Here is a 72,089-nt window from a genome sequence, read left to right on the forward strand (position 1 = left end):
AAAGCGGAAGACAGTAGAGGGGTCGGATAGTTTTTTGCGTTTAGAGCGCGATTTTGACGAGTTTAAAGACCGAATGAAAAGACAAGGTTTGTAGATATGGAATATGCGGTCTTTGAAATGAAATGAGAAAGAAGTCTTGGTTAAGTCTCTTTTTTTTTTATAAAATTTGCAGTTGCTTAACAGATTTTCTTGTTTGAACTTGATTGATTATATATACAGGTTTCAAAATAAATATTCTTATTTTGTATGAACAAAATCTTATAGATAGTAAATTGTATATTCAAGTTATAAAACTTGTGTAAAATACTAAAATATACATTTATAATACTTTTTTTTCCTTTTCTATAAACTAGTTGCTACCTTTTTAACGAGTAAAAATATGACATTCGAGGCATATAATCGTTCTACAGGCGCTTATGAATATGTTGATAGTTGTCTTAAATTTTTTTTGAGTTAATTAGGCGGATGGTTCGTGCAGTATGTTCATATTGCAAGTATGGTTTTTAACTTTGAAAAATTACATCCGGGGTGCCGAATAGTTTGAAAGTGTAACACATAAACTTAAAATTAATGAATGTTATTTTATTTAGTTAAATGCATGTGAGAAACTAACAGCTATCGCTTTTAGCCGGACCGGCTAGGCATCCGATTTCCGGTTCTACCGCCTGATTCGAGCCAATGGTGAGGCCATTGGCCCATTGCACAAGGCTTAAGACCATACTAAGTGGTGGTATTTTGGGATGAGTTTAATTGCCAATTGCTAAGTAGTAGTATTTCACTATTTAGAGAGAAATAATATAGAAAAAATAAAAAAAGATTTATTCAACAAAATTTGGTAAGTTTTCCAACCACATTTCCAGGTGTCAAAAGTTATTATCCGAAGTCAATTTTGGCAGCATTCAGTATTTGGTCAAAGAAAAAACAAATATGATGAATATATGATGGATCAAAGTCAATATTTGTAAACTCATTAATGAAAAACAAATTGATATGAAAATTTATTTAATTAAAAAAGACACGAGAAAATATGATTATTATTTTTATAGGGCAATTAGGTTAGTAAACGAATTGAATGTTAATGAACTGTTCGGTGGAAAATTCGTTTATATTCATTCATTTAATAACGATCGAACTTGGACAAAAAGTCTGTATTCATTTAATTAAACAAACGAACATGGACGCATGTTTCGTTCATTTACGTTCATGAACGTTAGTTTATATTCATTTTTGGATGAATCATCAGTTGTGTTCATTTAAATAAACAAATGAATATGAACACATATATGTTTCGTTCATTTATGTTCGTGAACGTTCGTTTATGTTCATTTAAGGATGAATAATCAACTTAATGTTTTATATTTGTTTGTTTGTACTCATCAAAATGTGTTTGTTTGTGTTCATTTACGTTTGTTCAGATATACATTTATATTCGTTTATTTTTATTCAATTATATATGTTCGTTTAGATTTTAAATGAAAAAATATACACGAATACGAATATGTTCATTTTTTAAACGAAAGAGCATGAACACAAATATTTGTTCGTTAACTTAAGTGTCCGTGTTCGTTTGAAGTTAAATGAACGAACATGAACATGCCATTCGCGGCATTTACATGCCTAAGTGCAATACAATAGAAGTATAGAACTTATTAAACCACAAGCTAATTAAAAAGGCAATGAAGTGAACTTTATTAATACAAAATCATGAATAAGAACATATAATTCAAATGAATTGTTACAAACATCCAGAAAATAATCTCACATGCACACACCGTATAATCTACTAATGCAACACTAATCTCTTTTCAAAAAATAATAATAATAATAATTACATATATAAATTTAGTAAAAGAAAGCTAAAGCAATGGCCAAGAAAGTGGCCGGAACCACCGCGATGAATGATCGGGCCGCAGTGCTAGTTGATGGTGGTGGAGTTGTGTCACTAGGGGTAGATGGTGTGGTTCGGTCTGAAGGTGATGGGCTGGATGTGGTCGGTGATGGTGGGCTGGCTCCGACTGGAGACGGTGTCTGAGAGGAGGTAGGTGGTGGGGTGGTGGTGGACGGGGCGGGGGCAGGTGAGCGGGTGGTGGTTGGGGGAGAAACGGGTGTCGGTGTCGGTGTTGGAGTGGGTGTGGGAGGGGTGGTGGGTGTGGATGCTGGTGGTGGGGTGGTGGGGGCCGCGGAGACGTTGATTGCCAATTTTTGACCGATTTGGCAATGTGTTCCGAAGGTGCAAATGTAGTAATGCGTGCCGGGGGCGGTTAAAGTGACAGTGGCGGGGCCGGTGGTGGTGATGGAGATGGGGTTGGTCGTGGTGCATGGGCCATACGCCGCTTGTGATACTTCGGCCACGTCGTGAACGTCAGTGGTGAAGTTAAAAACTGCAACAAGCAATATATATTGGTTAGTTAATCAATATAACCTACTGATCAATAATAATCTATACTAATAATGATAATGCTATGAACGAAACTCTTGATGTAAGAATAAGTGTATAATATATATATATATATATATATATTTATTTATATGCCATCATTATCATTTATACAATATTAAATTAAAATAAATAATTAAATATACATTATTAATTATTAGTTTGGTAAGTGTTTATGGACAATATTAACTTACATAGAGTGTCGCCTACGACAAAAGTCTGTTGGGAAGCCCAGGTGGTGTAAGCAGAACCGGTGGGAATGGTCCAGCCCAATGCGTCACCGACGACATGTCTAGTCTGAGCCATGGAGCTTTGCATATGCATGGATGCAACCATGAACATAACTATCATGAACATCTTAGTACTTAGCTTCATTCCAGCCATTAATATAATATATGGTGTTCAAACTTAGGTCACCCCTTGTTTCTTTATATGTGTATAAGTGAAATGGAGGCTTGTGTTGTTGGATATATGGAGATGAATATGTGTAGGTATTTATAGGAAAAATATAAAGACCATTTCCGCGTGAAACTGTTGTATTCATATTGGAAATAATTTAACATATGTGTTCAAAGAATTAATATATTGACTCTTTAATATATTTCTGATAAGTGATAACTATAGATCCCTATATTCAACACGGGTGTTTATAAGCAGTTAAAACTTAATAATAATATTGTGTTCAATTTTAATTACTTATTTCGTTAAATGATATAAAATCATTTAGTTCAAACTAAGTGTGTTGTTCAATTATTATTTTTGATTTTTGGCCAGGTTAATCAGGTAATTCATGTCTGAAAATGTTTTCGATAAACGAATCGAAATTCAGGTTTTGATATTCGAGTTTCGGGCTGAGTCGGGTATTTTTAAAGTATATCCAAATTCAGGGTATTCACGATAAGCTTTTGAGTCATACTTGTATTACCCGATTTTTGGGGACACCCGATTTAAATTTTCATGGCCTAGAATCAGGAATGTCTAGAAACTGATTACCCGGTTTTTCATACCTGAGACCCGATCTACCTGAAACGTAAATGGATCAATAGGTTCATTCACATATTGGTTATTTTCGGCGGACCTAGTTCAAAATATAACCATTTTGACAAACGACTCAATCAACCCATCCGGTTTAGCTTAATGTCAATAACATATGTCTGTAAATTTTAGTACCTAGTTACCGGTTTTGACAAAACTAACCGCACCTTGAACATCCTAATATAAAATATATTTATATTTACCAAAATATGGATTATTTATTATATCCTTCAGGTTTTTAAAATATTTAATATACTGATTATTTATCGTATTTAAATAAAATTTGAAAAGGGATTGGCAGATTCAACTTTTAACTCGTTTTCAGTTTTGAGTTTTGACCAACACTTGGGAAATTTAGCCGTTTTTATATTATTAAAAAAATAAAAAGCAAATGACAGGTGGAGAAACTAGAAAGTGTGGTAGATGATTATATTATTAAAATTAAGCATTTTTATATATTAAAATAAACCAAAAAGTTGAAAAGTAGCGTTGACCAATGTGATGTGTGAAGTCAAAGACTCAAGATTGTGAATTCTTCTAGATTTATAAATATTACTCTTTTAACCCATATATTTGTAATAACTTTACAAATTAAGTCTTCGAAGTTCGGTCAGATCAACCGAGGGTCGAATCGATAATATTATGAGTTGAGCTATCTCGACTCGATACCTTTAACCGAGGGGCTTCAGCAATCCATGGCCTTTTTTTGTATTTTTTTAATAGGTTTTTATATTACAATTAAGATAACAACAATATCAGAATTATACATGAATGATGAATCTCACTTATATGAGTTAACGAGCGAGCTACTTGACCTAAGTTAGTTAGCTAAATTTGACTCGAGTTTTAACAAGCTAATTTACTTGAGTCGTTAAGCGAGACACAAGCCTACCAAGCACGAGCTACTTAAATAATTCTGATTCAGAATTAATATATAATTGATTAACTGAATTTGTCACAGGTTGACGCAAAAACTAAATGATTTAGAGAATAAGTTTTAAAAAATATCTTATAATAAATACCTAAATACTATAAAACTTATAAATAAATGTGTATATATTTTTCTTTGTTATATAGAACAAAATAAGGTTATAATAATAATAATAATAATAATATCAAGACGGATTTTTCAAATGCAGGAAGATGTCAATGTTAAATGTTAACTGTTAAGTACTATTTAGTTATTTCCAAAGACCAAAGTTGCCGGGTGAAGCTTCTGGTGGCTGGTGCTATCGTACACGTTTAACTTTATGAGTTAATTTTGACTTGGTAACTTTGACTATTTCTGAACATTTTATGTAATTTTGACTGCTTAAAAGAACATAAAACATTTGATAGTTAATACTACCACGATGATCACTTAGCAATTATATTCAAACTAGTTTTTGCCGGGTAGGTTAGTAAAACTCAGACAGTGGTAAAATCCAAACATTTAGCCAGTAAGTCGACGCAAATTCGGTTGGTTTCGATGACATGCGTTATTGTACCGGAATTAAAACCAAATATAAAACTAAAAAAATTATAAAATTGAGGTGGACCAATATGTGGTGGTGTCTGTCAGTAAAACTCGAGCGTTGCTAAAACCCAACTGTTGTCACTCATGAACGTTGAGGCGGTGAGTATGCGGGTATTCGGTCGGTTTTCTTATGTTTGTTATGATACCATAACTAAAAAAAGTTGGCATTCTATCGGTTTCCGTTATGTTCGTTACGGTGACTGAACTAGAAAACAAAAACAAAATTTACGGACCAGTTCGGTGTCGCCAAATGGCCCAATAGGGCACTTGCAACACCAAACTTGTTATTTGTTATATAGTAATAATAATAATTTTCAAGACGTTTCCATCTAATTTAAACTGATAATTTTTGTCTAAAAAATAGATGACTTATCAAACTTTTAGAGTTAATTGCATGGATCCTCAATAGTTATACACATCTTGCATCCATGCTACTCATACCATATGCATGCATACATACGTACGTACATATGCAGTTTTCCACCGCGGTGACTGTTAACCATCATAAAATAAATTTTGTTCGGCTACAAATCGGTAGCATATATGCAGTTTCCCACCACGGTGGCTATTGACCAAATAGACGGCAATGATAATGGGTGATGTGAGCCTATTGATGGCGATGGTGATGCTCCTTACATACAATGGACAAAAGAATAAAAATCACTGCAGGTAGGTCTGTAAATGAGTCGAAAGTCGTGAACGGTTCGGCAGAAAGTTCGTGCATGTTCGTTTGTTTAATAAACGAACGAACACGAACAAAGTATTGTGTTCTTTTAATTAAACGAACGAACATGAACACATGTTTCGTTCGTTCATTATGTTCGTGAACGTTCCTTTATATTCGTTTAGGTCTGTTTATTTATGTTCGTTTATGTATTAATAGAAAATAATCAATTATTATATGGATGAGCCATCTAATTAAAAGTTTATATTTTTAAATTTGTGTTCATTTATGTTCATTTACGTTTGTTCATCTATGTTCATTTATGTTCGTTTAGATTATAAACAAACGAACACAAATGTTCATTTTTTAAAATAAGCGAAAATGAACATAAATATTTATTCAATTAAGTGTTCGTATTCGCTTAAAGTTAAATGAGTGAACACGAACATACCCTTGTTTGTGTTTATTCGATTCGTTTACATTATATAATCATTCACGTTGATGAATATGTCGGTCTCAATCTCTAGGCTCTGTTGATTTTATTTGTGTTCGCTTGGGTTCGTGAACAATACATGAACATATTCATTTCCTTAATGAACGCACACGAACATAAAATCTCGTTCGGTAAGTGTTTGTGAATCGTTGATGAACACATTATTTAATTTCCTTAACGAACGAACATGAACAAGGCCTTGTTCGTGTTCGATCGATTCGTTTACAGCCCTATAACTGCAGGCGATAATATTTTTTAACTTTGATGGAACTCATTTGATCGTAGAAGTGACAAAGGAGGCATACACCAAATGCAATGCAACCGCCGCCAAGAAGGTCATCAACACCAACCCTGCAAAAGTGCAAAGCCAACCTTGACAACCAACATGGCAACATTCACCATTACATTTGCGCACTTCATTATGCAATTGGTCAGAAATTAATCGTTGATGTTAAATAGTTAAAGTTCGAGATTTTGTCACGTTTATGTATCATATAATCATATGACAGATTTACTATAAGTATGCACTACTACATTAAATAGGTATTAGAATCATTAATTATGTAAAAGTAGCGCAACAAGTGTATACCGGGGAAATATATATAGATAATTATGGATATGTATACCAGGAGCGCAACAAGTGTGCGTGCGCCCATGGGGGATACTGAGCTCTTCCCCGTAGAGGTAGGACTTCACCAGGGGTCAACGTTGAATCCGTTTCTTTTTGCAATAGTCTTGGATGAGTTGTCAAAGTCGATTCAGGGGACACTCCCGTGGTGCATGATGTTCGTAGACGGTATTGTGTTACTTGCGAAGACAAAACAAGATCTAAACATGAGGTTAGAGGAGTGGCGATCAACCTTAGAGACAAAAGGTTTAAGGATTAGTCGCTCTAAGACGGAGTACCTCCACTGTGATTTTGGGGGGGGGGGGGGGTAAATGACAATGATGACACACAGATCACCATTGAAGGGCAGGTGGTACCGCAGGTAACGAAGTTCAAGTAGCTAGGATCATTTGTTCAGAGCGATGGGGAATTAGACAGTGATGTGACTCATCGAGTCCAGGTAGGATGGTGTAGATGGAAAGCAGCCACAAATATTTTGTGCGACAAGAGTTTCCCAACTAAACTAAAGGGAAAATTTTATAGGGTCGCAGTTAAACCTGCAATGCTATATGGAACAGATTGTTGGGCGATCAAGAAGGCACATGTACAGAAGATGGAGGTAGCAGAAATGAGAATGCTACAATGGATGTGTGGGCACATAAGGTTAGACCGAATAAGAAATGTTATGTTTCGGGAGAGATTAGGGGTAGCGAACATATCAGACAAAATAAGAGAGTGGAGATTGAGATGGTTTGGACATGTGAAGAGAAGACATTCGACGAATCCTGTTATATCCGTAGAAAACATGACTATAGAGGGGAGGATGGGTAGAGGACGACCTAAATTGACTTGGGATGAGAGGATTAGGCGTGATTTGATAGACCTAAACCTCTCCGATGACATGGTTAAAGATATGAATTCTTGGAGAAGTAGGATTAAAGTTAAAGATTTTTAAGGAGAAAGGAGCACCTTAAGGCTTCTACTTACCTTATTTTGATCACACACCATATAGTATTATTATTATTATTTTATTATTATTATTATTGTTATTATTATTATTACTATTATTATTATTATTATTATTATTTCATTCACTTTATATTGTCTCATACATATGTATTATAAAGCTTAGGGTCTCTCTGGAAGCCACCTCTTTATCCCGTTGGATAGAGGTACGGTGTGCCTACATCCCACCATCCTCAGACCCTACTTATAGCTTGACTGTTGGTGGGACTTAACTGGGTATAATTGATTGATTGATTGAATTATGTAAAAGTAGAAGTCAACTAAAATTAACTAAAGTAAACCAATTTAAATTTCTCGTAAATCAGTCACTAATTTTATAACATTAACATTAAATTACTTTAAGACCGTGTTGTCAGTAAACCAGGCGTTGCCACCATTACACCCAACAAAAACTAGGTGCCACCGCTCTCCATCGCCATTCTACATATACCAACACCCAAAATCATCATCATTACAATTCTTGAATGCTTTCTTTATGGTCCATGCATCACGATCACCATAACTTCTTAAATGACCCCCTCCATTACACATGGTTAATCAGCTATAGTTACTTAGTGTCTCAATGTCTACGCGATAGTGACGTGACATCACTTTTTGATTTACTAACCAGCATCTGCATTCTACAACACATAATCTAAATCTTGGCAAGTTTGTTAACACTAACTATAAAATTATATAAATAATTGGAAAAGTTTTATAATTAATTTCACTTTCCTTTTCCAAGAATGGAATATATATTTTTTTCTTTTTTAAGCACCAAGTATGGAATATAATTAAAGTCTATGTATGCATGTTCTAGGAGCAAGGAATAAAGTGTGAGTGACTTATGTAGGAATGATTGAGATTTCTTGTCAGATGGCCGGTTTAATACCTTCCTTGTAAGTTGTAACCAACCATATTCTTTTATCTTTTTACATTCCTATTTAATGGTGCATTGGACTCTTAGACATTATTATTATTAATCTGTTTGCAATTTGCATGGTATTCAACTTTCTTATCTGAGAAGAAAATATCATGGACACTATATGATATTGATTCTTTTATATATAACACAAACCGAAAATATCATGGACACTTCAATTGGTATGTCACTTCACTTCTTAATTATTTCATTTTATATACGTATGCTTATGGTATAAGTAGGCAACCTTTTAAGGGGGGCGAGTAGGCAACTTGTTATCATGATTATGGTACTTTGTTAAGCATTACCCGTCCGGTGTTGGTGCGCCTGTAACATGGAATTGGGCAAGTAACCAGGGCCGGCCTAACGATTGTGGTGGTCTAAAGCGAGTAAAATATTAGATGCCATTTTATAAGAAATTTAGAGTTGTACTTTCCAAAAAAAATTTCATTCCGCTTCACGTTTAATTAATGATTAGGTTAAATTTTTAACTAAAATAGTTTCACTTTAGATATTCTATTTTATAACATAACCTAGTACACAATTTCTTTTAAACCAACCATAATTTAGATATGTTGAAACACGTCATGATGTAACTTGATTGGAGAATACTGAAAAATATCATGTGGACAACAACACACGTTGCTCATTTTCAACATTGGCGTTTACAATTATGATACAGATATATTATTTTAATTTCAAGAAAAAACAAGTTGTATACATAAGATAATGTCGCATATTAACCTTGTGAATTCTAAACACGTTTTGATCGCTAATAAGAAACTACTGCGTATGCTCAAATTATTGTTATTATTTTTAACAACATATACTCATGTCATTGATTTAATCTATAAATTAATTTAAGATTACATTAAAATGTTGTAACTAATCAATCATTGTGATTCGTGAGAAATAGAAAAATGTACTTTAGATACTAGAAGAGAGGCGATTTTTTATAGGCATTTTGGGCTATAATGTTGTTTTATTTCTTGGGGTTCCAAAAAAATTTAAGTCTTAGAGAAGTATGTGAATCGATCCCTGGTCCCGAAAAAAAATAGAGACAAAATACCACTGCAATAAAGCATAATTTTATTAATAACATTAAAGTAAAAATTATACATGTCTTTATAAATGGTGGCCTCAAATTTTTGGGGGCTCAAAGCCCTAACTTGGGTTTGGTATATAGTTGGGCCGACCTGCAAGGAACCGATGTTGGATCATGCACAATCCGACATCGAACGGGTAACTGACGCCGGTACGCTCACAACCCGACATAAAACGCGTAACAGGTTTCGGTACGTGTGTAACCCGGAATTGGGCACGTAATCGGTGCCGAAACCAACTGTAAAGCTGAAATGTACAGTATTTTTAGAAAAAAAAACCATCTTTTAGACAACCCTTTTAATGACCCGAACCCGTTCTTACCCATTCTGACTCCACCCCTTTCGACCTGAACCATATTAAGCCTTCTTTGACTCTACCCTTTCCGACCCTAACCTGTCCTGACCCATGACCCGAACCTGCCTGACCCGTTTTTCAGTTGTAGATACAAATCTATTTTGTATTTGTCTGTTTCTTTAGAATCTCTCTTACCCGTAGTGGTGATCACCGACGAAAACATAAAAATTTATATTGGATTTTGATCGTTATGAAGTCCCCTTTTGGGATAACCTTGCTATTACATGCCTAGAAGGATTTTCTCTCATTGTTTATTTTATTGTCTCGTGTTTAGTTTCATTTACAACTTGAAATCATGATAATATTTCATCCATGTAGTTGCAAAGGACCAGATTCATATCTTTGGTCACCCTCATCCGCTTAGTCTTGTACATCTGCAGCAGCCTAGTAACAAAAGTGAAGAAGATGACGATGAAGATGAGGAGAAAGATGAAGATGCAGATCATTTTGTGGAGGAAGAACATCATGGTGGCAAATGCAAACTGTGTAAGGAACAAATCTGGTCATTTCACTTGTCTTATTACCACTGTGAGTCTTGTGACTACTCATTGCACAAGTTCTGTGCAGAACTACCCGATACCCTAATAAATAACCCATTACATTCTGATCACCAACATTTATACATCCGTCAGCCTAGTTATGCATATGTGTGTCCTGTTTGCAGTGATGAACGTCAAGATGTATGCTGTTACAAATGTTATGTTTGCTCTACTTACATAGACATAATTTGTGCCACACTGCCAAAACAGAAGATAAACCACCCTAGTCACCCTCACCAACTGGAACGAATGTTCGGGCACATATTATCTATGTGTCACGCTTGTGGTAATAAACATGAAGGGGTCTTCTATCACTGCACTACTTGTCATGTGTTTCGGATAAACCAGGACTGCGCATTGTTGCCTTCCAAGTTACTAATACAAAATTATACTGATAAGACTTTCAATCATTCTCATCCACTTACCCTTGCCTACTCCTTCACCTATTTTGATCAAAGAGCTAAATTCCGTCCCACCTGTAGAGTCTGTACTGGTCCGTTCTTGTTCCATTTATGGCTTTACAAATGCGACAAATGTCGATATTATGTGCATGTTGATTGTGCAACTTCAAAGAGTGAGTAATCTCTTCTTTATTATATTCTAAATTTGTGTGAAGATTATCTTAATCTAATTTTATGTGTCATTCTCATCAGGCCTTAGAAAAACTTCTAAAAACTTTAATGAAGATGAGTATCCGAATCTACTCCACTGTCCATTTCCCGATGTAGGTGACAACCTTGTCAAGCGTCATATGTCTAATCAAAATGAGCTTATTAGTAAACAGCATGATAGTGAAGTGTTCAGCCATTTTATTCATCAACACCCACTCATACTTTTTGACGATCAAACATCCGTTGGTAAAATTCTTCACGACCCCATGAAAAGAGTTTGACTATTATGTGACGGATGTGTGAAACCTATCATGACAGTACCATTTTAGTTGTGCTGCCAATATGTTGATGGAAAATGTTGTTTCGTTCTTCATGAGTGGTGTGCCAAGCTACCCTTGGAGGTACAACTCCCCGCAGTCCATCCTGAGCATACTTTATTTCTCTTGTCGGAAATCCCTAGTAAGTTCTTTGGTGTGTTCGATTGTACCATCTGCGAATTACTATCCAACGGCTTCGCGTATGGGTGCACAATCTGTGACATTTATGTTGATATCAATTGTGCATTCATACCCGAAGAAATCACACATGACGCTCATCCAGATCATCTCCTATCGAGAGTAAAACATTCAGACTATTCATTATTAATACTTTGCAAAGCATGTGATCAGTCGATGAACAGAAGGTGGGGATATCATTGTCCCTCTTGTGATTTCTACATTCATGTAGGGTGTGCTTTGTTATTGCCTAGAGTGATTAAGCACAAGTGGGATAAACATCCTTTGAGCCTTAGGTATGAGCCTGCGGAGAACCATATTAACGAATACTTTTGTGAAATATGTGAATCTGAATTTAGCCCATGGCATTGGTTCTATCATTGCACTACATGTGCCCAATCTATGCATGCCAGTTGTGTACCCTTAATACTTCAATGTGAACAATCTACATACGCCTATAAACGTATCTTTGATACCAGCACTGTCTATAAATTTCTGAATGTCAAATTTGGAGGAACACTTGAGATAAAAGGTAACTCGCACCGCTTGACCTTTGTTCAAGGGCTTGAGGGTGATGGAATGTGCATTAAGTGTCGTAACGAGTTGTGGAATCGGAATTGGTTGTGGGGTTCCATGATCTTTAAGTGCTTGGAGTAAGAGTTTGCATTTCATTATAAATGCGCTGCTTCTTTTGTCAGTTTATCAAGCTCTATGGCTATACAATTGTAATTTTGGTTTCGATCTTTTATCAATTAGTGCCAACCACTTGACTATTGTAACCTTTTGTGTTGTCAAATCAGTGATAAATTAGTTTGGAGTATCTTGTATATAACAACTTGGGTGTTTCTTTGTAAAGAGTAAATACTTAACTGTAACGCGAGATTAACTGTTTTGTAATTTTATGATGATTCTCATCAACTCAAAAATAAGTTTACAATTGTATTGTGTATTTCCCCATAAATAACAAAGTAATAAACATAATATGATAACATAAAACAACATCCGCATGAAATACCGATTGACGCATATAGTTGGTTTTGATTTGATCCGGAGCTAATATTTGAGATCCGGATGAACAACTTCATATTTTAAAAGTTATAAAAGAAAACTGATTGCAAATAAAATTAATTGTAATAATATAATATTAAAAAACAATTTACAAAATATTCGTTCTAGAAAATTTGTTATTCAAAATACTTGCCTCTTACATTTAGTTTTATAAAATACTCGTCCCGGCAATTTTATTGTCCTAAAATACTCATCCCGGTCAATTTAGTGCGACAAGCCTTCTCCTAAGTAGTCGACAAAACTACTCACCAAAGTTTGTCTTTTCCTCGGCCCGAGTGTTTAAGATGGACAAAGTTGGAATATCTTTCTTTAAAATAGACATTCTTGAAAATTTCCCGAAATGCAAAGCTATTTTGTATTACTATTTTGTTAGTTTCATTTACAACTTGAATCATGTTAAATATTCCATTGATGTAGTTGCAAAGGACCAAATAGATCACTTTGATCACCCTCATCCGCTTAGTCTAGTACATCTGCAGCAGCCTAGTAACACAAGTGAAACAGAAGATGACGAAGATGAAGAGAAAGATGAAGTTCATTTTGTGGAGGAAGAACATCATGGTGGCAAATGCAACCTGTGTAAAGAACATATGTGGTCATTTCACTTGTGTTACTACCACTGCAAGTCTTGTGACTACTCATTGCACAAGTTTTGTGCAGAAGTACCCAAGACACCAATAAATCACCCATTACATCTCAACCACCCGTTTGTACACCATGGTGACCCGGGAACAATGTCTGAGTGTTCTGCTTGCACTAACAAAAGTGATGCATGTTTTTATTTTTGTTATGTTTGCTTTGTATCCATAGACATAATTTGTCTAACAATGCCAAAACAGAAGATAAACCACCCTAGTCACCCTCACCAACTGGAATGAATGTCCGGGCAGATTGCATCTGGATGTCTCGCTTGTGGTAATAAACATGAAGGGGTCTTCTATCAGTGCGCTACTTGTCTTGGGTTTCGGATATACTAGGACTGTGCATTGTTGCCTTCCAAGTTACTAATACAAAATTATACTGATAGGAGTTTCACTCATTCTCATCCACTTACCCTTGCCTTTTCCTTTCCCTATTTTGATCAAGAATCCAAATTATCTTCCCACTTGTAGAGTTTGTAGTGGTCAGTTCCGTTTTTATTTATGGATTTACAAATGCGATAGATGTCGATATTACGTGTATGTTGACTGTGCAACTTCAAAGAGAGAGCCATTTTCTTCCATCTTTCTACCTACAAGTGAGCAATCTCTTCTTTTAATTTCCTTAGATTGTGTGAAGATTATCTTAGTCTAATTTCAAGTATGTCATTCGTCTGGCCTTGGAAAAACTTCTAAAAACTTCAACGAAGATGAGTATCCGAATCTGCTACACTGCCCATTTCACGATGAAGGTGACAACCTTGTCAGGCGTTATATATCTAATCAAAACGAGTCTATTGGCAAAAAAAGATGATGATGAAATGGTCAACCATTTTAGTCATCGACACCCACTCGTCCTTTTTGACAAGAAAACATCCGTTGGTAAAATTCTTCACGACCCTATGAAAAGAGTTCGACTATTATGTGATGGATGTGTAAAGCCAATTATGACGGTACCATTTTACATGTGTTGCCAATATGTCGATGGAAAATTTTGCTTTGTTCTTCATGAGTGGTGTGCCAAGCTACCCTTGAAGGTACAACACCATGTGGTCCATCCTGCGCATACTTTTTTTCTTCTGCCGAAAATCCCTAGTAAGTTCTTTGGTGTGTTCAACTGTAACATTTGCAAATTGCCGTCCAATGGTTTCGCGTATGGGTGCACAATGTGTGGCATTTATGTTGATATCAACTGCGCATTCATACCCAAAGAAATCACACATGACGCCCATCCAAATCATCTCTTATCAAAAGTAAAACCTTTAGTTAAGCTTACGAAGAGGAATTGCAAAGCATGCAATTATCCGATGCGCTTTAGGTGGGGATATGATTGTACCTCTTGTGATTTCTACATTCATTTGGATTGTGCTTTGTTTTTGCCTAGAGTGACTAAGCACAAGTGTGATGAACATACTTTGAGCCTAAGGTACGAGCCGGCAGAGAACCATATTAGCGAATACTTCTGTGAAGTTTGTGAAGATGAATTTAGCCCTTGGAAATGGTTCTATCATTGCACTAGATGTGCCCAATCTATGCATACAACTTGTGTGCCCTTAATACTTCAATGTGAGAAATCTAGAATGACCTATGATAGTGGCGGCGTCTATAATTTTCTCAATGTCAAATTTGGAGGAACGCTTGAGATAAAAGGTCACTCGCACCACTTGACCTTTGTTCAAGGGCTTGAGAGTGATGGAAGGTGCATTAAGCGTCGTTACGTATTGGAGCTTAGCATGATCTTTAAGTGCTTGGAGTGTAAGTTTGCATTTCATTACCATTGTGCTTCTTCATTTGTCTGTAAATCAAGCTCTATGGCTTATACTATTGTAATTTTGGTTTCGATCTTTTATCAATTGGTGTCAACCACTTGACTGTTGTAATCTTTTTATGTGTGTCAAATCAGTTATAAATTATCTTGTAACAACATTTAAATATAGTTTGGCGCACCACTACATAATTATGCACGAATTATAAACAAAGCCACAAGATGAACCGAACCGCGCGGCACCTTGTCCCGGTTCGCCCGTTAAGTTTTTGACGGATAAACAGACAGTTCATGAACACTCTACCGAACGAAAATTTGTGTCTGTGTTCGTTCATTTAGCTTTTGTCGGACAAACGGACGCTTCACGAACACTAATGGACGAACAAATTACACATGCATGAACATTAATGGACAAACGAATACTAATGATGATTAGTGGACAAACGAACTTAAACAATTTTAATGGTCAAACAAAGTAAATGACTTAAACAGACAAATGGACAAACCCACCGCTTTACACGAGTAACCGGTGTCGATTACACATGTTTAACGCCAGTCACACGCATTCTGTTCTTAAACCCAGCAAAAACTAGGCGCCACCCCTCTCCATCACCATTCTACAAATACCTAACATTACAATTCTTGAATATTTTATTGGTCCATCCATCACCATCACTATCACCTTAAATAATAATTTGTTCACTAACTCCCTCCACTACATATAGTTATTAAGCTAGTTACTTAGTGTCCCACTATCCACGCGATAGTGTTATGATATAACTTTTGATTAAACTAACCATCATTCACAACACATAGTATTGACAATTTTGTTGCTAATATTAACTATAAATTAATTTAAATCATTGGCAAAGTGTAATAATCAAGTTCACTTTCCATTTCATTCAATCCAAGAATGGAATATAATTAAAGTGTATGCATGCATGTTCTAGGAGCAAGGAATAAAGTGAGTAACTTATGTAGGAATGATTGAGATTTCTTGTTAGATGGTTTAATACCTTTCTTTAAGTTGTAACAAATCATATTCTTTTATCTTTTTACATTCCTATTTAATGGTGCATTGGGCTTTTAGACAATATTATTATTAATCCGTTTGCAATTTGCATGGTATTCAACTTTCTGATCTAAGAAGGAAATATCATGGACACTACAATTGGTATGTCACTTCACTTGTTAAATATTAGTATTTCATTTTATATTATATTTGCATGGTATTTCATTTTATATTATATAGTATAAGTAGGCAACCTGTTATCATGCCTATAGCCAGTTCTGATCTGTTAAGTGCTACCCGACCACGGTACGATAACCGGTGTCGGTACGCGTGTAATCTGGAATCGAGCACACAACTGATGCCGGAACGCGTGCAACCTGACATTGAACGTCTAACCCAATGCCAGTACACGCGTAAACCGGAATTGATGAGTAACCGGTGCCAGTATGCACGTAACTCGATGATGGTATGTGTGTAACCTGGGACCTAATGCCTAGCCGGTGCCAGCACGCTTACAACCCGACATCTAGCTAAAGCGTAACTGATTTCGGACTTTCGGTACGCGCGTATCCCCACACCGGTACGCGTGTAACTCGGAATTGGACGCGTAACCGGTGCCAATAGACCTTTTTTAAATCAATTATATCTGTTGTCCTTACCAGAACCCGTTCTGACCCATGACCCAAACCTGCCCGACCCGTTTGTTAGTTGTAGATACAAATCTATTTTGTATTTGTCTGTTTCTTTAGAATCTCTCTTACCCGTAGTGATCACCGACGAAAACATAAAAATTTTGTTTCGGATTTTGATCGTCAGTAATCACGTTATGAAGTCCCTTTTCGGGACATCCTTGCTATTACATGCCTAGAAGGATCTTCTGTCTTTGTCTCGTGTTTAGTTTCATTTACAACTTGAAATTATAGTAATAAATATTTCATCCATGTAGTTGCATTAATGGACCAGATTGATCACTTTGATCACCATCATCCGCCGAGTCTAGTACATCTGCAGCAGCCTAGTAACAAAAGTGAAGAAGATGATGATGAAGATGAAGAGAAAGATGAAGATGCAGACAATTTTGTGGAGGAAGAACATCATGGTGGCAAATGCAACATGTGTAACGAACAGATCTGGTCATTTCACTTGTCTTACTACCACTGTGAGTCGTGTCTCTAATCATTGCACACATTCTGTGCAGAATTACCCAAGACCCTAACAAATCACCCATTACATCCTGACCACGAACTTGTATACCAAATGAATCCTATGTATCAGGATAATTGTTCTGTTTGCAAGAATGAATTTGGCGATTTATGTGTTTATTTTTGTGTATATTGCTATATTCAGATGCACATAACCTGTGCCACAATGCCAAAACAGAAAATAAATCACCCTAGTCACCCTCACCAACTGGAACGAATGTTCGGGCACATATTATCTATGTGTCACGCTTGTGGTAATAAACATGAAGGGGTCTTCTATCAGTGCACTACTTGTCTTAGGTTTCGGATTTACCAGGACTGTGCATTGTTGCCTTCCAAGTTACTTATACAAAATTATACTGATGCGACTTTCACTCATTCTCATCCACTTACCCTTGCCTACTCCTTTCCCTATTTTGACCAAAATGCTAAATTCAATCCCACCTGTAGAGTCTGTAGTGGTCGTTTCTGCTCCCATTTATGGCTTTACAAATGTGACAAATGTCGGTATTACGTGCATATTGATTGTGCAACATCAACGAGAGAGCCATTTTCGACCATCTTCCTACCTGCAAGTGAGCAATCTCTTCTTTTTTGTATTGTTAGTTTGTGTGAAGATTATCTTAATCTAATTTCATGTGTCATTCTCATCAGGCCTTGGAAAAACTTCTAAAAACTTTAACGAAGATGAGTATCCGAATCTACTCCACTGTCCATTTCCCGATGTAGGTGACAACCTTGTCAAGCGTCATATGTCTAATCAAAATGAGCTTATTGGTAGACAACATGATGGTGAAGTGTTCAACTGTTTTATTCATCAACACCCACTCATACTTTTTGACGATCAAACATCTGTTGGTACAATTCTTCATGACCCCATGAAAAGAGTTCGACTGTTATGCAACGGATGTGTGAAACCTATCATGACAGTACCATTTTACATGTGCTGCCAATATGTTGATGGAAAATGTTGTCTTGTTCTTCATCAATGGTGTGCCAAACTACACTCAAAGGTACAACTCCCCGTGGTCCATCCTGAGCATACTTTATTTCTCTTGTCGAAAATCCCTAGTAAGTTCTTTGGTGTGTTCAAATGTACCAATTGCCTATTACCATCCAACGGTTTAGCGTATGGATGCACAACATGTGGCATTTATGTTGATATCAATTGCGCATTCATCCCCGAAGAAATCACACATGACGCTCATCCTGATCATCTCCTATCAAAAGTAAAACCTTCAGCTAATGTTTATAGGTCTTGCAAAGCATGCAATCAGTGGATGTACACTAGCTGGGGATATCATTGTCCCACTTGTGATTTCTACATTCATGTAAAGTGCGCTTTGTTATTGCCTAAAGTGATTAAGCACAAGTATGATAAACATCCTTTGAGCCTAAGGTACGAGCCAGCGGAGAACCATATCAACGAATACTTTTGTGAAATATGTGAGAATGAATTTAGCCCTTGGAAGTGGTTCTACCATTGCACTGCATGTGCCCAATCTATGCATCTCTCTTGTGTGCCCTTAATACTTCAATGTGAACAATCCACATATTCCTTTAAATTTGGAAACACTGTTTATAAATTTCTAAATGTCAAATTTGGAGGAACACTTGAGATAAAACGTCACTCGCACCGCCTGGCCTTTGTTCAAGGGCTTGAGGGTGATGGAATATGCAATAAGTGTCGTTACCGGTTGTGGGATGACATGATCTTTAAGTGCTTGGAGTGTGAGTTTGCATTTCATTATGATTGTGCTTCTTCATTTGTCAGTTAACCAAGCTCTATGGCTTATACTATTGTAATTTTGGTTTCGATCTTTTATCAATTAGTGTCTAACACTTGACTATTGTAATATTTTGTGTTGTCAAATCAATGATAAATTTTGTAACAACTTTTAATTGTAGTTTGGAGTATCTAGTATATAACAACTTGGGTGTTTGTTTCTATTTTGGGAGCAAGTAAAGAGTAAATACTTAAAACTGTAAACCGAGATCGATTGCTTGGTAATTTTATAATGATTGTCATCAACTCAAAAACAAGTTTACAACTGTATTGTATATTTCCCCATAAATAACAAAGTAACTAAACATAATATGATAACATCAAACATCTGCATGAAATACCGATTGACGCTTATAGTTGTATTTTAATTTGATCCGGCGCTAATATTCGAGATCCGGATGAACATCTTCATCTGATTCGTACCATGCTCTCATCCAAGAAATGCAACAAAGAACACAACAAGGCAATCAAGAGGTCCGGTTTCATGTCGGATTTATAACAGCAAATGTCAAATGTGTCACTTTAATGTTCCTAAAGTTAAGGTTTCAAGATTCCTAATTCTATGACATGAGATTACAACATGTTCCATCCATCAGTACAAAACATTATCATTTATAACCACTTACTCTATCTTTATCTCCTCCCACGAAGGTTTGACGTCGTTGACTTCCGCCACTGGACACCCATTCTCCGCTGCACTCTCTCCTGTTGCTTCTGCTTTTGTCACCGGGTGTTGGGTCAAAATTTTGACCAAAATGAGAAGATTTGACCTAAATTGAAGAATATTGAAGATTGGAATCTTCTCAACCTCCTCAGAAACTGCTAAGTATTGAATCCGGGTACACCTTGGACCTTCGAGTAAGCTTTTACTTAGCCGAGTACGAGATTTTGCCTTCCGGGCACGGTTTACTTCAAAGAATCTTCTTAAGTGGATATCCGAGCAAGGTATGCTTTTTGGTGATTTCCGAGTAAGGTTCATCTATTTGGCATATCCGAGTAAGGTTCACTTTGTCAAGCAGGGTTGTTCTTCAAGACCAAGTATTTTACTCTTCCGAGTAAGGTATGGTCAACCAAGTCCAAGAAGCCAAGTAATTGGAAGACCGGGCAAGGTATTATTTAATAATTATGGTCCGAGTATACTTGATGAGTTAATGGAATATCTCTAAGTTATATCGAGTAAGGTTCTGCTCGAGTAAGGTATGTACTCCAGAGTACGCCTTATTAAATAAGTTATTCAACTAACAAAGAGCCGAACAGGATCATAGAAGAACAAGGTTGCTCGTGAGGATTTGTCGAGCAAAGTTTGATAAGTCCAAGAAGATTGAAGTCTACTCGGTGAATATTTTACTTGGTAAAATATTCTCTAAGTAAAGTCTACCCGGAAACTGATTCCGAGTACACTTCTATGTTTACCAAGTCTGAAGGAAGGCCGAGTACACTGCGTACTCGGAGACTGAAGTTTAATGAAAAGCTTACCCGGAAGACTTGTTTTACACTTAGTATATTTTTGAATATGTAAATTGAGTATGTACTATCGGATAGGGTTTCTAGAAGGAATGACAGCCTGTCTTAGGTTAGCAGGGCTATAAATAGAATAATTAGGGCACGCCGCCAGAGACACACGACACAGACGAAAGACACGAAATAGACAGAATATACGAGTGGATAAGACCGACACATTAATTAAGAGAATATTGTGTGTGTGACGGCTGTCCTAAGATTCCTCCTAAACCCTAAATCGATTATCCTTTTGTATGATTAACGTTATATAAATGGAAATCTTTTGAGTGAATCCTTCTTGTGTCCTCGTATTTTGAATATTCATTGCAACCGTATGTTTGTTATTGATTCCGCCTTTAACAAACGGTCATCTTTCTAAACTTAGTAACCCGTCATTAACTCTCTTGTCAACACGATTAATTTTGTGTGAGTTATGACATGATTGATTAAGATCCGATTCTAAGCGCGACCTGACAAGTGGTATCAGAGCTTGTTGCTGCTATTTTTAGAAAGATTGTTGCTGATTAAGTTTTGAAGAAGAATGATGTAAGCAGAGCACTGTTCGATTGATTTGTGACGTCAGAGGCTCTGTTCTTTAGTTTTCTTCCAGATCTACAAGTTTTAGGTGTTTTCTTTTCCTTATTTCACTTAAAGTTTTGATTTTTATTGTTGAATCTTGTCCTATTCATATCAGACACCTCAGATCTAAGAATTTATTCTCAGATCTGATTATTTTACTTTATTTTCGATAAAAGCTTAGCTTTTGTTTTAAGAAAATGTCTGGATATGAGGAACAAGAGGTGTCTACTAATAAGATACCTAGATTGTATGGTCAGGAGAACTTTACCAAGTGGAAAGTGCTTTTTGAGGCTGCCGTTTGTTATAATGATGTGGATATGTGGAATTCTATCAAGAATGGACCACAATCTGCAGTTGAAGAAGGTGCTAATGCAAACGCTATTGCTGCTGTTAGAGAGAGAATGAGAAAGGTTGATGACAGGGCATTGGCTATGCTCAAACTTGGTCTGTCTTGGGAAATCCTCACAAAGGTTGCACATCATCAAATTGCTAAGGCAATGTATGATGCAATCCTTGAGATGTATGAAGGGAACACTGAATTGAAGAACATTAAGAAGCAAAGACTGAAGCAACAGTTAGAAAGATTCAAGTATAGAGATAGTGAAAGGTTGAAGTCAATACTAGAACGTTTTCTGAGTATTGTGAATGAGTTGAGAACAACTGACTATGTAATGACTGACTTTGATTTAAATACAAAGTTGCTCAACTCAATGCCAAAATAATGGTATACTGCTTGCAAATTCATCCTTCAAAAGCAAAATTTCAATGAATTGAAATTGGATGATGTAGTATGTTTTCTTCAAGCTGCTGAACTTGAAATGATTGAGAATGAAATGATCAAGGAAGATAAACCAAGTTTCAATGTGTCAAATGCTTTAATTGCTCTAATGGGGAATCTTACAACAAAGAATCAACAACAAATTCCCATCATTGAAGAACCAAGTGATCACAACAATGAGACTGCTAGGTCTTTCATTGGAGGTGGTTCAAGCAATCAAAGTGGTCAACAGAGATTTAATGTTCAATTGATTGATGATGATTCAGTTTATGTGGGAAATGGAAATGCTCAAAGTGCTGGTGCAGGGCATGTTCAAGGGAGTGAGGCACAAGCCCTAATGTCTATGTTCACTGAGTCCTATAATGCATTTGTGGCCAAAAACATGATTCACACAAGTGTAGTGCAGGATGATTTGGAACAAATAGATGCTGATGACCTTGAAGACATGGATCTCAAATGGCAAGCTGCAATGTTGGCATTAAGAAGCAAGAGACTGTACAACAGAACTGGTAGATCACTAGTTTCTGGTCCAAATGAGAGAATAGGATTTGATAAGTCCAAGGCTATCTGCTACAACTGTCAACAGCCTGGACACTTTGCAAGAGAGTGCAATTTGCCAAGGAACTTTCAAGTCAATCAGTTCCAACAGCCTAGAAACCAACAACAATACCAGCAGAATGTGCATAGAAACAACAACCAGCAGAACTTCAACAATAACCAAGGATTCAATCCCAACAACAGCAACTTCCATCCAAACAACAACTTCAATCCCAATTTTAATAACCACTATCAGCCTCAGATGAACAACCAGCAGGGAATGAATCAGAATCAAGTATATCAAATGAACAACAATCAGAATCAAGCTGTTCAAATCCCTGCAACTCAAAACATTCCAGCAAACCAAAATCAACCAAGAAATCAAGGCAATGTGGCAGTAACTATTCAGCATGAGGGAAGCTTTGACTGGAGTAACCATGAGGAAGATATAGCAGATGATATCAGAAGAGCTAATGTGGCATTCATGGCCATAGACTCTGCATCTTCATCTAAGGTACATTCTAATCCTAATGCTGATTTACCTAAACTTGTCAATGAATTAAAAGAAAAGATTGGTAAGTTAGAAAGTGAGTGTTTTAAGAAGCAAAGCATTATCAATGCTTATGAGGCAAGTGAGATTGTTAGTGAGGAAAGAATGAAAAGTTTGGAAGAGGATTGTATGAATAGCTATAGAGCTCAGACAAGATTCACAACAGAAATTAGTGGGTTGAAGAAGATGGTGATTGATGAAAAGGTGCTGAATACAAAGCTGCAAACTGAAAATGAATTCCTAAAGAACTTAGTTTCAACTGGAAACATTTGTGGAATTCTGAATAAAGTAAAAGATGATGAAAAGTACAAGGCTGTTCCACCACCATTCAACAACAACTTTATGCCTAAAGTTGACAAAGAGAAGAGAAGTGCTTATCTACAACAATTCAAAGATGTGTTTCAAGACAAAGAAGATGTTGCAGATTTGTATAAAAATGTTGAGGTGAGTGAAGATGGTGAATTTGTTATGAAGAAAGAAATGAAAGAGGAAAAGTCAATTGGAGTTCAAGTCTCTGAAGATGACTTTAATTCAGATGAATTAGATCAAGATGATCTGAGTGATTTGAGTGATCAAATTACTGAAAAAGAAATTCAAGCTGCTGAAAAAGGAAAAAAATATAAAAAGCCTGAATCTGTTGATCAACTTCCAAAGTATCCTCCAGTTACACATAAAATGAAAATGATGAATGAACAAATGAAAAGAGAACATGTTTCTTTTGACATTGGTGAAAAGAAGAATGTGAGTTACAATGCTGTCAGACCTCCAAGCAAAAAGTTTTTGGAGAAGTTAGAAAAGAACAAGAAAAAGAAGGTAAATAAGAAAGAAATGGATATAGAATATTTTACTCCTATTTATCTATCTTTTCAAGTGTTGAAGACTTTGATGTGGGAGAGGTAGAAACTGTTGAGGAATATGAAAGAAGGAAGTCAAGATATAGAGAGAATGAAGATGATCAACCACTGAACTTGAAAAAGGTTGTCTTTGTTAAAGGGAATGTGGAAAGAAATGACATCAGAAAGGCTGAGTTTGTTCCATTCTCAATTGATTTTGACAATCTGAAAAACAAAAAGACAATTGGTGTAAGAGAGCCCAAACCAAGTGAAAGATTCAGGAAACCACAAGAACATGAGATGTTCAAAAGAAAGGTGTGGTGTAGAAAGTGTGATGAATATGGACACCATACTGATTCATGTAATGAGAGACTCAAGTTTAAGCCATTCCATGTCCTAAATGGAACAAAGTTTGGTCAAGACTTTGTTTTGTACAAAGAGAAGTATGCAATGTATTTGGGAAAGGGAAATGTGAATAGAATAGAGGCAAGAGTTGAAGTGAAGGGTGGGACAAAGAAGAAGATGCATATGACTGAAAATGTGAAAAGAAGTAAATCACCTCAGAAGCAAAAGCAGGTGATAAGGGAAAACCAGTCATTGAAATTCACCAAGAATACTCATTCAGTCAAGTCTGATGAGTCACAAGAATCATCAGGCAGTGAGAATTCAAAAAGAAAAGTTGTATCAAAGAAAGAAACAAGCTGTACTCACTGGTGATGAAAAGTTCTTGTTGAAACATGGATATGAACCACAAGGTTTCACATGGAAACCCATAACTGGAGCTAAAGTTGAAGCTGTAACTGATGTAAGAGACTTCTCAGAATCTAAGGACTATGTCTTACAAGAAAAGAGAACTGCCTCAGTTGAGCTTGACAATTCAGCTTCACTTGTCAAGACACCAAGAGAGTGTGGGTATGAAACTGACCATTCAGACAACTTGGAGATCACTCATGAAGATCCTGAACCTACTACACTCACTTCCCAAGCTGCCACTAAAATTGACACTGATAAGTTGCAAGTTGAAGAAGCTTGCATCTCATCACCAAACTAATCAAATTTCTCTTTGTGCAGGGCCAGGCCACTCCATTGAATGATATATGGTATATGGATAGTGGTTGTTCTAGGCACATGACTTGTGACAAGAGGTCACTTGTGAATTATGTAGAGAAGTATGAGGGTCCAGTTGCCTTTGGGAGTGATGAAAATGGAGGAAAGATTGTGGGTAAAGGGATATTGACAAATGGGAATGTGTCTTTTGACTATGTCTTTCATGTTGAGGGACTACAATACAATTTGTTGAGTATATCTCAAATGTGTGATAAGGGTTACAAAGTCAGTTTTGATGATTCTCATTGTTTCATCTTAAAACCTGAGTTTGTGATCCCACCTGACATGATTATGATGATGGCACCAAGAAATGGCAACTTGTATGAGTTGAATATGAAAGATGCTATTTCAAGAGGTGGTGCATGTTTTGTGTCCAAAGCCACTGAAAATGAGTCTAAATTGTGGCTTAGGAAGTTGTGTCATGTGAACAATATGAATATGAATAGACTAGTCAAGGGTGAACATGTGATTGGTTTACCTACAAGAGAATTTAAGTCAGATGATCATTGTGACTCATGTCAGAAGGGAAAACAACACAAGTCTACTCATAAGACAAAGCTCATCAACTCATTTGATCAACCACTTGAGTTACTTCACATGGATCTTTTTGGTCTTGTGAGTGTACCAAGTATTGGAAAGAAAAGATACTGTTTGGTGATCATTGATGACTATTCAAGATATACTTGGGTTTATTTCCTAAGTACCAAAGATGAGACTGCTGAGTTGATTAAAGGCTGTGTCACAATGATTGAAAACAAGCTGAATAAGAAAGTGAAGATGCTGAGAAGTGACAATGGTACTGAGTTCAAGAATGGAGTTATGGAAGAATTTTGTGCTATGAAAGGGATACTTCAACAATTTTCAGCTCCAAGAATTCCTGAACAAAATGGTGTTGCAGAAAGGAGAAACAGAACACTAATAGAAGCTGCAAGAACCATGTTGGCTGATGCTAACTTACCTGTCACATTCTGGGCTGAAGCAATCAATACTGCTTGTTATGTTCAGAACAGAGTGCTTGTGAACAAAAGGCATGATAAAACTCCATATGAGATTTTCAACAATAGAAAGCCTTACATCAAGTTCTTCAAGCCCTTTGGCTGCAAATGTTTCTTACTGAACACTAGAGACTATTTGAACAAGTTTCAAACTAAGTCACTAGACTGTTTCTTTGTTATATATTCTACTCACTCAAAGGCTTACAGAGTTTATGTGAAAGATCACATGAGTGTAATAGAGTCATCTGACATTATTTTTAATGAGAATCAATTCAACACAGTCAGTGGTGCAACATGGTTGTTTGATCATGAAAAATTGATAAAGTCATTCAAGATTTATTCTGAAGACTTTGATGAAACATTCTACAAGACCAGTGTACTTGAAGAAAATAAGAAGAAAGAACTGGACTTAGAAGAATTGTGGAAGAAAGTTGCTAGAACAGAAAAAGAATACACTTTTGTGAATAGCTCCACAAACAATGACATTGAACAAGATCAGGAAATGACAAGTCAAGATAGTACTGATGTACAAAATGATCATGTTCATAATGGGAGTGTCACAGGCAACAAAACAAATGATGAAGAAGCTGCAACAACAGCAAGATTCCAAGACTTGTTTCAAAGTTTGAATCTGGGAAACAATGGTGCATCCACTTCAAGACAAACCAATGATGAAGCACCAGAGTTTCATGATGCAGAAGCTGATTTGATCATTGAAGAACCTGAAATCAATGAAACAAATCTTGACATAAATTTGTCTACAAATATGATAATACAAACTCTTACTGTTGAAAAGAATCATCCTGCTGGAAATATCATTGGTGACCTGCATGAAAGAGTAACAAGGAGTCATTCTGAGATAGCTAACATCTGTCTGTACTCTTGCTTTCTATCCCAATTAGAACCAAAGAATATTGCTCAAGCTTTAAAAGACAATAGTTGGGTAGAGGCAATGCAAGAGGAATTGGCCCAGTTCAGAGATTTACATGTATGGGATCTTGTAGACAAGCCACATGACAGATATGCAATAGGAACCAAATGGTTGTTCAAAAATAAAAGGGATGAAAGGGGTTTGGTGATTAAGAACAAAGCAAGACTTGTAGCACTGGGATGTCTTCAAAAGGAAGGGATAGACTTTGAGGAAGTGTTTGCACCAGTTGCAAGACTGGAAGCCATAAGGATTTTTCTTGCATATGCTGCCTCAAAGAAAATTAAAGTATTCCAGCTTGATGTCAAATCTGCATTCCTTAATGGAAAGATTGATGAAGAAGTGTATGTGACTCAACCACCAGGCTTTGAGGATCCCATGTATCCAAACAGGGTGTATAAGCTAAACAAAGCCCTTTATGGTTTACATCAGGCTCCTAGAGCATGGTATGATGAGTTATCAACTCATTTACTTGAAAATGGCTTCACAAGGGGAGCCATAGACAAGACACTCTTCTACAAAAGACAAGGGTCAGATTTGCTGCTTGTACAAGTCTATGTTGATGATATCATCTTTGGATCTACAAATGAAAATATGTGTTTAGAGTTTGAAGAGGTGATGAAGTCCAAATACAGCATGAGTTCCATGGGTGAAATGAATTTCTTTCTGGGACTACAAGTTCAACAAAAGGATGAAGGAATCTTCATTCACCAAGCTAAGTATGTGCAGGACATTCTAAATAAGTTCAACTGTCATGATTACAAGGCTGCATCAACTCCAATGGACACCAAAGAAAAGATGATAGCTGATGAAAAGGGGGAGCCAGTTGATGAACATGAATACAGAGCCAAGATTGGATCACTGATGTATCTGACTGCAACAAGACCAGATATCATGTTTGCTGTGTGTGTATGTGCTAGGTTCCAATCAAATCCAAAAGTCTCCCACATGAATGCTGTGAAAAGAATATTCAGATATTTGAAGGGAAGATCAGACTTAGGGATTTGGTATCCAAAGAACCAATCCTTTGATCACAGACAATGATTATGATGGATGCAATATGAGTAGAAAGTCAACATCAGGGGGATGCCAGTTTTTAGGTGAAAGGCTAGTGTCATGGCAATGCAAGAAACAGACAACAGTGTCAATCTCCACTGCAGAAGCTGAATATGTTGCTGCATCTGCCTGCTGTGCACAAGTTCTCTGGATTCAGAATCAGATGCTGGACTATGGTTTGAACTTTCTAAACACCCCTATTCTGATTGATAATACAGCTGCATATTTTACTGTTAAGAATCCTGTGCAACATTCTAAGACTAAGCATATTGAAATCAGACATCACTTCATCAGAGATTGTAGTGAAAAGGGTTTGATTGAAATGCAAAGAGTTGATACAAGTAATAATCTGGCTGAGCTATTCACCAAACCACTTGATAGAACCAGGTTCAACTTTCTGTTGAAAGCCCTGGGGATGATCAACTCTGATGAAATCTGATTAAGGATGTGTGCTTAGTTGTGTACCTCTATGAGCTACTTGAATATTTTAAAAGAGGTCACACATGCTGAATATGTTGCTGAATATGTTGTTTAATATGTTTTGATTATGTCACTGCTTTGATGTTAACTGATAGGTACTTGAGTGACTACTTGTGCAATTTGGTTGATTTTGATGATAATACTTGACTATCTTGTTAACTGATCTGATGTTATGATAAGTAATTAGATCTGTTTAGGTGAGATTAATTGCTTACATAATGTCATGAGTAATCACATGTTTATGATTACTTGAATATGATCCTAATCTGATCTTCTGAAGTTGTTAAGGTAGAATAGACATTGAATGAGATTACAGTCTGTTTTTTTTTTTCTTAATGATGATAGAATGATTAAGATTTGAGTATGAGATGCAACTGTTTGTGTCAAAAGTGTTTTATGTCAAAATTATGTGATTCAATGAAATTTTTAATGAATTTTGCATAAATACTAGATTTTGGTCAAAACATAAGCAAGTTGATTAATGGTGTTGAGATATGATAAGATTATTCAGTTCAAGCTTTTAAGAAGCTTAAAAGAAGGATTTTTAAAGGGAAAGATCTCAAACAGTTGTTTTTGCTGAAAATTATGTCATTTGCCCAGTTGAAAGGACATGCACTTGTGTATGTTTGGTCCTTAAATCTCTATAGATTCAAAGGATAGCCATTGACCTGAAAACTGAATGCATTTGGGGCAATTATGACTTGTTTCTTATTCCTTCACTTAAAACTATGTCAATAACTCTGACTTTGACAGGACATATATTCACATGTATGTTTGGTCCTGTTGATCACTTTTGGTCAATACAGGATAGCCATTAACCTGACAATGAAGAGGTATTGGGGTGATTGAATATTAAACTGTATATTTGGGAAATGATAGTACATTGACTACTTAGCTGATCATATGGAATTAATAGGCTAAAAAGGCCTTAGTATAGTCATTAACATGTATGGTTGCTTTCCCATGATGATGTAAAATCTAAGGTGATATAAACATAATGAATATGCTAATCTTTATGTGGAGATGCATAGTTGTTTTGCATGTCTCAAGATAGATCTCTCCGGATGATATGGCAGAAAAGTGATTACCCAGTCATACACAAGCCTGTTGTTATTTGATCAACCAAAATGAAACATTTTTTTAAATATGACAAAGAACATGCTTTAAGATAATTTGAGAAAATATCAAAAACAAGGGGAAGAATGAATAAATCAACCAAAAGTTGATAAATGTTTTAAATATTTTATCAAACAAGAGGGTTACAACAAGAACTACAAAGATGTTGGCAAAATCTGTCTCATCTTGAATGAAAGGCATGTTGCTAACTGTAAGTCCAACGTTCAACCTTTATACATGTTTGAATATAAAAAGTCCAAAAATACAATAAGTTCTGTCATAAGAAACTATTTTTGACCAAATACAGGAGGTTGGAGTCAAATTGGGGTGATCTGGGGAAAGCCAAATAAGCTTTGAGAAGAGATATGAGGCATCATAGCACAATGTTGACCATTATTGCATTATGCTCAAATTGAACCTTAATCATATCACCAAAGAGATGAAAATCATGCTAAGTTTATACCTGCTGTTAACCTATCTAAGTTGTCATAATAATGCTAAGAGTGAAGTAATGAAATAGTTACTTAGTCAATATGATCCCATTCCTGAGATCTTTTCAGTTTATAAAAGAAATTGTTTTGAAATGAAGTATAACTGAAATTTGATCTCTTAATGCACCATTTGCTCTTAAACTATGTTCTGAAATGATACATAACTTAGAAATGTCTTTGAAAAGTGGTTTAAGTCAAAAAGTGTTGCATTTTGCCTAAAATAGGCTGAATATGTAAGTTCGAGTAAGGTTGGATGATTTCTAACCTTCTCGAGCACAAACTGTTTGAATATGTATCTTTGGGTAAGGTTATTGAACTACAACCTTTCCGAGTACAGAACAGTTGATTATGTGTGAATATGTTGTTTCGCGTAAGGTTTGACAACTTTCAACCTTTCCGAGTAAGCTTAGTCATTTTTGACTAACTTTATGATATTCGGGCATGCTTTGAAGTGTTTACACTGTTGCACTCACTTTCCGAGCAAGCTTGAAGTCTTGAGATGATTATGTGTTGAAATAGCTAACTGTTAACAAGAAATTCTTGTTTCGAGTAAGCTATGCATGTTATATGTTAGCTTCGAGTAAGCTATGCATGTAATATGCTGATTGTGTTGTCAAGAAAACTTTGTGCACTTAAGTGAGTGTACCGAGTAAGCTTTGAGTGAATATGTTGTTAGGAAAGACTTGTTAATCTTTCCAGGCACGCTTAAATGTTACTGTTTAAGTTTGTCATTTTCGGGTATGGTTTGATATGATAAGTTCCCTCGAGCAAGGGCATACCTGATGTCTGAATGTGTTTATCCTAGCTAGCATTATGCTAACTTAGGATTTTCGAGCAAGCTCTATGAAATTTTAGACTATAGCACACGTAAATGTTTGTGTTTAATTTTATGTCGAGCATGCTCTTTGATATGTTTGTATATGATTTCTTTGAAATTACAAGTGTTTTCGGGCAAACTTCGTTTACCGAGCACACTTTATATTTCGGGTACACTTGTGTTCCTTTAATATACTTGGTAATTTTCAAAACCCAACTTTCCGAGTACACTGTCTGCTAGAATTTGGTTTCGAGCACACTTTGTACTATATGAAAGTTATTCGAGTATACTTAGCACAAGATTATTGTCTGAGCACACTTTACATTTGAAAGAATGCTCGAGCACAATTTTCATACAAGCATACTTGAATGAATGCATTGATTGAATATGTGAGTTAGTATGATAAAATTGTTTAGACTCATACTTTAATGAATACGTTGTTTGAATACGTTAGTGATTGTGATTTTTAGGGTTCATGCCAGATAAGTTTTAATTTGAATTTGAGAAATTTTTGGAGGATCTTAATTGATTCTTAGTAAGAATGTTTATTTGATAACTATATTTGATTATTTGTCTTGCGATTTATTTCTCAAAAAATCAAGTATTTCGGGTAAGCTTTCTTCATTATATCTTAAACTTTAAATTAATTTACTTGATCGAGCAAGGTTTAAATAGAGAAGTATTCGGGCAAACTTTATATTCAAAATGAATATTTTTCGAGTAAAGTTTGACCGAGTAAGGTTTGTTAGTGGAAAAGGACCGAGTAGACTTTGGATTAGTTAATTTTTCGAGTAAGGTCTTATGATTTTAAATGAGATTAAATGTTTTTAATATATCAAGTGGATAATGTTACTGGTTGACAGCTAGTAATTCACAAGAAGACAAAAAGCATTTAAAACCCACTTTCAAAATGTATAAAAGAGGGACTTAGGCAAATTTCTTCTACATTATTTCCCTCTATCTCTCTCCTTCCACTGCAAATCTCTCTTACTAGGAAAATTAACCGACTTATCGAATTCAAGATTAATCCAAACCCTAATTTTTATCAGCCACTTATTTCCGACTCGGTAAGCATGCAATTTTATGTTTTCCGATCACGATTAGATTGTGATTGTGACTTGATTATGTATTCGAGTACTAACACTCTGTTTATGTGTTTAGGTTATTAATTTGTCGAATAACAGGTTCTTGAAGATTTTTATCTTTCTTCTTCATTTTTATAACTTGAAATTGTCTAAAGTTTTAAACTTTAGGTCTAATTTCACTTTGAATATGTTTGTTTATGTTTTACAGATATGGCAGACAACGAGCCGAAGTATGTGTTTGAGCCAAAGCACAATATGTGCGCACTACTTCAAGTAACACTAGAGAATGAACCGATGGCTCGGATGATCCTATGAATGGCACGGTCAAACATTAGCTTTGCACTAACTGAATGCCCGATTATCTACAGAAATCACTCTTTGGATTTCTGGAGATCAGCAGAGCTTGTTGAAGTCGGTAATGAAAGACGAATCGAGGCGACCTGGGCCAGACAAGAGATTCAGATTACTGAAAGGATGATAAGAAGGTGTTTAAGACTGAATGACGATGATCACAATCACATCAGCTTCGATACAAAGCATCTGTTGAAGATTTTCAGAGAAACAATGGGGTATCAAGGAAATGTTCATGAGGGACAGTTTCAGAAGGGTTTATTTCCGATGCTGTACAGATTTCTGATTCACCACATTATTCATGGATTTGCTCCAAGAAAGGGATCATGAACTCTGATGAGCCTTGATCTAGCAAATGCCACGGTTGGTACAATTTTTGATCTACCATTTAATTTTTCCAAGATGATTTTTGATGGGCTAGTGGGGAATCTGAAGAAACCAGAAAGCAAAAGATTTTTACAGTACCCGAGATTCCTGCAGATCATATTTAATAGCACACTGCATGATTTACCAACAATTGGAACCACCCACAAACTGCAAGATCCCGATGCATACAAGAGAATAAAGAATCCTGGTGTTTCTAACAATTTTGATGCAAGTATTCCATTGGAAATTCTGCCATGGTTGTTAAACCATGATTTGGCTGTTATGCATGTACCTGAGCTGAGCTCAGAGGAGGAAGAAGGGAGTGATAATGAGAGTGCTGGAGGAGACTCTGATGATGATGAAGATGGAAATGATGGGGGAGATGGTCTGGATATGGAGATTATGGCACAAATACAGGGGGAGCAACATGAAGAACTTGAACAACCTATCCCTACACTACCACAATCACCACCACATACTTCACCACATCAAACACCACCTCAATCTTTCAACTTAGAACAACCAGAAACCTCCACACAACACACACAATCCCCATCCATCACTGAACAACCCACTTATGAACCATTACCTACAACCCCACCTTCAAGCCAACAAGAAAACACACTTCAAAGAAATATTGAACTAATGTTGGAGAATGATGAGCTAAAGAGGAGAGTTGAGGAGGTTAGGGATGAAAATGCTGAGTTGAGTAGAAAGAATGAAGAGCTGACAAATGAAAATGAAATATTGTTGAAAAAGCTAGCTGAGGCTGAATTGATGATTCAAACCCTGGTGCAGGAGGTTGAGAAGACCTCAGCTGCCCCAAAACAGGGGGAGAATATGGATCAAGAGACTGATGCTGAAAGTGCTGAAAATATTGATGATTTGATGAGGATCATGAATGAATATGATGAAAGTGATGAATCTGTAATGAATGTGAATGATGATGTTGAGAATGTGCTGACAGAAGAGTTGGTAGAGATTATTGATGAAGAACTGACTGTTGAGAATGTGAATGTGAATGCTGCTACTGAGGAACTAGAATACACTGAGCCAATTGATGATCAAGAAGCTAGTTCCAAGAGGGTAGAGCATGACTCTGAATTGGAAGACTTAATCAAAGAGATTGATGAGTTTGAAAGTGATGAACAAGAGGATGAAGAACAGGTGATGAGAAGAAAAGAAAAGGGTAAAATGATAGCAACAGAGGATGAGCCTGCTGTATATGTTGAGAAAGATGTATCCTTTGTTGATACTGCTGCTGCTGCTGCTCTTGCTGAGAGAGAAAGACTGATTAAAGAGTCAATGGAAAGGGAAGCAATTGCCCATTCCTTGACTGAAGAAGAGTTGGCACAACAGGACCTATTGATCAATGAAGCCAATGTAGCAAAAGAAATATTTCAAGATGTGGCAGATCAAGAGGTTATTGAAATACTGTTGAATATGAACAAAACTCAAGAGGTTGATGACTCTTTGAGAAAGGTGGTTAACAAGTTTCAAGAGCAACAAGAGCAGACTGCTGAACCATCAACCAATCTTCACACTGACATGATTATACCTGAAGAGATTGGGGAGTCAATTGCATCTGAAGCTGCTAAGAAATGGGTTGATCAAGTAAAAGAAGACATGAAAAAGAACCCTGCTAGTAACTGGGGAGAAAGAAGATATGAAAAGACCTATCAAAGAAGAAAGAAATCTGCTGAACAGACTGTTGATGAACCAATCAGGGCAATCCCCTTGAAAACACTGAAACCAGGAGAAAAATTACCAGGGGTTCCTGATGTTGATGTCCCTGAGGTTGAGGTTCATGATATTGATATTGCTGAACCAGAGCATCCTGCTTCTGATGAACCAAAGATAGATGCCATGAATGATCTATCAGATGATGGGGAGGATGACTATGAGGAGTCTGATGGAAAGGGTGATGATCACCCTGATCAAGGAGGTGAGAAAGTTGACACAAGCTCTAATGCTGAGACCCCTCAAGCTGAAATGACTTATATTCAAAGGGGCATAATTGAAATAAATGCAGAGGAAGTCCTAAAGAAGGTTGAGAAAAGAAAGAAAAACACTGAGCACTATAAAATCTTTTTCAAGGTTAGAGGGTATCCTGAAGCTGCTTTAGAAAGATACACTGTTGATCAAATTGAAGATCTGTACAAAAGTGAGAAAGAGATAGTGTCAGAAAAATTTGTTAAAAAGGATGACAGGGTTGAGCTGGAAGAATTAAAGAAAAAGTATGATGGAATGTGTGGTTATCTGATTGAGAAAGGGATAAAGCCTGAAGTTGTGAGAAACTTAAGCAAAGAGGCAGTATTTGACCAATATTCCAAATTGAAACAGAAAGAGATGAAAAGGGTCTATACTGAGAGCTCAATTATGAAAGAAACTGATGATGAGCCACCTGTGAAAAGAAGAAGAATCAGGACTGTGAGTGAGAAAGAGAAGGAACTAGAGAAAATTGCTGAAACTCCTATCCCTCAGCCAGAACAGCCTGAGCCTGAGTCTGATGAAGAGAAGTTCTTGCCATGGGAAAATGAGGAAATGATAAACATCCTCAGGAACATAATGATACATCAAAGAGGCATGACTGAAGCTGATTTCAATGCCCTGGAAAAGGTTGATCTGAAAGACTTATTTTATATCCAGAAGGCAGAATGGGAAAAAGGCCTTAAAGGAGGGTGAAAACCCTAGGTATTATGCAGATGGCAGGTTTGTACCAGCAAGATCAGCAAATACAGTGGGGATGGCAAAGATGTTAAATGAGCTTCACAAGCATGGGGTGAATGTGAGAGAGCTTGAAAATTTACCAACTGAAATGGTGGAGGCCACATACAGAAAATTCTTTAATTTGGGTCCTGAAAAGCCAAGAAAGTCAATTCCTATTAGACCTCCATTTCATCAGAGATTCCCTAGAGGAAGAGGTCATGGTGGAAGAGGTGAGTCAAGTAGCTCTGCACAACAAAGATCATATGGACCACAGTCTGATGTGGATCTACCAAGAGAGCTTTACTATGACTCAGTTACTGATTCTTTGAAAGTCATAATGGAAAGTAGGCAGTTAAGGGAGATTGTTGTAAGAAGTGATTTCAGAGAATACAAAGAAGAACAACTAAGAAGAATGGAGTCACTTCACTTATATGATTTCAGGGACAGAGACAGATCAGCAGGAAGACAAATGAATGACTTATCTAAGTATCTGCAAGAACAGGCGGCTGATGGCTTCAAATTTTTAAAAGAAAAGAGAAGTTGGAGACTGATCCAACTTCACAAGTCAAGGAGGTCAGAAAAACTGAAGAAAATGGACAGGGCTGAGCTGAACTTCCAGATGAGAGTCCGAGATCAAAATCCTCTGTCCAACATGGAGACTTGTATAAGCTTGGGAAGAAGGATGAGAAGGCTGAATTACACAGTGCAGAAAAATGGTGTCATTACAGAAGTTGAATACAGAGAAGACACTGGCCACTGTGTGCTGAGGAATTCAGATGGGAAGGCCTTGGCAACAATTAAGAAGGATGCAGATCTGACATGCCTACATAATGATGATCTTGCTGATATAAGAGACTTGGTGATACAAGAAGGACACATTCACTACCAAGTGCTCAATATATTCAAAGAAAGGGCAGCATCTGTGATCCAGCTGAGAAGACAAGCAGCCTACAATGAGAGGAAAAGACAAATGAGATAGAATAGGCTTTGCTTTGTAATGTCTTTGGACAAACCTTTGATTATGTAATTTTTAACTTATGTAATTCAATTACGAAATTTGATGTGTATTTTGCTAAGTGTAAGTAACCATAGAGTGTTTTGGGTCAGCTGAGGTGTTCCAATCTAGGGGGAGATTGTTGGGTCAAAAGTTTGACCCAAATGAGAATATTTGACCTAAATTGAAGAATATTGAAGATTGGAATCTTCTCAACCTCCTCAGAAACTGCTAAGTATTGAATCCGGGTACACCTTGGACCTTCGAGTAAGCTTTTACTTAGCCGAGTACGAGATTTTGCCTTCCGGGCACGGTTTACTTCAAAGAATCTTCTTAAGTGGATATCCGAGCAAGGTATGCTTTTTGGAGATTTCCGAGTAAGGTTCATCTATTTGGCATATCCGAGTAAGGTTCACTTTGTCAAGCAGGGTTATTCTTCAAGACCAAGTATTTTACTCTTCCGAGTAAGGTATGGTCAACCAAGTCCAAGAAGCCAAGTAATTGGAAGACCGGGCAAGGTATTATTTAATAATTATGGTCCGAGTATACTTGATGAGTTAATGGAATATCTCTAAGTTATATCGAGTAAGGTTCTGCTCGAGTAAGGTATGTACTCCCGAGTACGCCTTATCAAATAAGTTATTCAACTAACAAAGAGCCGAACAGGATCATAGAAGAACAAGGTTGCTCGTGAGGATTTGTCGAGCAAAGTTTGATAAGTCCAAGAAGATTGAAGTCTACTCGGTGAATATTTTACTTGGTAAAATATTCTCTAAGTAAAGTCTACCCGGAAACTGATTCCGAGTACACTTCTATGTTTACCAAGTCTGAAGGAAGGCCGAGTACACTGCGTACTCGGAGACTGAAGTTTAATGAAAAGCTTACCCGGAAGACTTGTTTTACAATTAGTATATTTTTGAATATGTAAATTGAGTATGTACTATCGGATAGGGTTTCTAGAAGGAATGACAGCCTGTCTTAGGTTAGCAGGGCTATAAATAGAATAATTAGGGCACGCCGCCAGAGACACACGACACAGACGAAAGACACGAAATAGACAGAATATACGAGTGGATAAGACCGACACATTAATTAAGAGAATATTGTGTGTGTGACGGCTGTCCTAAGATTCCTCCTAAACCCTAAATCGATTATCCTTTTGTATGATTAACGTTATATAAATGGAAATCTTTTGAGTGAATCCTTCGTGTGTCCTCGTATTTTGAATATTCATTGCAACCGTATGTTTGTTATTGATTCCGCCTTTAACAAACGGTCATCTTTCTAAACTTAGTAACCCGTCATTAACTCTCTTGTCAACACGATTAATTTTGTGTGAGTTATGACATGATTGATTAAGATCCGATTCTAAGCGCGACCTGACACCGGGACAGTTTCCTCAATGGCAGGCTTGGTAATTACTTCACCCGGCGGGGGCGTGATCGGGTTGTCAAGCAATTCTTCGTTAGCCTTCTCGCCTTTTGACTCTTGTATGTTGACTTCTTCAGTTACAGGGTCAGCTCCTTTCTCTGGTAAGGGTATTTTCGGTATTTCACTTGTTCCTTCAGTCGCCGCAGTGACGGACTTAGCGGCTTCCTCCGAGGGTATTTTCGGCATTTCACATGTTTCTTCATCAACCTCTTTTTTCGACTCGTCGTTGACCTCATTGACCGGTGCTTCTTCAACCTCGTTTTCAGGCTTAGCTCCTTCCTTCGCCAGGGGTATTTCCGGTATTTCACCGACATCTTCTTTCGCCTTCACGTCATCTTTCTCAGACTCCTGCATTTCCACATCTTCTTTATCCTTCTTGTCTTTCTTTCCAGATGTTGACTTCCTTGACCGCTCTTGACCGGCTCGGGTTCAGCTGGCGGTGGAGTTGACTTTGACTTCTCACTGATCCTCGTTGACCTCCTTGGTGTCTCGCCACTTCCCCAGTCAAACTCTAAGATCTTGGGCCCACCAGGGTGTGATTTCAGGTACTGTTCTAACTGCTTCTTGTTCGTAATCTCCTCCCCTGTTGGTGCAGTGAACACGGTCTCGTTCTTCTTAGGCGTCCCACCTTTCTTTAGCAAGCACTATACGCAAATCCACCATAAGAGTATTTTAGTTACTTCACAAAAAATGTCACACACTTGACTCTAACTTTACATTATGCATATAGTCAATCGTTATTAAACCTACAATTCAATTCATACAACAAAAGGAAATAAAAACTATAAATTTATTAAACCAAGATCTTAACTCTACCAATCTTTAACTCTATATATGTTCTAACAAACCAGAGTTCATACTGAAACAGATCAAAGATTAACAAAACCGAAAGTGTGCAAGAAAGTACCCCAACCTACTAGGACTGGCAAACGTGTCGATTTTGGCGCGTTCAGGTCACGTTCAGAAATCAGAACGAGTTAGGGTCAGGTCGACTGGTCAAGTCAATTCAAAAAGAGGGTTTTTTTGGTTCGGGTCAGGACGGGTCCAAACGGGTCGATTCAGAAAAGGGTTATTTTTATTTGGAGTGGGACAAGTTCGGCTCTAAAGGGTTGGTTTTAAAAAAAAATTCTTCGAAATTACTATCCGTTTCAGCTTTACTTCTGGTTTTCAGCACCGGTTACGCGCGTTTAGTCGTTGGTTACACGCATTCTGTTGCCTGTTACGCGTACCGGAGCTGAGGAAACACGCTTAACCCAGCGCTCCACACGAGTAACCAGCTTCCATTACGCGTATTTCACGCCAGTCACATGCATTCCGTTCTCACATAACTAAACTTAAAAACCCTAACCAACTCATATTTTCCAATTTCTTCCAATTCACTAAACCCCATAAAATTAAACCACAATTTAATCCCACAATCAACTAAATCATACAAACCAAACCCCAAAAAACGCTTAACTTAAAAACCCCCAAATTCATCAAAAAAAACCCTAATTTCAAAACCCACAAAACCAACCAAAATTCAACCCAATTAAACCACAAATTAAACATCAATTCACATAATTAACATAACCCATATCAAGTTAAGCAAAAAGCTAACAATTAACATAACCCATATTATTATTATTATTATTAAGTTTAAGATGAAATGTATATAGAGATAAAGAAAGAACCGTTTTCTTCCAGCCATCTGGTGCAGGAAGATCCATGGAAGCAACTTCATTGCTTTCACCAGAATTCGCCATTTGTTCAGACCAAAATAGAAACAAGTAAAAAGCTTTTGAGTTTAATAGTTTTGAGTCTTCAAACTAAAACAAGTGTGTGTTTACATATTTATGGACCCCGTGGTGTTGTTTTTTTAATGTTTTCGGGTCCTTAGTGAACTACACGTAAGTTACTTGAGACTGGATTGATAAAGAATTTAAAATAAGTCGAGTCTTATTGAGCTGGAGTTAGAGTTTTGTGCGGGAAGCTCGTTTAGATTTTTCGAGACTTAACGAGTCTAGTGTGTTTTTTATGTTTTTGACTTTTGTGGACTTTTGTGGACTAATTTTAAAATGCAAAGCTCAGTTTAAACCGGGCTTTGGCTCGTTTAAGGTGTTGTGAATAACTACACAAGCTTGAGTTGTGCTTAAGCTTGTTATTGTTAAGGTTTTTTCTAATATATACAAATGTATTAAGTTAATTATCAAATATTTAACGAGTTGAGATTAAAACGAGCTCGAGCCTAGTCGAGCCCGTGCTAAGCTAAGGTCTAAAATTCCATTTTATAATGTGATTATATCTTTCAAGTTTTTAAATAATTAGATCTACCAAACACTTCGGCATTCGACTACTATATATTCTGAAACCTATTTTATCATAATTATTATTTGTCAGATTTACTGAGTACGGTTGTCGTTTATTATTGAAAGTCTTGCAATTACTTTCAATGCACGTACATGTGCAAACATCCACATGGTAAGATCATAACAACCATTTTTGCGAAAAAAGACCCCAAAGTTTTACTTCAATTTAAGGCTCCAAACTAGTTGAGACGCTCTTGATTTTAAGGAAATATGATTTAAATTAGATGAATGAATTTTTATTTTTATTTTTTTACTATATTGTCATCGTAATGTTTTATATTGGTTAATATGATCTAAATAACTTGATGAACTAAATTTACCAAAAAAAATCAATTAAAGTATAATAGTTGTATTAAAGATAACTAAACCTAACTTATATACCGTTGCCTCCACCATTGCCAACTCATGCACTGTTGTTAGCGACCAAGAAAACATATATATTGCAATACATTCTCACGCGAGCCTATTTTACTCAAAATCTATTTCAAATGTACATTTTAAAATGGTATATTTTGACCCAAGTCGGTTTTAATATATTATGTGGACCGACCAGACTCGAAAGTTTATGAAAATTCAAGGTATGATACATGCAATTGATGGATTAGGAAATGAAAAATTGTTTTTTATTGGTCCCAACTATTACCTTTTGGTCATTGTCGGTCTGAACTAACGAATTGGTCATTGATAGCCCAACATTTAATATATTTGTTTCTAACGTTCCGCGGCTAACAGAATCATAACGCCGTTAATTTCAGGTTGCCGGAAAAACGTTTTCGGCTGGGAAAGTCAATTTCTTTTTTGCCGAAAAACACCACCTGAACACCGCCACCACCACCAATTGACTCGCTGTATGTTTATAAAATATTGTATGGAAGTCTTTAAGACCGAATTTCTGATCCGATTCGGTGGTTCGACCCATACTCTGTTTTTTCTCCGACTCTGTGAACATACCCATTTGTCAATGCTGATAAAATTTCGAACGGGGCCAGGGGTGGCGTCAGGGCATAATTATTGATCCGTTTCTTTCGTGTGTGTATAAAATATTGTATGGAAGTCTCCAAGACCGGATTTCTGATCCGATTCAGTAGTTCGACCCATACTCAGTTTTTTCTCCGACTCGGTGAACATACCCCTTTGGCAATACTGGCAAAATTTTGAACGGGCCCCGGGGTGGCATCAGGGCATAATTATTGATCCGATTCTGTCGTATGTTTATAAAACATTGTATGGAAGTCTCTAAGACCGAATTTCTGATCCGATTCAGTTGTTCGACCCATACTCTGTTTTTTCCCCGGCTCGTTGAACATACCCCTTTGGCAATACTGGCAAAATTCCGAATGGGCCGCGGGTTGGCGTCAGGGAATAATTATTTATCTGATTCTTTCGTATGTGTATAAAATATTGTATGGAAGTCTCGAAGACCAAATTTCTGATCCGATTCAGTGGTTCGACCCAGACTCAGTTTTTTCTCCAGCACAACATACCCCTTTGGCAATACTAGCAAAATTTCGAACAGACCGCGAGATGGCGTCAGGGCATAATTATTGATCCATTCTATCGTATGTTTATAAAATATTGTATGGAAGTCTCTAACACCGAATTTCCGATCCAATTCAGTGGTTCGGCCCATACTCTGTTTTTTCTCCGTCTCGGTGAACATACCCCTTTGGAAATACTAACAAAATTTCAAACAGGCCATGGGGTTGCTCCAGGGCATAATTGTTGATCCGATTCTTTCGTGTGTGTATAAAATATTGTATGGAAGTCTCTAAGACTGAATTTCTGATCCAATTCTGTGGTTTGACCCATACTCAGTTATTTCTCTGGCTCGGTGAACATACCCATTTGGCAATACTTGAAAAATTTCGAACGGGCCGAGGGTTGGCGTCAAGGCATAATTATTGATTCGATTCTTTCGTATGTGTGGAAAATATTGTATGGAAGTCTCCAAGACCAAATTTCTGATCCGATTCAGTGGTTCGACCCATACTCAGATTTTTCTCCGGCACGGTGAACATACCCCTTCGGCAATACTAGCAAAATTTCGAACGGACAGCGAGATGGCGTCAGGGCATAATTATTGATCCGATTCTATCGTATGTTTATAAAATATTTTATGGAAGTCTCTAAGACCGAATTTCCGATCCAATTCAGTGGTTCGGCCCATACTCTGTTTTTTCTCCGTCTCGGTGAACGTACCCCTTTGGAAATACTGACAAAATTTCAAACGGGACGCGAGTTGGCGTCAGGTAATAATTATTTATCCGATTCTTTCGAATGTGTATAAAATATTGAAAGGAAGTCTCCAGGACCGAATTTCTGATCCGATTCAGTGGTTCGACACACACTCAGCTTTTTCTCCAGCACGGTGAACATACCCCTTTGGCAATACTTGAAAAATTTCGAACGGGCCGCGAGGTGGCGTCAGGGCTTAATTAATGATCCGATTCTATCGTATGTTTATAAAATATTGTATGAAACTCTCTAAGACCGAATTTCTGATCCGATTCAGTGGTTCGACCCATACTCTTTTTTTTCTCCGACTCTGTGAACATACCCCTTTGGCAATACTAACAAAATTTCGAACGGGTCCAGGGGTGGCGTCAGGGCATAATTATTGATCCGATTCTTTCGTGTGTGTATAAAATATTGTATGGAAGTCTCTAAGACCGAATTTCTGATCCTATTATGTGGTTTGAACCATACTCAGTTTTTTCTCTGGCTCGGTGAACATACTCATTTGGCAATACTGGAAAAATTTCGAACGGGCCGAGGGTTGGCGTCAAGGCATAATTATTGATCTGATTCTTTCGTATGTGTGGAAAATATTGTATGGAAGTCTCTACAAGACCAAATTTCTGATCCGATTCAGTGGTTCGACCCATAGTCAGATTTTTCTCCGGCTCGGTGAACATACCCCTTTTGCAATACTGGAAAAATTTCGAACGGGCCCCGAGGTGGCGTCAGGGAATAACTATTGATCCGATTCTTTCGTATGTGTATTAAATATTGTATGGAAGTCTCCAAGACCGAATTTATGACCCGACTCAGTGGTTCGACACATACTTAGTTTTTTCTCCGGCACGGTGAACATACCCCATTGGCAATACTGGCAAAATTTCGAACGGGCCCCGATGTGGCGTCAGGGCCTTATTATTGATCCGATTATATCGTATGTTTATAAAATATTGTTTGGAAGTCTCTAAGACCGAATTTCTGATCCGATCCAGTTGTTCGACCCATACTCAGTTTTTCTCCGGCTCGGTGAACATACTACTTTGGCAATACTGACAAAATTTCGAACGGGCCCCGAGGTGGCGTCAGGGCATAATTATTTATCCGATTCTTTCGTATGTGTATAAAATATTATATGGAAGTCTCCAAGACCGAATTTCTGACCGATTCAGTGGTTCGACACATAAACTGTTTTTTCTCCGGCACGGTGTACATACCACTTTGGCAATACTGACAAAATTTCGAGCGGGCCCCAAGGTGCCGTCAGGGCATAAATATTCATCCGATTCTATCCTATGTTTATAAAATACTGTATGGAAGTCTACAAGACCAAATTTCTGATCCAATTCAGTGGTTCGACCCATACTCAGTTTTTTCTCCGGCTCGGTGAGCATAAACCTTTGTCAATACTGGCAAAATTTTCGAACGGGCCCCAGGGTGGCGTCAGGCATACTTATTGATCCGATTCTTTCGTATGTGTATAAAATACGGTACGGAAATCTCCAAGACCGAATATCTAATTTGATTAAGTGGTTCGACACATACTCAGTTTTTTTCTCCGACTCAGTGAACATACCCCTTTAGCAATACTGGAAAAATTTCGAACGGGCCGCGAGTTTGCGTCAGGGCATAATTATTGATCCGATTCTATCGTACCTGTATAAAATATTGTATGAAAGTCGAATTTCTGATTCGATTCAGTGGTTCGACCCATACTCAGTTTTTTCTCCGCCTCTATGAACATACCCCTTTTGTAGTACTAGCAAAATTTCGAACGGGCCGCGAGGTGGCGTCAGGGCATAATTATTGATCCGATTCTATCGTATGTTTATAAAATATTTTATGTAAGTCTCTAAGACCGAATTTCTGATCTAATTCAGTGGTTCAACCCATACTCTGTTTTTTCTCCGGCTCGGTGAACATATCCCTTTTGCAATACTGACAAAATTTCGAACGGGCCCAGGGGTGGCGTCAGGGCATAATTATTGATCCGATTATTTCGTATGTGTATAAAATATTGTATGGAAGTCTACAAGATCGAATTTCTGATCCGATTCAGTGGTTCGAACCATACTTAGTTTTTCTCCGGCTTGGTGAACATACCCCTTTGGCAACACTTTCAAAATTTCGAACGGGCCGCGGGTTGGCGTTAGGGAATAATTATTGATCTGATTCTTTCGTATGTGTATAAAATATTGTATGGAAGTCTCCAAGACCACATTTCTGATCCGATTCAGTGGTTCAACACATACTCTGTTTTTTTCTCCGGCACGGTGAACATACCTCTTTGGCAATACTAGCAAAATTTCTAACGGGCCGCGTGGTGGCGTCAGGGCATAATTATTGATCCGATTCTATCGTATGTTTATAAAATATTGTATGGAAGTCTCTAAGACCGAATTTCTGATCCGATTCAGTGGTTCGGCCCATACTCTGTTTTTTCTCCGGCTCGGTGAATATACCCCTTTGGCAATACTGGCAAAACTTCGAACCGGCCCCTAGTGGCGTCATGGCATAATTATTGATCCGATTCTTACGTATGTGTATAAAATATTGTTTGGAAGTCTCCAAGACCGAATTTCTGTTCCGATGCATTGGTTCGACACATACTCAGTTTTTTCTCCGGCATGGTAAACATACCCATTTGGAAATAGTGGCAAAATTTTGAACGGGCCCCGAGGTGTCGTCAGGGCGTAATTATTGATCCAATTCTATCGTATGTTTATAAAATATTGTATGGAAGTCTCCAAGACCGAATTTCTGATCCGATTTAGTGGTTCGACCCATACTCTATTTTTTCTCCGGCTCGGTGAACGTATCCTTTGGCAATATTGGCAAAATTTCGAACAGACCCCAGGGTGGCGTTAGGGCATAATTATTGATCCGATTCTTTCGTATGTGTATAAAATATTGTTTGGAAAGACCGAATTTCTGATCCGATTCAGTGGTTCGACACATACTCAGTTTTTTATCTGGCACGGTGAATATACCCCTTTGGCAATATTGGCAAAATTTCGAACGGGCCCCGAGGTGGCGTCAGGGCGTAATTATTCATCCGATTCTATCGTATGTTTATAAAATATTGTATAGAAGTCTCCAAGACCGAATTTCTGATCCGATTCAGTGGTTCTACCCATACTCAGTTTTTTCTTCGTCTCGGTGAACATACCCCTTTGGCAATACTGGCAAAATTTCAAACGGGCCGCGGATTGGCGTTAGGGCATAATTATTGATTTTACTCTTTCGTATGTGTGTAAAATTTTGAATGGAAGTCTCCAAGACCGAATTTCTGATCCGATTCAGTGGTTTGATCCATACTCAGTTTTTTCTCCCGCTCGGTGAACATACCCCTTTGGCAATATTTGCAAAATTTCGAACGGGCCACGGGGAGGTGTCAACGCATAATTATTGACCTGATTCTTTCGTATGTTTATAAAATATTTTATGGAAGTATCCAAGACCGAATTTCTGATCCGATTCAGTGGTTCAACACATACTCAGTGTTTTCTCCGGCAGGTGAACATACCCCTTTGGCAATATTGGCAAAACATCGAACGGGCCCCGAGGTGACGTCAGGGCGTAATTATTGATCCGATTCTATCGTATGTTTATAAAATATTGTATGAAAGTCTCTAAGACCGAATTTCTGATCCGATTCAGTGGTTCGACCCATACTCAGTTTTTTCTCCGTCTCGGTGAACATACCCCTTTGGCAATACAGGCAAAATTTCAAACGCGCCGCGGGTTGGCGTCAGGGCATAATTATTCATCCGATTCTATCGTATGATTATAAAATCTTGTATGAAAGTCTCTTAGACCGAATTTCTGATTCGATTCAGTGGTTCGACCCATACTCAGTTTTTTCTCCGGCTCGGTGAACATACCCCTTTGGCAATACTAGCAAAATTTCGAACGGGCCCCGGGGTGACGTCAAGGCATAATTATTGAACCGATTCTTCGTATGTGTATAAAATATTGTATGGAAGTCTCAAAGACCGAATTTCTGATCCGATTCAGTGATTCTACACAAACTTAGTTTTTTTCTCTGGCACGGTGAACATACCCCTTTGGCAATACTAGCAAAATTTCGAACGGGCCCCGGGGTGACGTCAGGGCGTAATTATTCATCTGATTCTATCGTATGATTATAAAATATTGTATGAAAGTCTCTTAGACCGAATTTCTGATCCGATTCAGTGATTCTACACATACTCAGTTTTTTCTCCGGCACGGTGAACATACCCCTTTGGCAATACTAGCAAAATTTCGAACGGGCCCCGGGGTGACGTCAGGGCGTAATTATTCATCTGATTCTATCGTATGATTATAAAATATTGTATGAAAGTCTCTTAGACCGAATTTCTGATCCGATTCAGTGATTCTACACATACTCAGTTTTTTCTCCGGCACGGTGAACATACCCCTTTGGCAATACTAGCAAAATTTCGAATGGGCCCCGAGGTGGCGTCAGGGCGTAATTATTCATCCGATTCTATCGTATGATTATAAAATATTGTATGAAAGTCTCTTAGACCGAATTTCTGATTCGATTCAGTGGTTCGACCCATACTCAGTTTTTTCTCCGGCTCGGTGAATATACCCCTTTGGCAATACTAGCAAAATTTCGAACGGGCCCCGGGGTGACGTCAAGGCATAATTATTGAACCGATTCTTCGTATGTGTATAAAATATTGTATGGAAGTCTCAAAGACCGAATTTCTGATCCGATTCAGTGATTCGACACATACTCAGTTTTTTCTCCGGCACGGTGAACATACCCTTTTGGAAATACTAGCAAAATTTCGAATGGGCCCCGAGGTGGCGTCAGGGCGTAATTATTCATCCGATTCTATCGTATGATTATAAAATATTGTATGAAAGTCTCTTAGACCGAATTTCTGATTAGATTCAGTGGTTCGACCCATACTCAGTTTTTTCTCCGGCTCGATGAACATTCCACTTTGGCAATACTGACAAAAAATCGAACGGGCCCCGGGGTGGCGTCAGGGCGTAATTATTGATCCGATTCTATCGTATGTTTATAAAATATTGTATGGAAGTCTCCAAGACCGAATTTCTGATTCCATTCAGTGGTTCGACCCATACTCAGTTTTTTCTCCGGCTCGGTGAACATACCCTTTTGGCAATACTGGCAAAATTTCAAACTGGCCGCGGGTTGGCGTCACTGCATAATTATTGATCCGATTCTTTCGTATGTGTAAAAAATATTGAATGGAAGTTTCCAAGACCGAATTTCTGATCCGATTCAGTGGCTCGACCCATACTCAGTTTTTTCTCCGGCTCGGTGAACATACCCCTTTGGCAATACTGGCAAAATTTCGAACGGGCCATGGGGTGGCGTCTTGAAATAATTATTTATCCGATTATTTCATATGTGTATAAAATATTGTATGGAAGTCTCCAAGACCAAATTTCTGATCCGATTCAGTGGTTCGACGCATACTCAGTTTTTTCTCCGGCACGGTGAACATACCCTTTTGGCAATACTGGCAAAATTTCGAACGGGCCTCGAGGTGGCGTCAGGGCGTAATTATTGATCCGATTGTTTCGCAGGGTAATAAAATATTGTATGAAAGTATTCAAGACCGAATTTATGATCCGATTTAGTGGTTCGACCCATATTTAATTTTTCTCCGACTCGGTGAACACACTTTAATCATGATTATATTTCAAATTACCTATACCAAATTTAAATAAACATTTACTCTATCTAATTTTTTGGAAATAAATATTCATACATCACAACACACATATTATATATTATTAACATTTTGTGTGTATAACACGAATATGTTTTAAAATACAAATAAACACTAGATCAGGCGCAGTGTGCGGAGGAGGAGACAGCTAATGTTGTTTAAACCACTGAAAAAGTGAGTGCTTTCTGTGATGATAATCTCCAAAAAAACACATACAAAAAGTTGGCGAACCAGCTACAACCTGACTCAGCTGGTTCAAGCTAGGTGAGGGTTAGACTCTAGCCTTTGAACCAACACCATCCACACCCTTCCTTCAAATCTATGCAAGGTTATGACAAGAATGAAAGAAAAACAAATTGCTAGATACACAACATCAAACATTTTTACAAGTGCTATACTGCTATGCAATATCATATGTTTATTAGGCCATGCGTAGTGGGCTATACACATACTCAGTTTTTTCTCTGGCACGGTGAACATACCCCTTTGGCAATACTAGCAAAATTTCGAAGGGGCCCCGAGGTGGCGTCAGGGCGTAATTATTCATCCGATTCTATCGTATGATTATAAAATATTGTATGAAAGTCTCTTAGACCGAATTTCTGATTCGATTCAGTGGTTCGACCCATACTCAGTTTTTTCTCCGGCTCGGTGAATATAACCCTTTGGCAATACTAGCAAAATTTCGAACGGGCCCCGGGGTGACGTCAAGGCATAATTATTGAACCGATTCTTCGTATGTGTATAAAATATTGTATGGAAGTCTCAAAGACCGAATTTCTGATCCGATTCAGTGATTCGACACATACTCAGTTTTTTCTCCGGCACGGTGAACATACCCTTTTGGAAATACTAGCAAAATTTCGAATGGGCCCCGAGGTGGCGTCAGGGCGTAATTATTCATCCGATTCTATCGTATGATTATAAAATATTGTATGAAAGTCTCTTAGACCGAATTTCTGATTAGATTCAGTGGTTCGACCCATACTCAGTTTTTTCTCCGGCTCGATGAACATTCCACTTTGGCAATACTGACAAAAAATCGAACGGGCCCCGGGGTGGCGTCAGGGCGTAATTATTGATCCGATTCTATCGTATGTTTATAAAATATTGTATGGAAGTCTCCAAGACCGAATTTCTGATTCCATTCAGTGGTTCGACCCATACTCAGTTTTTTCTCCGGCTCGGTGAACATACCCTTTTGGCAATACTGGCAAAATTTCAAACTGGCCGCGGGTTGGCGTCACTGCATAATTATTGATCCGATTCTTTCGTATGTGTAAAAAATATTGAATGGAAGTTTCCAAGACCGAATTTCTGATCCGATTCAGTGGCTCGACCCATACTCAGTTTTTTCTCCGGCTCGGTGAACATACCCCTTTGGCAATACTGGCAAAATTTCGAACGGGCCATGGGGTGGCGTCTTGGAATAATTATTTATCCGATTATTTCATATGTGTATAAAATATTGTATGGAAGTCTCCAAGACCAAATTTCTGATCCGATTCAGTGGTTCGACGCATACTCAGTTTTTTCTCCGGCACGGTGAACATACCCTTTTGGCAATACTGGCAAAATTTCGAACGGGCCTCGAGGTGGCGTCAGGGCGTAATTATTGATCCGATTGTTTCGTAGGGTAATAAAATATTGTATGAAAGTATTCAAGACCGAATTTATGATCCGATTTAGTGGTTCGACCCATATTTAATTTTTATCCGACTCGGTGAACACACTTTAATCATGATTATATTTCAAATTACCTATACCAAATTTAAATAAACATTTACTCTATCTAATTTTTTGGAAATAAATATTCATACATCACAACACACATATTATATATTATTAACATTTTGTGTGTATAACACGAATATGTTTTAAAATACAAATAAACACTAGATCAGGCGCAGTGTGCGGAGGAGGAGACAGCTAATGTTGTTTAAACCACTGAAAAAGTGAGTGCTTTCTGTGATGATAATCTCCAAAAAAACACACACAAAAAGTTGGCGAACCAGCTACAACCTGACTCAGCTGGTTCAAGCTAGGTGAGGGTTAGACTCTAGCCTTTGAACCAACACCATCCACACCCTTCCTTCAAATCTATGCAAGGTTATGACAAGAATGAAAGAAAAACAAATTGCTAGATACACAACATCAAACATAAAAGCACCACAAGTGCTATACTGCTATGCAATATCATATGTTTATTAGGCCATGCGTAGTGGGCTATAAATATGGGTGACGAGGGTGAGAACACCGCCCCTGGGCGATAAGACGGGCGACGGGTTTTTGTCGCCGGCTAGGTTTGAGAAAATACTATTATTTTATTGTTGTGTGTGATATATATATGTATATGTATATAGGGGAGGGTTATTTTGAGAACCATTGTGAGTTTTAAGAACTTTAAGAACTCAATTTTGAACCACACATTTAATTAAATGATTTGAAATATGTGGCTGAGATTAAATTTAATTAAAAAATGAAGCAGGAGAGAGAATAAGTATTTTTGATAATTACACAAGTTTAAACGTTAGTTACACATGTGTAAAAAGTCGATTCGGTGTGTAAAAAAAATACCTTAATTTTTTGTACATCACTTACACTTACGTATTACACATGTGTAAAAAAATTCGGAAAAAAAAATTGTTATGTTGAGTTCTTTCGAGTTCTTAAAACTCAAAGTGGTTCTCAAAAGAAATCAATCCTATGTATATGTATATGTATATGTAAATGGAGCTACAAAACTATTACACCCATAAAACAAAAACCCACACTTTGCTGACTGGACATCACATGTCATAAAACGCTCCATTTTGTAGTCTATCAATTACACATAGCCTTTAATCTTTTAAAATATCATGTCTCGTAAAAGATTACGATTTCACCATTACCGAGGAAGTAACGGTTTCTCCATTAACACGTTTTAGGTTTTATAATTAAACTGTAATTATGAATAACGCTAACCAAATCATATATCAAGAGGTGTCCACGTGATGATGCGGTAAATAAAGGCACTGTTAACCATGTAACAAGTTAATATTTTTTTGAATAAAGAAAAAACTATATATAATAATAGTATACACTCAAATTAATGAGAAAATATCATTGTTTTTATATAGTTTATTGTGGCTTTTTAAATATTAATGTATTAAAAAATTACGTCTGTTTAACAATTGTGGGAGAACTTGGTTTACAAGTCAACAATATGGTTTAAAAAATTCAACCATATATTTTAAAAGTTGTAACTGATTAAAATCTTAAAATGATGTAATTACATTTTGATTTTTATTAATGTGTATTATAATATAGTATATTATTTTTATCATAAACAATCATTGTATAAGGAGAAACATAAGCTTATATTTATCGTCTTGATACCTTAATTTTATGATTTTAATTAAGGTTGACACGAAATGTAAGTTGATTTTGTGAAGTGAAGAATAAAGTTACAAGATACATGGACAAACAAATCATGTAACCATAAAAAAATGACCATGTATATATATCATGCATGTTTGACAGCACATAAAGTGTAATACGTTCGAAAAAACAAATGTTGTCCTTTGAGAATTGAGACGTATATATCAATGTGTATGCATATATCTATGAATGCACATGCTACATGTGCTATCGTGATAAGACTGAACTAGCAAATATCTATATATATATTGAGTTAAAAATGAAGCTGATTATGTAATGCACATTTATCAAGGTTTTACCTATGACGGGTTTTGCTTTCACTTCCTTTTTTTCTTTTAAATAATAATCGATATATAGACCCACATTGGCAAAGCAATGTAATTGACGTACGTATAGACGTGACCCTGACACTAGAAAATATACTTATAGATTGTGCATACGTAATATTTTGGCCACTTGTGAATCCATGAAGTTTTGTGTGAAGCTTGAAAACGAATATACATAATCTATTATGACAAACATGTATCGCAATATTTTTATTGTCTACTATACACGTCCCACACCCACATAATATATATCTATTTATTTTTTTTCAATCTAATATATACCCAGTCTTGTATCCAAATACCTGTCTTGGCTAGATATTCTAGGCAATCCTGCCGGTTTGGGGTTTTTTATACCGTTCCTCCTTGGAACCTTGCTAATTAAAGGGGTCATGCCTCTTGGTTCATTTGTGCATGAAGTAAGAAGAATCATAAACGAACGTGTAATCCACGTCTCTTAACTAGTATTGATAATTATTTTCAGTTCCCTTTATTTTAAGTAAATACAATTATACATATATAATCACGATGACACTAAAATCACCACCATTATATATCCGACCCATTTAATCTTGGTTTTACAAACACAAAACATACATGGCTAAACTAGCATGTATGCAATATATGAAGAAAGTTGGACTAAACAAATGGGCCTGACAAGAGAGTTAACTAGAGGTGGCTTTCAAGTTATTGAAATGGGGCATTATTGCAACTATATTGACCATTTATGTTCGTCCCTTAACCACTACTTTTCTTTCTTGTTACTTTTTTCGGGTCCCAATGTTTTTGTAGGGCAAAAATTCGGTATTCGACAGTAATCAAACTCGACATATATATATTCTGTAAACTTTTAGCATACCATAATATCAGGGACTTCTTTAACTAGTTCTTGTTAGTAAGTGTCTGTCGGCTTCAAGTTCCTGCTTCAACCGTCCTAACTGATTTAGATGCTCCAGACATGACTCACTTAGGCACACTATGAAAAGAAAACTCATCACTATGAGAAAATCTCATTGAATCATATTACGAACCTAAGACTTTATGATTAAAGCCTTAACCATCACTCTCATATCATTGGACCAAAAGGTCAGCTGCTCTACATAGTTAATAGTAATAGCAAATCTTACGTCGGTATCTAGAAAATCTTGCAGGTACACATGCAATGATGCAAGATGTATTGTAACTACGAATTATTGTTGCACATTATTAATTGCAATATTATATATACTCTCCTCTAGCAAGTTATTGAAAGAAAATCAACCACATCCTGGTACACCAATAATTCCTTATATATATAATGTCCTTATGAGCGGCAACGTATTACGTAATGTTCTTTATGCCTGAAATTTTTTATGTTCGAATATCAAGAGGGGTTTTTCGGTTCAGGCCGTTGAAATGTTTTTAGTAGATTTAGTCAGGTGTAACACCATAGGTAAATCCTACATCGACCGTGGACAAAAGATATACTTGGTTCATAAGTAAATGACTCGATTTTTAAATGACTAACACGTTTTAGGCTTAATGCTAGTGGACGAGGGAAAAACTCTTTAATAAAGCGTGCTCAGGTAAAAGTATAACTAGGATGGGTGACCTTCTATGAAGTCTCGACCTGGACAACCAAAACCAAATTCGTAAGCTCTTCATGGATAAATCGGATAATATTGATGGTACGAGGGGACGGATGTTACATGAGTTCATCAAACTTTTTGTTATGGAATTGAATCAGGTCATTGGGTTTTGATATATATCTAAGGTATTTTATTGATCGGTTCGTATTTGAAGAGTTTTTTTTTTTTTGAATTCATAAGTCAACTTCATTTTGTTGATCAACCATTTGTATTGCCTAACATTGAAAACCAATAATTTAACACTTAACAACTAAGCAATATACTAACAAAGTAACACTTGTTAAAAATCTCAAGATTTAATGTACTATTCAACTACGAACTCATTTAATCTACCTAGTACCTACCAATAAACTCTAATGTAAATAACCAAGTTAAGTGGTGTTTGGCAACATTTTTTCCAATGCCTTTCAGAGCTTTCTACCGTCCGCGCAACACTTTTTCCTATAAAGCTAATTGCAAACGTTTAAAGGACAACGGTAGATGATATTGCGCAATAAGCCAGCAAAGATAAGCCAGCATGGTGGTAAAATACAAAGATAAGCCAGCAATTAGTAGTTTGTAGACAATAAAAAATAATTACGTACATTATATAAAGTTAATTGCTTACGTTCAAAGAAGGACAACGGTAGATGATGTTGCGCAAATGATACTCAATTTTCTAGCTCTTGTTTCTTAAGGAAAAAACTAGGACAAACTACAGGAATATGATGGTGTTGTAGGTCTTGTCACATTCGGTGCAACATGCTATATCAAACACTATTTTGTGTGCATTTAAGTGATTTCAAGTATAGATGGTATATATTTGGCATTTTGTAAAGGATCAGTCTCTTCAAAATTGACCAATTTTCTAATGATGTCGTGAGTTTCGTGAACATCATATAGTCCGTATAAAAAAGTGGTTGTTGTCGTTTTTTCATGTCGATCCACCTAACTTAAAAACGGTTAATATAAATGCATCATACATCTACGAGTTGTGTAGCATGTCTTCATAGTTCATATCGTATCATATATACATATATTTTTTGAACTCGCGCCACTTATTATAAGTGACTTCTATTTTCATTCCTTTTTAACGTTAATCAACCTACTTATTAACATCCAAACCATAATGCCATTCGAAAAAAAAAGGAAAAAGATATGCAACCATTCCAGGACATTAGTTGATGTGATAATTACAAAAAACACAAATACAAAAAGTAAATAAATATATAAACATTTTATTTACATGCTAGCCTATTTATAATTATAAGCTCATTAACCAATTTAAAACCCAAACAACATTTAAAACATGTCAACTTAAACTAAACTAGTAGCAATTTGGAAGAGAAGGGCCGCTCAATTTGATATAAGAGTCCATTTTTTAGTAGTCGCGCTTTAAATCTGAACTCTCAAGGACCAACCCATAGCTAAAAATGCTCACATACACGTTCAATACGATATTAACCTATATCAGTTTAAGCTATACCGAATCCTCAAATTTTATGTCACGTACAAAATTTACACCTCTACATGTCACGTTCAAGACTAGTTTTTTTTTTAAGTCTTCGGACGGATTAAATTTGTTTCCACAATTATTAACAGAATACCAAGCTAGTAATTTACAAGCCTATATTACCCTAGTTCGTCCTTTTTGCTAATTCACCTTCAAGAGTTGCAAGTTTATTTGATGTCTCCGTCGCTATATTAGTAAAATTGCACGATCACGTGGATGTGTGGAGTATGTAGCACCAATAATTCAGGAAAACACTTGGCCATTTATTACTCTAGACAATGAAAATGACTCGGGGCCAATTACAAGATAAGCCCTTCCCCTTTTGACAACCTTTGTCTTTTCACAATTTTTTAAGGCTTTTATTACCATCCTTAATACGCGAGTGAGGCTTTTTAAAATGGAATTTCAATGGCTCATACTGATTTTAACGGTGCAGGCGGCAGACCATACTTACCCAGGAACGTCATCAAGAAGGAAAACCACCACTGTAGAAAAAGTCACTTGAGCCTGCGACCATAAAGATTCCTAGCCTTGACCATCACCACATGTCATTTGACCGGATTGTCTTTTCACAGTTTTAAACTAGGATTTCATATTTTCTCATTGCACCCCCCCCCCCCCCAACCAAAAAAAAAGTATTACATGTTATTGTTATGACTCAGTTTAGCCCGTGTGTGTGTTATCGTATCAATCATGTTTTTTTGCAAAAGAAAAACCTTATGATGTAGGTCCCTAGAATGAATTGGTAACGGGATGATCATGAGCTCTAAGGTTGTAGAATCCCCATTAGTTTTTGTTTACGAGAGTTATTAAGTATAGAACGAGTAGGAGACTATGGAATTACTCAAAAGCTTTATGTATTGATTATAACTCAGTAACTATCAATACATAAGCAAGACAAAACCATAGGAGGCGAAGAAACGAACAACATAAGCCCTAGGCCAAAGTAGTGTTTATATAACAAACAACTTCACATGTAGGCGAAGTTGGCTAACTTCGCCACTTGATATCTTCGCCCCAACTTTAACTTCGTCTCTGCCTAAAACACTAAACATAATTACCCACGTTGATTCCCAAGTTCTCACTATTTTAATTTTTATATAGTTTATGATTTTAACATCTGTAGCAAATAAAATACGATAACACAAATACAAATTACCCAACTTAAAAGAAAAAAAATAGTTGCGGGTATGTTCTGGTTAAACATATACGTATATTTCGGATAATCAGACCAGATATCACCTAGAACTATACCCATACCCAAACCACAAATCCTTTTTTTTTCTACTAAACTCATACCCTAATTCTCGTTCAATTATCGGTCCTAAATGTTTCAACTTTCATATTATATGTTCGGATATGTTTTTCACCCATAACCTTGGTCTTGTTACCCAAACCCGCCTCTTAAAGAGTTCAATATATATTGTAACATATTATTTGGCAACTAGTCTCATGCTAGTGGCCTTCTTTCTAGTGTACTTTCATCTAAAAACAATGAAACACGTGTACTCTGCTAATTTATTGTTCTTTTTTAAAGCTCTTGTTTTTAAATGTGAAAGAAATAATTGAAATGGACAAAAACTTCGCCCCCTAGTACGCTGTACAAGGTCCCACGATTATCAAAACAGAACAATAACAAAATCTTTTCTCCATATCATAGTCATCAAAATTTATATATTTTGTCAAAAAAATAAATTAATTTAATTGCTTTTTACTTTTACCATTAGTATTATGATCATTATTACTGGTTTTCATAGATCATAATTGAGATCTTAGACATCAAATGTTTGGTAGGTTACGGTTGGCCGGGTCTTCTGCCAGTTTTGTTGGATTTCTTACTTAGTGTACCGGTCTGCGGTGTCTGTCACATTCATTTTGCTTGAACTATATGATAATGTCCTGTCTAGTTTAATATTATATTCTGTTCACCCGTCTTTGGACCCTTCAACAGATAAGGCATTGTGTTGTTGATATTCGACCCTAGTACGATAACCATTTAATTGGATTTCTAAATTCATAAGTAATGAAGCGGGTACTTACTAACTTGACCTGAACCATTGAGTCTCGGGTTGCCGGATCATTTGAAGTTAGTCTTTGCAACTCATTTTACATGTATGTTGACGTTCATGCCAGTCTAGGAGTAATCCCAAAAGGCACCATGAATTTCAAGCCATACAGGCATATACCTAACACTCAACAACCACATATATCTGGTATTCCATTAATTTCACCCTTATCAAAACTATTGGTAGAGTATGAGAAACGTGAGATGTAATCTAATCATACATCTATTTTAAAGGATAAAAATGTCTTTTCAGGAAAACCCTCTCTAACATCATATGTGTATTGAATATTTTGTTTATTATTATGAGCCCACTAGCTTATTGTGGGCTCAAAACAATAAACCTAACATCGATCCAATAATATAGACCTAAAAATAATATTAGAAACACAGATTTTCACATGGAATATAAATAGAAGAAAACAAAACGAACTATAAATGCAATAAATAAAAAGTATTATACTAGGCTATAAGTAAGAGAAACATGGTGAAAAAAGTTATTAGATAAAATATCATAAAAGACAAGCATACGACCATAAACATATAGGAAAAATTAAGTTTCTAAGACAAGTTAAGTCAAAATTGTGCCATCACCTAATAATTCTTAACTTTAATCTCACATCTCTATAACTATAGAGAGACATACTTATTGATTTTGTCGTGAAATACTGAATTTTGGAGTGTTTGATGGTCAAAGAATTCTCTTTGATTTAATTCATGGAATAGGAAAAATAAAACCCAAAAATCTCTCCAGCGTGTGGTTCGTCGAATCAATTCGTTGCTTGTGAGAAAGAGAGAGAGATATGCAAGCAAGGATGACTTGACAGGAAGTGAGAAGGTGAAAATGCTTCTCTATGGCATGGAAATGGCAAGGCTTGAGAGGGAAGACCATGCGTAATAGTGATTATAGAGGCGAATAAAGCTCCTAGAGTCCACGCGCCTTCCCCATGGGCATTATAGGGGCATGAAGGGGCATAAGCATTTCTACAATAACGTCATATATGGCTATAAGTCATGACGATTGAAGGGAATTAAGGGTTTTATTCGTTACACGTGTTTTTGAATAAAAACACTTATAAAATAAAGATGATGTAGCTATAAATATCCTTTAAAAGAGATTAACCATTATGTATGGTTTTATGGGCTTTTTGGTAGTCTTTTAACAGTCATCAAAAGACTACATCTTAATGGCTCATAGCTTCTTAATGGTTAAGAGGTAGTCTCTTAACTATTCAGACTTAAGTTTACATTTAACCATTAAGATGTTATGAGCCATTAAGATGTAGCCTTTTAATGACTTTTAAGAGACTACCAAACAGAACTGGAATAAAGGAAAATGGATTTAAGGTAAATCACTTGTGCTAGCTTATTCTTACACAAAGTATAATAGACATACTCAAAATATATTATGATGTCTTAAATATATGGCTCGGACCAATTGAGTTTGTGCCGATTTGGTTGCATGGATCAGGGCCCGCATGCACTATCTGAAACCTACACCTTTTGCTATAATGCCTTTGCCCCTTAGCTCCTTGGATCCTATCCCAATTCCCTCTTTCTTATTTCCCTATTCTCTCTCCCTCAAATATACTGCATATAATCTATCTTTATATGTTTCTTCATCTATAAATAGAAACAACTTAAAACAAACAAACACCATAGTGATCACCCAACTTCAACAATATCTACACACATAGATTTGAAGTTTTTGTTAATTTGTTGAGAGAGATGTCAAACAGCAGCTGCATAGATGTAACAGCAACATCTGAGCAACTGTGTTACATCCCTTGTAACTTTTGCAATATTGTTCTAGCGGTGCATACTCTTTATTTATGAAATTATCTTTGTTTTTTCTTGTGTGATTTGTGTGTGTAGCTTGAGAAGGTTGGAAAGAAGAATATGAGTTGATAATTAATAACATATGTGTTATTGCTTGAGATCAGATTAGTTTTGTGTACATAATATTGAAAAACAAGATTTGGTCCATTGAAATCAAGTTTCTTTTTCACTTTGGATGCACACAAACTCATACAGTCAAGTCTCCATCCTTTGAGGCTTTCCTTTTCTCATTTCTTCTTCAGTTTGCAGTCAAAAGAAAAAGTCCTTCAAATATATGAACTCTCTCTCTCTCTCTCACTCTCACACACACACACAGAACTAAGGACGGTGCAACTTATTGTCTGTTTACCTGTCAATTTATTGTAATCGTTTAAATTGGAAATGAAAAACATGCTAGTTTATTCTTGTGGAGATCATCCATCATCAAATTCAGTTGATTTAGCTTTTGACCAAATTAAAAGAGCCATTTTAGTTCCCCCTAAATATCATTTCATGTGAGTACACACTTCCAAAAAGATTTGAGTTTTTTTCTGGCTCATAACCAAGATTATACACATGTTCAAGTAACAATTAAGATCCTTGTAAAGATTCTTCCTTTGTTGGTTCAACCTAGCATTACTTTGGTTTCTTGGTTCTTCTTAATCTTATGTTTTGATCTTTATGTGTTTACAAGAGTAATTATGGTTACACAAGGAAAATATTGCTTAAAATTCATTATTCTAGGGTTCTTGATAATATTTAATGTTGTATTTTGGAACCCTAAAGATCTTGTAATTTTAGGCTTGATGACAAAATTGAGTGACCAATTTATGTTCTTGATTGAGTTTCTGAAATGGGTTTACTTGATTTGGAGGTAATAATTAATGTTTGGTTAAAATGCAGGTGAGTGTACCATGCAGCAGCTTGTTTGACATGGTGACAGTAAGATGTGGACACTGCACCAATCTGTGGTCTGTGAATATGGGCATGGCTGCTGCCTTTCACCAGTCTCTCTCAAATCCCAACTCAACCTCCACAAATTCTACTTCTCATCAGCATACACAGGTGATCTTAATTAATATATTATTTATATTTATTATTTTTATTTTTGATTTTATCATAACCCTAGTTAATTAATTTTAGCTTTCTTTTTCAAGAAATGTTAATTTCAATTTTCAAATTCAAACTTGACAACCATGTTAGTAATTAAAGTGTCCTTTTTTAAATTTAATGATTATAAAAATGGAAGTTTATTAATAGATCTGTCTTTCTATAAATAATACATATATAATTCTTTAAAAGCTAATCAAAAGTTAAGATAAAAATGCAAGTAAAACCATATTTTCATCAAAATTTCTTAAAAGTGTGTGATTTATGTAAAAATGCAAGTAAAACTATATTTTTCATCATATATTCTTAAAAGAGTGTTATGGGTAAGTCAGAAGTCAGACATTTAACGTTAAAATCAGTATGTGAGCTCACTCGAGTATACGATGTTAAAAAAATATTAAGAAAATAGAGTGTGATTTCTTTAGAAACAAAATTTTATAAAAAAATCATGTGTAAGAAAGGTAATTTTTCAGTTCAATGCAATTAATATACTAATATGGTTGTTTAATATTTTCTGCTATAAAAGTATAAACTGAAATATTAACTATTTGACTAGTGCCTTTCAAAACTCAAATGCAGATTGGTAAATGCAATTTAACCTGACTAGGGTTAGCTTTCAACTTTTTCAGAATTTATATCACTACATTTTGCTACTTTTTGAGTAATTTATCAGCAGATCTACATACTCTAGGTCATACATAGGATAATTTAAAGACTTTGCTGTTACATCATAGATAGATTCAAGCTGTTTTTCATAGGGTTTATTTTTGCGGCCAACATCTGTATAAAATGCGTCAGGGATTCTCTCTCTTTCTTTCTTTCTTTTTAGTTTTATATTTATTTTCCTTAGTTCATTATATTATAGATTTATAGGTAACACTTTTCTTTTGCATATAATTTGCTTCTTAATCTGATTAAAATAACAAGTTAATTAAAAAAGTTTTAATATGGGAAAAATTCCCAAAACGTCATCCAAAAGAGTCCCCAAAATCTCGAATTCTCATAATGTCCTCGTCAAACATGCCTTCACGCTGTGTTTAGTAGTTTTCCCGACGTGTTTGAACTCCCAATTCATCATAGCACGCCAACTGAAAACAAACGATGTGTTAGAATTTGGTGCGCTATGCCGTTAGGACATATGTATTAGGTGCTTAAACACGTTGTCAAGATGTATTTGATGTGCAAACAAATCAATTTCAAAATATTTCTCAAACATGCTTCAAGACGCATTTGGTACGCAAATACGTTGTCAAGACGTATTTGGTACGTAAACACGCCGTCAAAGGCGTATTTTGTACAAAAAATACGTCAATTCTCGGATATCCAACTTTAAAATGGATATTTTGGAAATTTTCCTTTTTATTTTTATTTTTGTTCTTTCAAGTTTTTTTAACCAAGATTTTGTCGGTTTCTTCTGCAATTCCTCACTGAGATTAAAAAAGTGGTAGATATGTTTGGGACATAATGACAGAAAATGTCATTCAATTCTGTTGTGTGTTTTTTTTGTTTTAACTTTTACCTTTGCTTCCAACTGATTCAGTCACTTCAATCTTTTTAGTTCAGTTTCTTTTCACAAACATCGTTTCAAACAGTAACATCTAAAGTAATAACAAGACTATATTTAACCTGGAGAGTTGGTTGTTGGATCTTGTCTTTTGTTCGGTTTTTAAGGTGTTACATCATTTATTAATTAATAAATTTCATTTTTAGTTAAATAATAAATTTAAATAGTATTTATATCACATCAAGGTCTTGTGACTTTTGTGTCAAATATTTAATGTAGTCTTGCATTCTAAGCCAAGGATTAACTTATTTTTTAAACAAATTTTCATTAAACACTAACGAGACGCTACGAAAAACAAACAACAAACAAAAACTAAAAATAATAAACAAAAATTTGCATGATCATGCCATGAAATACTAATCAAAGGAGGGTGGTTTTTGATCCAAAGGTAACCTTAAAACTAAATAGACCAATGTATAGGACGTACATTTCATGAAACTTTAAGACAAAGTGGTAATATGTAGCGATTAGGCGCGTTATGTAACGACAAGTACAATTACAAAGGGGATTTCAAGGGTTTGTTGCAAATCAGTATTTTTCATGTGGGAATTTATGTAAAGATCAACTTATTATATTTGCCTTAATTAAGTAAACATAATACAATTGTGAAAGAATTCATTTGCATTATATTTAGTCATAATTATGCAATTCTTGATATTTCAGAAGGCTCCAACCCACACTTCAAATTATAGGGTTGATTTGGGTTCCTCATCAAAGTACCACAACAGGATGCCAATGAGGCCATCTCCGCTTTCCATCATCGCTGATCAAAAGATCAACCGCCGTAAGTTTATTCAGTTTAGATAAAAACGCAACACTCAATTGTAACGGTCCTTATTTACAAATTTTTTTTTAAGCTCCGGAAAAGAGGCAACGAGTTCCTTCTGCTTACAACCAGTTCATAAAGTAAGAACACTACTCAATACCTCTCAATTGTTTTAGTTAATAAGGCAAATAAATTTTATTTCTAGTTTTTAATTACCCTAAAGTTTGAACAGGTTTAATAATTTATCTTTATTTTTTCCATGATTTGCCCAACAAATTAAATGAAAAATATGATCATTTGTAGAGAGGAGATTCAGAGGATTAAAGCAAATAATCCAGATATCAGTCATAGGGAAGCTTTTAGTACTGCTGCAAAAAATGTAAGTGCACATGATAGCATATGTGTGTAAAGAGGATTAAAGCATGTATATCTTTTGAGTTATTAATTTGACATGTAAATTAATCTCTTGCAATATAGTGGGCACATTTCCCTCACATTCATTTTGGATTGATGTTGGAAGCAAATAATCACCAAACAAAACTTGATGAGGTATGCAATTCATGCTTAGTTTTTTTCAGTTTAATTTAGTTATTTGATATCATGTTAACTTTGTAGAAGTAATTCAAAAGATTATACTTTTTGTGCATTTCTTATGTCTACACAATAATTTTTCTTTTTTCTTATGTATATATTCAAGTAAAATTAACACATGATGAATATAGTGTTTGTTAACAACTGAAATTTTGAAAAAAAAAATATGATTTAATCATCTCTCTCAACCCTTTCTTTAATTATTATCTCCTCTACGTACATGCATGTGTAAATGTCATATTTTTCAAAAATAAAACTCAAACATATTACTAAGCGGGTTAAAATGGTTCTTGCAGTTCTAAACTTTATGTATGTACGCGCACATGTGTGTAAAAGCTTGTTGATTTTGTATGCAGGTGAATTATGTGCAAGGATCTGAGAAGCGACTAAGATCGAGGGCTCCATTCAAGAAATGATTAAAGAAGAAAATCAAAGCAAACCACTTATATATTTATATTTTGAGGAGAGCCTTGGCTTTACAATATGCTTTTAAGGACATAAATTTATATTTGAAGATTTGCAAATTGTATTTTACAATCACGAGTGATGTTATTTGTGTATTATTGTTTGTTGAACAAATTGTAAGCTAGTTTGGCTTATCTTTTAATAAGCTCCCCAAAAAATTGTCAATTTGCTGTGTGTATGTAAATGGCTTCCGAAGATAATCATAGTGAGTAATAATAACAAGCATCTGTCCGTACAGTACTAGAAAATAGCTCATTTTTCAACAAAAAAATTCCTGCAAAATTCTTCCAACAAATTTCATATGAATTTCTAACAAGAAAAAAAAAACAAATAGAAAGAAAGCCTTGATTTTGCTTCATTAGTGCAACAAAATAGTAAAAATACGATTTTTCGTTTGAAAATTGCTAGTAACTCTCCAACAAAAATACATTTATCAATTATATATGTTTATTATGTTGGAAACTGTTGAAGGACATTATAAATATAATTGCTTGTGTAATTCAAAGTATTAACTTTGCAACAACATACTTTTGTAGGATATTTTACAGGTTCAGCTGATGAAAATGATTTTTTCAAAAAGTGTTTTTACCACGCAACTTTTTTATAGGAAAATTGTTGGAAAACAGGGTTTCCATCGAAAACCACACGTACCCTGAAGAATTGACTCATTTTCTAGTAGTGATACATATAGACACTTGTGTGGGTGAGACATAGAACAACATATTGATCAGGAAACCGTGCATTCGACATTGATACAACTAAGTTAATAACGAAAGTGATTTAATTTCCGTACTGCAGGACTATGTTAATACGTACCGAATTGAAGTCTATGTTGATGAGTTAAATGCGGGTACATCCAGAAATCACATGGTTTACTAAGTGTTGGAAACAAATGCAATTGAAATGAGTGGCCGACAATACCAAATCGACCAACTTAAATGCGAAAAATAAATAAATAGAAAAGAAGATGCAAATTTATTGTGTACTTGAGACATAAAGCCAAAAGGTACTAGTCTATTTTGAATTTTGAAAGTAGAAATAGAAGTTGTAAGATTGAAAAGAATTAATGTATTGCTATAATCATATATCAGTTGTCAACTTCTTGGGAGGTTTTCCCAAGAGTACTTGCCTAGAGAGTCATGTTAAATGGCCTAGCTATATTTAGTAAGTGAAGCCATAGCCATTGATTCTTGATCTTAATCATTCATTAAAGGATTCACTCAATCCAAGGCTAGCCATTGATTCTTGATCTTAAACAAAACGTGGATTGTAGTAGTCCAAGGAAAACCCGTCAAGATATTCTACCCTTTAACGCTAATGGAATACCGATCCAGGTTTTCACGTTTTGTTTTCACCCGATAAACTCGCTCATGCAAGACTCGTCTTAGTAGACAATGTTTCCACCCCTTATAAGGAATGTTCATTCTACTATCAACCGATGTAGGACCAACATCCCCCCCCCCCCCTCCTTCCTCCCTATGGGGTGGGGGGGGGGCAGCATTCCCGCTAGCACAACAACTCTAATGTTATTTGTAGCAGTCCAAGTAAACCCGCCAAAATATTGTACGCTTTGCCTACAATGGATTGACCATCTAGAAATTCATGGTTTTGTTTTCACTTGACAAATTGCTCGCCCAGGTAAAACACGTCTTGGTAGAGAAGGTTTTCATCTTCTTACAATGAAGCTTTTGTTAACCTCTCAACCGACACGGGACTTCCAACCCCATTAAATAAGGGATGTGTTATTCATACACCCTTTTATAGGGTGTACATAAAAGATAAAATGTGTGTTAAAAGGGTGTATGAATATTAAAAAAGGGTGTGTGAATAACCATTGCCTTAAATAATGAGAGCTTAGCATTGATTACATACAATTATATGTACAACAATATTATTATGTTAAGGTAACCTATAAAACCTATACTTGTACATATGTATATAAAAAAGGTTTTTGTGTCGAAATGCACATAACTTAGATCATAGGAAAAAGAGAACCCTTTTTGGTTTGGACCACATATATACTTGGTAATCTTTCGTAACTCATGATTCTTCATCCACCACACCACGTACTTTTGCAGTCTATACCATCAATGGCTTCAAGCTTTCATTTTTATCATAAAAGTTTTTTAAGTGGTAGATGAATGTGCATATCGCCATCTCATTTGCCTTTCCAATCTACTCTTAGGTGGAAAAGACCATGACTGAGATAAACATGCATCTCACTTTTGCCATAATTAGGGCTTTAACTAATTACACGTAATCATAAAGATTATTTCAATGAAAATAATTGGAAACAATTTCAATGTAGAAATAGGACTTTTACCGACTAACTTATCTATCGCAAATCCGTCGGTATAAGTTATCAGCAAAGAGATTCCGTCCTTGATAGTCCACATGAAATACATAACGACTTCACAACAGTGATAATGTAGTTTTCTTGTAGTATTCACATTGCTCTCAGGACCACTGTGATCGCCCTCGCGCCAACCCAACTCACAACCATAATACGGACTAGCAAAGCGGTGTGCCGTTATCATAGGTCCGACCTGATTGTACACCTGTTTGTCCATCACATATAGTCTTATCAATCACGCTAGCTTTGTTTTGTTTTTTTTGTTTTTTTAACGGCAAATTTATTTTTGCCTAGAATCGCCACCTTTATTTTAAAAAGGTTGACACTTGACAATATCCCACTAAATCACTAAATCATAGATCACTCAGCTACTTATATGGTTAATTTTAAAATACAAAAGTATTAAATTTAAAATTTTTAAAAAGTCAATGGAGTTATTTAATACCTATTGGGTAGATTTAGAAGTAGCCTTGACTTTATTGATGTGGTATAGAAGGAACGGCTGAACCAGAATCTGAAATGTCACTTCATGTCTTCATTTTCATTCATTTCCTTTCATGTCCCTTCAAACCAAACCGTACATTTATTTTATTAGTTTATAGAAAAGAAAACCACCAAAAATCTATTGAATTAAGACATAGTAGCTCATAGTCAATCTTTTTATGTGTTTAGGATCCAAGACACAAAGAGTGGGCTATATATATAATGGAAATGGATTAACGCCCAGTCGCTCATTGTCAACTCATCTTATTTGCGTGTTGAGCACCGTCTCAATAGGGCATTTTGGATGATGAGTGCATGAACATATGATTAAACCGAAGACTGGTTTAAAGAACATTTGATTTTGGTGTGGGTGGAACACGGAAGGTAGATATTGCCCTCCTCTCTAAATTGTGGTGGAAGTTTAAATCGGACCCTTTGCAATTATGGGCTTAGTCGTTAACGCTACTCATGGTTCACCTCGTTGATCAAAAACCATCCCACTAAAAAAAAGTTTTCTAGGGGTTTGGAAAAACATTGCTAGCATGGAAAAAAGGAGTTGTTCAATTAGAAGATTAATAATCACAATAATCTTTTGGTGGAAGTTGAGACAAGCCGAAATGTTTCATTTTCGATTAATAATTGGGTTGGTGGTACTCCGCTATGTGACTGGTTCGCAAAATCCTTTGAACTTGAAATAAAAAAACATAAAGCTAAAATACGTGATAACTATAGCAAGGTTGGCTCGGTGGTTCAATGGTCTTGGAAGTGGAAAAAGAATCCTAGAACGAATCAAGAATAGCGTGAAATAGGGCACCTAATGGCTGAAATCGGGAAGTACAACATCAGTAATGTCGACTGGTGAAATGGTTGTGGAATACGAACGAAATGATTGAAGAATTCAGTTGTAAATTGGTGAGAATTGTTATGGGGGTGGGGATCGATGGCGATCAAATTGGGTGGATGTTTCCTTGGAATAGTTGGGCACCAGTTAAAGTAAACTATTTCTCTTTACGTACCGAATTGGATAAAAATATGTATAAGTCTTATACAATTCTTGGATATCATATATAAACACCATGTATAATTCTTATAAATCAAAGGGTAGTCAAAATTACCGTACTCAAAATACCATTAATAGGCTTAAAGTTGTTTGGAATCATGTATAACTCATACAATTCTTGGCTATCTCTAAATACCTTTTAACGAATAAAAATATAAAGTTCAATTATTGTGTACATTATTTAGAAACCTTATGATTGATGTTTGTCTTAAAAGACAAACACCATGTCATCAAAGAATTTCCTCCCTTTCATAAACACCAAACAATGTTGAATGTTGGGTCCCAAATAGATGTAAAATGTCCCATCCATCAACTTGGATACTTGGATGGCTCTTAAGCTTTGTCAAACATGGATAAATTCCCACAAGTTCCAAGTGTCTCGAACTCGATTAGTGGAGAACATTTCGAACAACAATAATATATATAACGTATAATTCTTATGGAATCGTGTTCTTATGACGGATTCCCAAAGAAAAAACACGAAAGTAGATATTTTCTTTGAAGTGTTCTATACTTCTATGGTAACATTAGGACAGTTTCATGTGAAACATGTGAAATCTTTGGTCGTGTATCATTTTGACTCATGCATCTACATGTACTCGATCGACCAAACCTCGATATATGTTCATTGTCAACATGAACAATAATACGCAAGTAAATCTTTACGTGATAAGGTGTTGTTCATCACATTATTATTTGTATTATTGATGGGAAAAAAGTGTGATGCACAAATAAAAGAAGACAACAATAATACCAATATTATTCTTTATTAGTATTAGTGTCCAATAAAAATAGAAATGGGGCGTAGCCAAGCGGTAAGACAACGGGTTTTGGTCCCGCTATTCGGAGGTTCGAATCCTTCCGTCAACCATTCCAATATAAAGGATTAGTCAATCAAATAATAGATAATAAATGGGTCGGCTTGAAAATAAATGAATTGCTACTTGTAGAATATTATTCTCGTCAGACTTAAACCTAAAAAAAAAAAAAAGAAAAGAAAAACGAATAAGAATAAGGGTTCGACCCATTTTGCTCCCTTTCGGCGAAGTAAATTAACCTAAGGTTAAGATAAATAAGAGTTTGATCCGGATTTTTCTTCCATTTAGGTGTCATAGACCGAGAGGGATATTTTCATTCCTTGTCTACTCTTTTCTTTAACAGTATTTTCCGTACCACAGCCATTAGAAATAGAGAATCTATTAGAGAATCCATATCAAAGAAAGGTCTAACTGTTGGAATAGTTGTATCCATTGATATTTGATCTATTGTGGTTAGTAAGATCGGTTTGAAGTGAATAACCTGGGTTTGTGATAATTTGAAAAATACATATTTTTGTGACAAGTAAGATAAATCAAAAAAAATATGTGACTTCCCCTTACTATTTCTAAGATTATCAAAAGCCTTTTTAATATTGATAGTCGAAATAAAGTCCATTTTATTTTTTTTTTCTTTTCTTGATTTGTTTCGTTATTGTCAATGTATTTCTTAATAATTTTTTTTGTTGATGGCGAAGGAAGGCTGGAATGCCAACAGGCGTCTATTATTGAATTCACCCGACCCGACAGTACCCGTTTGGGGAACGTCCAGTGCTAAAGTCACTGAATGGGTAAGTCGCCAATCCCTAAAACGGACTATTGGGTTACGGGCGGTCATTTTACTAGAGGTTTATAATCTACCCTTGTGTGATTCCTGTTGAAGCATATACTCGAGGGGTGGGTGCAGGGCGGACGATTTGAAATTTGAAAGCAGACTCCCCATTCATTAGATAGAGAAGATGACCAAGATTTCGTGATCCGCTGTCGAACTTATTCCAAGAGAGCTCGGATCGAATCGGTATTGCTATCCGAGCTCTCTTATTGAATTGCTCATTGAATTAGCATTCTCTCGTCTCCCAGGCAGATTTGACAAATACATATCACTTTATATAAAATACAAAGTCCCACTGAGTAGACTATTAGAAGGACTTGACAAAGATGGATCACTTGATAGAAAATCCCACTCCTATAGTCTTGAGTATTGGTATACCCCTAGAGGGACTTGAACCCTCGTTTTCTCCGTGAAAGAGAGAGGTCGTAACCACTGGACCATAGGGGCCTTTGGCCACCTTACCTTAATATAACTCAGACCTTTTGGAGATGTGAATCAAACCGAAAAACTCGTTAACTATTCTGGAGGTTAATGGTAATCAAATCAAACTTTACCATTCAATTACAACCTTGAAACTTGATTTCATTGGTCTTTCTCGTCTTTATATCTCTCATTCACAAAGGGTTCTGCGTTGGATCCAAGATCCTTTACTATCCGGTGGATTCAAGGTGCTTTACCAAAATAGTATTTGACCACTTAAATTATATTGCGCCCTAAGTCATACTGTCAATTGACGACAGGACAGGAGGGCAATAAAAGAATAGAGAAGACGGAAATATAGATTAGGTATATCCGCGTTTCAGAGCAACTAGAAAGAGATTCTTTAACCAGAAAGAATTCGGTTCAGATGTAGGATACCTATCCAGAAGTTTTCGCAACTCAATCATAGATGATGGAATCATCAAAGATTTGACCTTTTCAAACTCTGTCTGTAACTCACTAGAGGCCCCGAAAACAAAGAGAAGACCTGCCATTTTTAGATCGTTCTGCAACGCATTTTTGATTTGAATTGAAATCATTTTCAAATCAAAATATCTTCGTTTCCAAATTCCATTGGATTATAGTGGATCAATGTATTCTATAACAGTAAAACAAAACAATTATTTCAGATTCATCGGAATAAATAGATGTATCAAAGAAATAGAATTGGGTCCTACGTAAATTCCATATATGGATTAATAACTACATATATTGAAGATAGAAGCTAATATAGTATACCAACTTTATTAGAAACAATTTTATACACTACTATAACACTAATAGAGAGTATGATAAGTAAGAAATCAATTTCTTACAAGAAACTCTTGGTCAACTATCTCATAGCTAAAACGAAAGATTTGTCTTACTATAGCTATATAGATATAACCCACCCAAGAAAATTTTACATAGAATTTTCACGGTTAATAAAGAAAACGTTAATAAGAAGTCTCGTTCTATTTTAAAAAGCTCATGTTTTGCTCAGAATAGGTAGTTTGTGTAGAATTCGAACCCAAGCCAAGGTAAGCTTGCCCCATTAACTGGCTCATATGTTTGCCTCGATCAAATTAAAGCCCAAATTTAAATATATATAAGTTATAACCGAAGCATGATAATTAGTCTGGTGTTAGCAAAATAACTATAATGTTTCCTACACTTCATAAAAGCCTATTGTATCCTATCCTTGGTTTTGTGTGCGTGTGTACACTATTAGTGGTGTTGATGCGATGCGGCCGAATAAACAGAAACTGGTAATTATGTAACATGTTAATTTTTGAATCAAAAATAAAAAGAATTATAATGATACCGTACTCAAATTATAGTGAACAAATGCTCATTATTATAGTTTATTTTTTTATAAAAAGCATTAAAACTAATAATTGTTTAAAAACCATAGGATGAAGTTGGTTTAAAAGTAAACAATATGTTTAAAATAAATGTACAATTTACTTCAAAAGTTATAATTACTTCAATTATTGATTATGTAAATATACCTTTTTAATTATCCGCATCATATAGCATGTATATATGTAAACACACACACAAAAACGAGCTACTATGTGAAATTATATTGCGCCATATATACTGGGATTGTCCGGGAGACATGGTCCAAGACCGATATGAGGATGATTTGCGTGTGTACAAAAGTGTAAAACTTCAAAATTAAAATAATAGAGAAAACGTGTTCGCTCGGGTTCTTTATATTACAAGTCAAGATCAAGATCAACATTTCAACACATTAAGATAAATAAGTTAAGCGTCTCAGCCCAGACAACCCTGCCTCGATTCAACTTGTTTACCGCACCAGAGAGTAAGAACAAAAGAAATGATTTTATGTTTTGAAGCATACAATAGTTGGTATTCAACTATTCATATAACATGAACTGTTTTAAATTTGAGTGGTGAGTAACTAAACTAAAATACTAACCCATTTGAGTGGGCTGGAAGCCTGGACCCGTAATATGTATCCCAATCAGTAAATGAGCTAACCCATTCGATCCACTATAAAAACTAGAAAGAGAAAAGGTACCAAATCCAGATGGAAGATTATAATACATGTCAGGGTGTCAGACCATTGATATTGAAAGGGTCCTACTATGACACCCAGAACAACCCCCCCCCCCCTTACGCCCCGTGTAGTGTTATACCAGCGGGTATATGGGGATATATACACCCCGTATAGCTTTATACGAGGCTTATAGGGGGTGTCTTTAGGAAACCCTTATTGAAAAATCGACTAGGGTATCTCTGGTGCATGTTTTCAAATATATATGTATAGATCGCATATTTGAGCCAATTAGGTTTGGGTTTTAACCGGGTTGGGTTGGGTAAAAAAAATGTAAACATGGATTTTGGTGAATCTGGTTCGGTTTCCATCTAGGTTAAAGGGTATAGGATCGGGTTTGATTTGTGGGTTTTAACTAATTCGGCTTGGGTTTGACCATGAAAACCATAAACCTACTATTTTCGCATCGTGTTTTGAGCTGAAACTAGTAAGAAACAACTTAACAAAGTAATTTATTTACAGACATGCACAAGAATCTTTCAAAATAATACTAGATTCACCGTACAC

At 36.1% G+C, this 72,089-nt stretch overlaps 5 protein-coding genes, 1 non-coding gene and 2 pseudogenes across 9 annotated transcripts in view; 5 read left to right on the forward strand and 3 right to left on the reverse strand.

The window, feature by feature from the left end:
- Positions 1-100, forward strand: part of LOC143562286 (uncharacterized) — a 3,033-nt pseudogene extending 2,933 nt beyond the window's left edge. The window contains exon 4 of the transcript XR_013140459.1: positions 1-100. This exon is cut by the window's left edge and continues 610 nt beyond it. The product of XR_013140459.1 is annotated as an uncharacterized LOC143562286 (transcript).
- Positions 101-1,665: 1,565 nt separating this feature from the next.
- On the reverse strand, positions 1,666-2,919 carry LOC143562287 (blue copper protein 1a-like). The gene is made up of 2 exons (XM_077050129.1): positions 2,632-2,919; positions 1,666-2,381 (listed from the first exon to the last, which is right to left on the reverse strand). Exons 1-2 carry the CDS (start codon positions 2,819-2,821, stop codon positions 1,843-1,845), a joined length of 729 nt encoding a protein of 242 aa, XP_076906244.1. The 5' UTR covers positions 2,822-2,919; the 3' UTR covers positions 1,666-1,842.
- A 7,919-nt stretch (positions 2,920-10,838) lies between these two features.
- On the forward strand, positions 10,839-19,573 carry LOC143562312 (uncharacterized). 2 transcript variants are annotated; one of them, XM_077050149.1, is made up of 2 exons: positions 10,839-11,250; positions 18,121-19,573. In XM_077050149.1, exons 1-2 carry the CDS (start codon positions 10,926-10,928, stop codon positions 19,242-19,244), a joined length of 1,449 nt encoding a protein of 482 aa, XP_076906264.1. In that variant the 5' UTR covers positions 10,839-10,925; the 3' UTR covers positions 19,245-19,573. The 2 variants fall into 2 exon arrangements, with proteins under 2 accessions (XP_076906264.1, XP_076906263.1); XM_077050148.1 differs by lacking the exon at positions 10,839-11,250 and adding an exon at positions 17,622-18,041.
- On the forward strand, positions 11,441-12,492 carry LOC143562319 (uncharacterized). Its single transcript, XM_077050154.1, has 2 exons — positions 11,441-11,533; positions 11,617-12,492. The coding sequence occupies exons 1-2, from the start codon at positions 11,441-11,443 to the stop codon at positions 12,436-12,438; spliced, it is 915 nt and encodes a 304-aa protein (XP_076906269.1). The 3' UTR covers positions 12,439-12,492.
- Positions 14,435-17,440, forward strand: LOC143562304 (uncharacterized). Its single transcript, XM_077050140.1, has 2 exons — positions 14,435-15,242; positions 17,211-17,440. The coding sequence occupies exons 1-2, from the start codon at positions 14,435-14,437 to the stop codon at positions 17,438-17,440; spliced, it is 1,038 nt and encodes a 345-aa protein (XP_076906255.1).
- Positions 19,574-37,892: 18,319 nt separating the features above from the next.
- LOC143562305 (uncharacterized) lies at positions 37,893-39,759 on the reverse strand (annotated as a pseudogene). Its single transcript, XR_013140463.1, has 2 exons — positions 39,629-39,759; positions 37,893-38,599 (listed from the first exon to the last, which is right to left on the reverse strand). The product of XR_013140463.1 is annotated as an uncharacterized LOC143562305 (transcript).
- Positions 39,760-58,738: 18,979 nt separating this feature from the next.
- LOC143562288 (axial regulator YABBY 5-like) lies at positions 58,739-63,660 on the forward strand. The gene is made up of 7 exons (XM_077050130.1): positions 58,739-58,998; positions 59,905-60,066; positions 62,339-62,459; positions 62,533-62,581; positions 62,745-62,820; positions 62,919-62,990; positions 63,389-63,660. The coding sequence occupies exons 1-7, from the start codon at positions 58,912-58,914 to the stop codon at positions 63,446-63,448; spliced, it is 627 nt and encodes a 208-aa protein (XP_076906245.1). The 5' UTR covers positions 58,739-58,911; the 3' UTR covers positions 63,449-63,660.
- A 5,755-nt stretch (positions 63,661-69,415) lies between these two features.
- TRNAE-UUC (transfer RNA glutamic acid (anticodon UUC)) lies at positions 69,416-69,487 on the reverse strand. Its single transcript has one exon. It is a non-coding gene; the product is annotated as a tRNA-Glu (tRNA).
- Positions 69,488-72,089: the final 2,602 nt, after the last annotated feature.

The sequence above is a fragment of the Bidens hawaiensis genome, unplaced genomic scaffold (assembly GCF_021521415.1).
Source record: "Bidens hawaiensis isolate Kalapana, Puna unplaced genomic scaffold, B.hawaiensis_p1.1 tig00020924_1, whole genome shotgun sequence".
Taxonomy (NCBI): domain Eukaryota; kingdom Viridiplantae; phylum Streptophyta; class Magnoliopsida; order Asterales; family Asteraceae; genus Bidens; species Bidens hawaiensis.

What these genes read in the sequence shown, in the direction of transcription:
- LOC143562287 (XM_077050129.1), bottom strand. Translation starts at nt 2,821, where the DNA reads ATGGCTGGAATGAAGCTAAGTACTAAGATGTTCATGATAGTTATGTTC. An exon ending in TGTCGTAGGCGACACTCTAT is followed by an intron (nt 2,382 to 2,631) that starts GTAAGTTAATAT and finishes TGCTTGTTGCAG; the next exon opens with TTTTTAACTTCACCACTGAC.
- LOC143562312 (XM_077050148.1), top strand. Translation starts at nt 17,633, where the DNA reads ATGCCAAAACAGAAAATAAATCACCCTAGTCACCCTCACCAACTGGAA. An exon ending in GACCATCTTCCTACCTGCAA is followed by an intron (nt 18,042 to 18,120) that starts GTGAGCAATCTC and finishes CATTCTCATCAG; the next exon opens with GCCTTGGAAAAACTTCTAAA.
- LOC143562288 (XM_077050130.1), top strand. Translation starts at nt 58,912, where the DNA reads ATGTCAAACAGCAGCTGCATAGATGTAACAGCAACATCTGAGCAACTG. An exon ending in TTAGTACTGCTGCAAAAAAT is followed by an intron (nt 62,821 to 62,918) that starts GTAAGTGCACAT and finishes CTTGCAATATAG; the next exon opens with TGGGCACATTTCCCTCACAT. An exon ending in ACCAAACAAAACTTGATGAG is followed by an intron (nt 62,991 to 63,388) that starts GTATGCAATTCA and finishes TTTTGTATGCAG; the next exon opens with GTGAATTATGTGCAAGGATC.
- LOC143562304 (XM_077050140.1), top strand. Translation starts at nt 14,435, where the DNA reads ATGACGGTACCATTTTACATGTGTTGCCAATATGTCGATGGAAAATTT. An exon ending in GATCTTTAAGTGCTTGGAGT is followed by an intron (nt 15,243 to 17,210) that starts GTAAGTTTGCAT and finishes TCATCCATGTAG; the next exon opens with TTGCATTAATGGACCAGATT.
- LOC143562319 (XM_077050154.1), top strand. Translation starts at nt 11,441, where the DNA reads ATGAGCTTATTAGTAAACAGCATGATAGTGAAGTGTTCAGCCATTTTA. An exon ending in TGACGATCAAACATCCGTTG is followed by an intron (nt 11,534 to 11,616) that starts GTAAAATTCTTC and finishes GTACCATTTTAG; the next exon opens with TTGTGCTGCCAATATGTTGA.